Genomic DNA, 72,089 nt, shown 5'->3' on the forward strand with positions numbered 1-72,089 from the left:
GTCTGCCTGCAAGCCACCATGTCACACCGTGATGATAATGGACTAAACCTATGAACTGTAAGCCACCCCAATTAAATGTTTTTCCTTTACAACAATAGAAACTCTAAGACACATAGATAGATAGATAGATAGATAGATAGATAGATAGATAGATAGATAGATAGACAGATAGATAGACAGACAGATACATTTTGGGAAAAGATTAAAAATTAATTTCCTGCAGATTCTTCCTACTTTAGCTCAGGCCGTCTTAACCCCACTACTTCAGGAATCCTTGATTTTTCTTTCTGCGGGATCATGGTTGTTCTGAACCATTCTTTATATGCTCCTAAGGCATTTGCTGATTTTGTACAGCTTAGAAAGATCAAATTCAAATGTCAAGTACCAATGTGTTGACTCAGCCCTCACTCTTACACTCAGGTAATGCTCAATGGCTCGTGAATTCTGCACTAACCATACTGTCCTTACATGTGACCTTTGGAAATAGTCTTTCTCCTGGTGTGTCCATCCCTCCCTGCATGTCTGTCTGGAGGCTCCTCTTCATCCCTTTGCGGCTGTCCCACTGACACATGCCAGTAATCAAGGGCAAAGATTTTATCAAATGACATGTTTTCCCATACTCTGAGAATCTATGATATACTGGACAAATTGTCTCCATATTTACATTGGGAAATGTTATCAACAGAAAATTCTGTATACCCTGAAAACAGCAGCTATGACATGGGAGTCCAGGCGTATCTCACCCAATAGTTGACACTGTATTCATTTCATTGGTTGACTTTTGAAATTCTGGTACATCCACCACAGGAGTGGCCTTTCTCAAAAGTTCTCTTGATGATCTCCTTTTTATTGCAAAGAAGTCCCGGAAAAGCATCTTGGGGGGAGTAGACTATTTTCTTGTCTATGTGATACCCAGGACATTGAAGAAATGTGAGAGACTCCATCATCTATGGAATCCAGCTCCCACTTCTCTTCTGGACCCATTTTTTTCCTTCTCATCATCTCTTCCTGTATCCTGGCTCCCCCCCCCCCCTTCACTTTGATAACTGCTGGACAAAATGAAGATTCTCATTCAGGAAAGGTCAAAGAATAAGGTGTTCTGTGTCGAGTACTTGTACATATACATCAGGGATGCAAGCCCTGCCTGGGCTTTCTTGATCAATTTGCTCAGTGAGTCAACAAGATTGGGACTTGTGTTTCTTTTGTAGGTAAAAAACCTCCAACCGGAGAGGTTAAGCCCCTTACCCAAGGCCTCATAGCTAGAAAGAAGCAAAGACAGAATTTGACTGTAGGTCTGATTTTAGAATACATGCTGCCATATCCCACAGGTGAGTGGGATGGTACCCAATGTGTTTCCAGGGGCTGCATTCCAGCCCTCCACCCAGAGGATGTGGGTGGGATGTCCTGACACTCCTCCTTCAAGAAGAAAAGCCTTTTGGAAAACAGAGAAGAATAAAGAAAAGAAAAACCCATTTCTTCATACGCCTTCTCTTTCTGCGACGTTATGATTACAGGCCCCACGCCTCAGCTGTAGGCCTTGGCACTATGCCGCCATGGCACCATCTTTGTGTTCGGAGAAGCTGGGGTCCAGAAGTGTGTGCAGGGGAGACGCTGCTCTTCAGGAACAAACTAATCACAAAGTGGTGATAGCCAGCTCATTCCACCCAAAAGCCAACTTGTCTTACCTCCTCGGTGGTCACTTAGAGGAGGCCACAGGTCCAAGGAGATCACCAGACCTGTGGGTGGTGGGAGGTGGGAGGGAGGTAAACAACACATGGATACAGCAACATGTTTAAGAAAAGTTATCTGTGCCCCCAGCAGAGCACAAAAGACTTCCAAGCTGTCAAGACGAAGTGTGGGCCGGGCTGCCTGACCACAGGCTGCCCTGGTTGATTAAATGGTTTCTACAAGAAAATGAAGTAAGAGCTTTCTGGACTGTGGTAAGGAAAACTGTCCTCAGCAGGGCAATTATTGTTCAGGCTTGGGAGTGAGCCAGTAACAGCAGTGTGGGTAGGAACAAATGCTTTGAGCGTGTGCCACACTGCACACCCCAACCACATGTGGAGGGCTATCAGTTAGTACTCGTGAGGAAATAGGCACTTTTGTGGAACTAGCTTGATGCGAGAAGGCTCTAGACCTTCTGCAGGCAGCCCCACATCTGTCCTCAGAGAAAATCAGGAGATGCTGCCAAGGAGATGGAGAGATAGAGCCAAGATGATGTGTCCGTCCTCAGGAAGCCACAAGAGAATAGAGCGGGGCTTTGCTATGCCCACCTTTGTCTCTGAAAGGGCATACTCAAATCGGGAATATAAAGCCATCTAGTAGAGGACAGGCACACAGGGAAGAGAGAAAAAGACCGCCCAATTATTGCCGGGGGGGGGGGGTGTTGGCTGTGTAGCCAATAGGCCAATTACTTCAGTGCCTCTTGTGGTAAATTAGTCCATCACCTGAAAGTTTTCAAGTAATCTAGGCAGCATCTGTCCTAAAGACTCTTCTGCCCCTATGTGATGGACAGCCAGGAACATGCCAAAGAAAATGGCTACAGCATCTCTCCCATTTCTTTCTCGACCCTCATGCTTCCTGCCTTCCGTCTGGGAGGCTTCTGGCTTGAAGAGAGTGGGAGCAGAGAGATGATAACCAAGTAGCTGTCTGCTGCACAGACCGAAGTGAACACCCGAAAAGCCTTGGCTGGGGTGGGGGCCAGACGCTGGCAGCCCAGGGCCTTTGAATCTGTCTTATCAATGGGCCTGTTCTCTCCACTTCTCTTGTACCCTTGATCCCATCTCTACTCCTGGCACTAAAACACTGAGCCTTCTGCATATAGATAGGACTGTGGAAATCTGCTAAAACACGTAAGCAGATTCTTATTCCGTGGGCTTAAGAAGCACAGGGGCTGTCATCTGGTTCGTTGTCTCTGTAGCTTGTTCCTCACGAATTCTCACTGTCTTTAGTGACTAATAGTGTGTGAATAGTAGTCACTAAGGAAGCCAAAGCTAATTGAACTGTGAAAGAGTTGTTTTGAGAGAGACAGAGCGCTTTGTGATGAAGTTACCTTCCCTATAGGTTGAGAAAAGTCTATTTGAAAAGAAAAGTGTTGGGATGGGCTCAGTCAGTAACGTGCTCGCTCTGCAAACATAGGACCAGTGTTTGGATTGCGAGCAACCGAGTCAGTGCCAGGTAGAGGTGGTGACTCCCCTAAACTCCCAAGCACTCAGAAGGCAGAGGCAGGGGATCTTCTGGAGCAAGCTGACCAGCTAGATTAGCTGAACTGGCAAGTTCTGGGTTCAAGTGAAAGACCTATCTCAATAAATAAAGTAAACAAGAGCCAAGGAAGATACCCAACGTTACCTCTGGTACACACACACACACACACACACACACACACACACACACACACACATGCACTTGTGTATGTGCCCTCCCCTGACATGCACATGCACGCACTCATGAACACCACATATGCACATACACGTCAGATCCTGCCCACTGAGTGTCCCCTGGTCTCCCTTTGAGGAGACATTTAGGGGATGGTGGCCTCTTGAAGATGGTCCAAAAAACAGAGTCAAAACCAAGGTAAAGGGGCAAAGAGCAGGCTTCTCTGGTTTCTGGGTTTGAGAGTCCTTGGAAGAAGATGCTGGAGGCTGGTTAGCTAGAGGACCTACCTGGCTGTGTTCCTAATGGTACCATTGCCATTGACTGAGGATGTGCTGTGGCAGTGCCTATGTGTACCCAGTTTGGGGAATCCTCTCCATTTGTCCCCATTGCCACAGGGCTAGGATTGCCTCCTCACTGGCTAGATCCACTCCAGAGATAGAGGTGTTGAAAGCTAGAAACCAGCTCTGTTAATAAGGAAGCAAACCCAGAGACAAGGTTTTCTGGACACCCACTATTTTTCCCACATCTCACAGGAGACCTGAAAGATTGGATGGGAAAAGGTATACAAACCATGATACCATGGAATAACAGCCTGAAGATGTATGGGAATCCTGGATAGGATTGTCTTCTCATGAAGCAACTACGGTTGTTTGCATTAACCCAGCCTTGGATTGAGCTGATGGGAAATTGGGTTTCTGTTGGACTCAGCCAGAACTATTTCTGGGTCTTCCTTTTTCTCCTACTATGTCTCTTTGCAGGGATCCAAACAAGCCTGAGATCTTTACCCAAGTCCTTCACTACCAGTCACTAAGGGCAGCACAAGTGGACTAGGAGACAAGTCATGGGGGATAGGGAACCAGATGACAGTCCCCATAGTTCTTAAAACCACAGACTAAGAATTTGCCTGTGGGGGTTTACCCTGATGTTCCATAGTCCCACACACTGGGACACCCAAGTTCCAGTTTTTGCATTTTCTACTATGTGAAGCCCTACTCTGTCTCTACCACCAATTTCAGATTGTGTTCTCACCTTCTCATCTCCTAAGAATCAACAAGTGCCTGGGGCTTGGGCAGAAGGGTCTCCTGCTCTGGTTCACCTCTGTATATGCCCAGTGTCTCCAGAGCCTTAAACCTAGTATCTGTCTACCTAGGTAATTCTCTGATTATTCCAAACACAGGGATTTTAAAAATCCAGCTATTTTAGTTGGTTTCAATGGGACAATGATATCATTGAAGTTACAGTATAGAGAGTCAATGGAAACCTAATTAATAAACCATTTGATTAAAAATTATGTAAATGTGCATTTTGTCTACATGTATATCTGTGCATTATGTGCATGCCATACCCATAGAGGCTAGAAGAGGGCACTGGATCCTCTGGAACTAGAGCTACAAAGTTATGAGCCTCCAGGTGGGTGCTGGGAATCAAATCTGGGTCCTTTGGAAGAGCAGCCAGTGTTTTTAACCACTGAGCCATCTTTCCAGCCCCTAAAAATCATTTTCCATGGTTGCTATTAAAGACATGTTTTTTATTAAAAACAGATTTTTTTCTCATACAATCCATCCCGATTGCTTCACTCCTCCCAGCTCCCTGCCCCCAGATGCACTCTTGTTTCCCTTCAGAAAGGAACAGACCTCCAAGATACAATAACCAAACATAACAAAACAAAATATAATAAGACACAGCAAAAGCCCTCATATCAAGGCTGAACAAGGCAACCTAATGGGAGGAAAAGAGTCCCAAGAGATGGCAAAAGAGTCAGAGACACACCCATTCCCACTGTTAGGAGTCTCACGAGAACACCAAGCTAACAGTCATAACATATATGCAGAGGGCCTGGTGCAGACCCAGGAAGGCCCTGTGCTTGTTGTACCAGTCTCTGTGAGCCCATGTGAGCCCTGCTTAGTTGATTCAGTGGGCCATGTTCTCCTGGTGTCCTCCAACCTCTCTGACTCCTAGAATCTTTCTTCCCCTCTTCCACATGGTTCCCCTAGCTGCAACAGGAGGGACTGGTGGAAACCTCCAATTTGGGCTCTCTCTCTCCACATGTCAGTCTCTGTACCAGCTCCAATCAGCCGCCACAGGAAGCCTCACTGATGGTGACTAGACAAGGTACCAGTCTAGGAGTATAGTAGAATATAATTGGGAATAATTTCTTTGATTTTTTTTTTTTTGCCAGCTATGTTTGGTCCTCTACCCTAGGTCTCTAGGCTATCCAAACTCCAGTTCCTGGCCTTCCAGGCAGTGCAGGGCATGGGCTCCCTTTCTTGATGTGGGCCTCAAGTTAAAACAGACACTGGTTGGCCATTCCCACCTAGAGCCCTCTTTACCTCTCCTCTCTGAGTCTCTGGACTGTAGCTTGATTATTCTTTACTTAACAGTTAATATCCACTTAAAAGTGAAAACATGTAATATTTGTCTTTCTGGGTCTGGGTTACCTCATTCAGGATGATTTTTTTCTAGCTGCATCCATTTGCCTACAAATTTCATGAAGTCATTTTTTTTTTAAAGAGCTGAGTAATACTCCATTGTGTAAATGTGCCATATTTTTAAAAATTTGTTCTTTGGTTGAGGGAATTTAGGTTGTTTCCTTTTTTCTGGCTATTATGAATAAAACTATAATGAACATAGTTAAGCAAGTGTCCTTGTAGTAGGCTGGAGTGCCCTTTGAGTATATGTCCAAGAGTGATTTAGCTGGGTCTTGTAGTAAATTGATTTGCAATTTTCTGAGGATCACCATATTGATTTCCATGGTGGCTGTATGAGTTTGTACTCCCACCAGCAGTAGAGGAATGTTCCCCTTGCTCCACATCCTCACCAACATGAGCTATTGCCTGTGCTAATCAATCTTGGCCATTCTTTCAGGTATAAGTTGGAATCTCAAAGCAGTTTTGATTTGCATTTCCCCTGATGGCTAAGGATGTTGAACATTTCTTTAAGTCTTTCTCAGCCATTTGAGATTCCTCTACTGAGAATTCTTTGTCTAGATCTGTACCCTATTTTTAAAATGGATTATTTGGTGTTTTGATGCCTAGTCTCTTGAGTTCTTTATATATTTTGGATATCAGTCCTCTATCAGACGTGGAGCTTGTAAAAATCTCTTCCCATTCTGTGGGTTGCCACTTTGTCCAATTGAGGGTGGCCTTTGACTTATAGAAGTTTTTCAGTTTCATGAAGTCCCATTTATTAATTACTAAATCTTAGTGCCTGTGCTATCAATGCTCTGTTCAGAAAATTGTCTCCTGTGCCAATGCATTCAAGGTTATTCCTCATTTTCTCTTCCCTAATAAGCATTTTTCTTTTTTTTTTTTTTTTGGTTTTTCGAGACAGGGTTTCTCTGTGTAGCTTTGCGCCTTTCCTGGGACTCACTTGGTAGCCCAGGCTGGCCTCGAACTCACAGAGATCCGCCTGGCTCTGCCTCCCGAGTGCTGGGATTAAAGGCGTGCGCCACCACCGCCCGGCCGAAGCATTTTTAAAACATCTGCTATCTTCTGAACGTGCTGGAACTTCAGGGCAGCTAAAAGACATAAAAGATGGTTCCTGGTCTTTGGTTCTCAAGCTGGGACAAGACAACAGCTGACAAGATTATAGCATACTACAAGAACTGTAGTATTGGGAGGTGGAGAGGCTACCGTGAACCACAGTAAAAAGAAAACGCTTCCTTTGTTCAACTCCTATTCCAGAGCACTGTAAAGTCCCTTGTGGAGATGTGTGTGCAGGTGGATGTGTGTGTGTACCAGAGCCCACATTGAGGAGAAACTGGGTAGGGAACAGAGAGCAGAGTGAGAGCACCAGGTGGAGACCACACATGACACCCAGCCTTGGCTACGTCTGAGTGGAGGTGCTCGGGGCCCAGGAAGTCTGCATTAGGAGCCCTCAGAGCATCTACTGTCTTTCCTCGCTTTGTTCACTCTCTTTCTCCTAACATTCCTCACACTTGGGACTGTCTTGAGATATGGTCACTGAAAGGGGCAGAGGACTTGCCTCAGAATGACCTGTACAGGCAAAAATGGTGTAATTCTGCATATCTCACTGACTATCCAGCTTTGGGCAGGTGTGCTGTTCTCTGTTTGAGAGATTGAAAAGAAAATCAGAGCAGCTAAGTGAGAGGTGTTTTTTACCACAGTAAAACCCACCACACCCATCCTTTTCTAACATCTTCTCAAACGCAGTGTGAGTTCTGGCTTTGGTCTCTTGTAGGTCTCTTAGAATCCATTTGTAATTGTCTTTCTGAAGGATTCCCACATGTATTGGGAGATGACTATTTATAAGCTTTTACGTGATTTACAAAAAGTTTCCCTGAGGTTATTTTGTTTGACATCAGAACATCAGGGTGAAAACAATGATCATAAATGGTTTAGTTATAAGCAAAGTACTAGAAGTAAAAAGAAAGGAAAAAATCAAAAGAACCACCGCAACCACCTCCCCGTTTGTGGCTTTGTGCCCTAGTCTTAGAAACGGCTCTGGCTGTGCTCACTACATCTAGAAAGCCAGTAAGAAACCCCAGTGTGGTCGCAAATATGAACCAAAGCTTCAGACAGCTTCCTGGGTGCTATGTTGATGCTTCCACTTATTGTCTGCCTCATTGGACCTCATTTCCCCCCAGATGTGGCATTTCAGCTCATCCTGTTGACCTCTTTCTCCTCAGATGAGACCATCACTCATCTCTGCATCGTGACTGTCTTCCTCTGTAAGAGAAAGAGAACTCAAAGTAGGGTGTCCCAGGGTCTGAACTATTGGAGATACCTAGATAAGTAGCTTCTTTGGCTTTCCTACAGTGGAGGTAGTGACTTAAGCTGAACGACAGCCTGGGAGAAGGTGTGGGGAGCAGGAAATGGGGAAGGATGACAGAAAACAATAATTCTAGTGTTACCTCCTGAGTTCTTGAGTGCAAATAGCTGTTTCCTCTCTCTACAGCAAGTGATACTTCCTTTGGAGGAAGATAACACCAAATGAGACCACAGTTATGATGTTTAAAAGGCATGAAACAGGAAGGAACCACAGCCGGTGAGGAGGCAAGCTGTCACCCATTGCATCTTAGATGTCTCAGAAAAAGTCATGTCATGTGGGACTGTTTCCCCAGAATCAAAGTTCTAATCCTACCACCTCAACACGTGACAGGGGAGAGGGGCTTAGGGAGGCGGTCAGCTGAAATGAGGTTTTAGATTGCTGTAATCCAGCTTGACTAGTGTTCCTACCTAAGGAAGAAATAAAGAAGAGGGTGGAGGGAGAGATAGACTGAATTTGCAAGGCTCAAGCTGACACTCTATAAGCCAGAGAACACTAGAAGCTGCTGGTCTACCACCTGAAGCTGAGGGGAGAAGTACACATCAGATTCTTCCTCACAGCCTTAAAAGGAGGCTGACTTGTGGGCATCTCATCTTGGACCTTAGAGTCCAGAATAATGGAGGAAACGTTCTGTTGCTTAAGCCACTCATGACATAGTATTATTGTGTTGCAGCAGACCCTGACTATTTCATCCCCTCTGCTGTTAAATTATAATCCTCAAACACATTTCCCCCAGGTGATTGCCACTGCTTTCAGGAAAGAAACTGATGAAACAAAGAATATGAAGGAGAAAGGTAAGTCAAACTATGGACAATGAAGTCAGTCCTTCCTAAGCCAAACCCCAGGAAAGTTTTTGTCTCAGGAAAATGAAAGCAATGCGGTTGCCACCTTCTACAATTTCCTTGATTACAACAACTCTCTACTAGTTAAATATTAATAGAGCCAAGAGTTTATTGATAATGAGTAATTGAAAGTTCCAGCAAAGAACTGCCAGTCCTGCAGAGGGGAGGGACTCTTCTCAAAACTGGGGAGAGCAGTGGACCTGGTGGCACAGACGTGTAATCACAGTGTTTGTGGAGCAAAGTCGGGAGAATGACATCAAGTCCAAGGCCAGCCTGGTCTACATCATGAGGCTGTCTGAAAATGGGGGGCGGGGAGAATGACAAGTCCAAGGCTAGCCTGGTCTACATCATGAGACTGTCTGAATGGGGGTGGAGGCTCTTTAGGAGTCTATTTTCTTCTGCCTAGACCTAAATAAAGAACTGTCTGAGGAGCCAGAGAAATGGCTCCACAGTTAAGGGTACTGTTGCTCTTCCAGGGGACCTGAGTTTGGATTTCAGCACACCACCGCCTGTACATCCAACTCCAGAGGACCTGACTATTGTCTGGCGTCTGTGGACACTTGACTCATGTGCACAAACCCACACCCAAATACTTTTTTAAAAAAATAAAATCTCTATTTAAGAGACCTGTCAGAGACACATCCTGGGGTCCAGCTCCCCTTCTTGTCAGGAAAAGACTAATTAGCCTTAAATTTGCATACATTCTGGCCTCTGTTTCATGGCTTTCTGTAAATTAGAAGACAGCCACAGGCAGTGGGAAGGAAGTTACACTGTCCTACTCCTTGGTCAAACTCTATATGAAGATCCATATTTTTTTTTTTTTTGGTTTTTTGAGACAGGATTTCCTGTGTAGTTTTGTGCCTTTTCTGGAACTTGCTTTGTAGACCAGGCTGGCCTCGAAGTCATGGAAACCCACCTGCCTCTGCCTCCCAAGTGCTGGGATTAAAGGTGTGCACCACCACTGCCTAGCATGAAGATCCATTTTTAAACCGATTTCTGTCTCCTAATTTCTTTCTGAAGACAAGGAAACTGTTTATAAACCTGGGTGCCAGGTGAGAAGGCTGGAGTTTGTTCTCAGAGGCATGTTCCTTTAAGACACAGTGGAGGCTCCCTTCCCTTTGAGCTGTTCCTTGATGAAAGACTTGGGAACTCTTAATTATATTTTCAGTGGTTGGTGCTGTGGCAGGAGGCACCCTCCTGGGATACTCAGCACGGAGCTTTACACACAGGTACACAGACTCAGGCTGACTTTGGAGGGAGAGGCTAATATCCACCAAAGAGGCTGAGCATGCTGGGCTGTCTTTTATAGGAATTCCAGTCTCACGAAGCAGTGTCCTCTCCATCATATCTAAATCTATGCAATAAAAGATTATATGTTAGTGGGATAATGCTGTGGTGGGATGGCAATGTAATGCGTCCTGTGTAGTAAACACCACACCATTAGATATGGTACAGATATTTGGGCAGCGCAAGTTGTAAAAAAAGAAAACATTTCATGGACTGTGACGTTTAAGTACAACTTAGATGTACAGGTGCTTGCATAATATCCCTCTACCGAAAGAATTTCTTTTGATGCCAAGAATGCCACTATAACCACTTCTATCAAGGAGGGTGGAATTTTTTAAGGGGGAACTGCCTGACTCTAAGTATAAAAGACGGACTTGCATAGTAGAATTCAGCCCCTGACTACGTAAATCCTCAGAGCTCTCCTTCCCTATTGTGCTGATGCTCTGTCTCATCCCTTCACTGGTGGCATTTCCTTCCTGATTGTCTTTGTTAGGGTCTCTCTTGGTGCTATAAAACACCATAGCCAAAAACAACTTGGGGAGGAAAGGGTTTGTTTCAGCTTACACTGCTACATCACAGCCCATCATCTAAGGAAGGCAGGCAAGAACTCAAGCAAAAGCCTTGGAGGAATGCTGCGTACATGGCTTACTCAGCCTGTTACCTTACGGCACTCAGGACTACCAGTCCAGGGGTGGCACCACCCCACCCTCAGTGGCATGGGCCTTCACATCAATCACTAAGTAAAAAAATGCCCCACAGATTTGCCTACAGGCCAGTTTTGTGAAGGCATCTTCTCAGTTGAGGTTTCCTCTTCCCCATTGACTCTGGCTGGTGTCACGCTGACATAAACCAGTCTGCACACTGACCCTCTTCCTGATGACTACTTCTTGGTTACATCTAGTTGGCCTCAACAGATGATGCAGAGGATGGACCTGAGGAGACAGACGCAGGGCTCTCTGGGCAATCTGTTACAAAGAACGTTTGCTGGTCGTGTGCTGGGAGGAGATGGGCAGTTTGTGATTCCTGAGGCAGAACAGTGGAGCTATGGGGTTCTGTACCTTCCCTGCTTCACAAAAGGAATGCAACATCTTTCTTCATTGTCTCAAGCTTTTGTTCCCCTTTTAATAAACAGGTATTAGAGCTTGGGGCGGCTGGAGAGATGGCTCAGCAGTTAAAAGCACTTGCTGTTCTTACAGAGGATCTGAGTTGATTCCCAGCCACCCCACATGTCAGCTCACAACTGCCCATAACTCCAGTTCCAGGGGATCTGATGCCCCTTTATGACCTCTGCACAGACATCAATATGAGCAAAATACTCATACACATAAAATGAGTAAATCTAAAAAAAAATCTTTCAAAGAGCTTGATGTTGGTAAACAGTAAAATATAGCTTCTTAGATGTCATCACAGAGGTCTGCAACACTCATTTATTGATGACTATCTGTGACATGATAGAAACACAAAGACCATATTCTCAAGAGCATAAGGAAAGATATGCTCTCTATTACTACACAGGTCAAAATAAATTGACCCTATGGGTTATGTATGAATTATTTTAACATTTTATATTTTTTAAAGCAGTGACTCTTAACTTTGTGCCATGGACAGAATACCTAGTGAACTTTTAAAAAGCTTCACTCCAAACAAATTGCTTAAAAACCTCTAGGAATGGGAACAGGCATCTGATTGGTGTGTGTGTGTGTGTAGATAGAGAAGAGATAAAAGATAGATGGTAGGTAGATAGATAGATAGATAGATAGATAGATAGACAGACATTCCAAGTGTTTCTACCGTGTAGCCAGAGAGAAGAACCACACTATATTGGAATGTCTGCCTTAGACATTTAGAGTCCAAATCGTACCAGGCATGCTGTAGGCTCATCTCTAACATATTTTAGTCTAGATACTTGACCTGTCTTTGTTTCTTCCCATGCTATCAGTGTGTGATGGCACAAAATAGGAATACCTGGTCCTTTCTTTCCTTCTTCTGTGCTATAAAGTACCTGGAGAAATCTAAAATGCATTATAGCTCTAAATGTACATGTTGAAGGATTTTTCAACTCAAATTAGGTTATTTTTATTTGTCTAGATTTACCAAAGTCCTTTATTGTATATAGTCGCATGAGATAATGTTCTAATAATATCTTGGCATCCCTGACAGCAAGTGTTAAGAAGGTAGTTGGAAAAATGAATGCGCTGGAGAAACAGAACACAGACGTGGCATGGAGGCAATAGAGGGGCAGGGAAGGTTTTCAAAACGGAATCCTGGGAAGGAGAAACAAATAAGCAGCCAGGCAGTGGTGGCACATGTCTTTAATCCCAGCACTCGGGAGGCAGAGGCGGGCAGCAGAGTTGAGGCCAGTCTGGTCTACAGAGCAAGTTCCAGGACAGTCAGGGCTACACAGAGGAACCCTGTGTCAAAAACAAACAAACAAACAAACAAACAAACAAACAAGCTAAAAACAAAGCAATCTTCTTACTATGTAAACATTAGATTACGGCTCACCTAACAGTCACCATGGTGAAGCACAGCGTTTTATGCCTGTCTGTGTTCTGATTGGCTCATGTCATTCGGCCTGCTTCAGAGCCACCTTCTGCTTTAGTCACTGGAACATTCAGAAATGCTGATTTTGTATGACTGTTGGGATGGAGAAAGTGTGATATCAAAGGCCCCTCCCTGGGCAAGACTCCAGTTGCTACAGAGAGAGGAAGAGATTTGCTGCCCGTGGCGGGAAGCGATTTCATTCATTCCATAAACACTGACTGAAGAAAGGACAGAGGGGGGCCCTGAGAACAGGGAGGAAGTCCTTGGACAAGGCCTCCCACCGAAAATGCTTCCTCAAAGAAACATAAATGTGAACGTTTCCTTTTTTATGTGCATGAATTCTTTACTTTCTATGGATTCTGTTCTTCCTGTGTATTCCCGTATTTCCCACATAGGACAGACATGCTTCTGAGCCAGCAGCTCAGGGATGTGAGATGGTCCTGAGAGTTGGGAGGAAAAAGGAAGAAAATTAATATTGCAAATTTCTTTTTTAATTTAATTTTTACTGCACTTTTGTGTTGCAGAATATTTGCATACACTGTAAAGATGTGTCTCTGCCTAAGGTGCCTGCCTGTCTGACTGGTTTAATAAAGAGCTAACCAGCCAATGGCTAGGCTGGAGAGGATAGGTGGGATTTCTGGGGAGAGAGAGGAAGAGGAGAAGGAATCTAGGCTTGAAGAGACTCCAGGGAGATGAGGAACAAGTCAGATATACAGAATGGGAGAAAAGTAAAAGCCACGTGGTAGATCATCAATTAATAAACACAAGTTAATTTGAGTTATAAGAGCTAGTTGGGCATAATCCTAAGCTAAAGGCCAAGCTTTCATGATTAATAAGAAGTCTACATGTCATTATTTGTTGGCTGACAGTCTGACTACACTTTTGTGTATTCATTTTGAGTTCATGTGTACATATGTGGGTGCAGTGCATGTGCCAGAGCACAAGTATGGGGGCCAGAGGACAACTGGCCAGAGTCGGTTCTCTTCCACCATGTGGGTCCCAGGGATCAAAGTCAGGTTGTTAGCTTGGCAGTAGACACCTTTACCCACAGCCATCTGGCCAGCACCCCCCTTTTTTAACCTTGTTCTTATGCTTGGCCCCTCCATCAGCTGAAGAATCACACGTTATGGTTTGGCATTTTGTTTTCAGATTGGACTTGTGTGGTTTCCTTCCAAATAAAAGAAACGTTCACTTCCTAAGTCTTCTGTGTAATACGGCGTAACAGTCAGGGTTCTCTAGAGGAACTCAACTGACAGAATGCCTCTCTCTCTCTCCATATATATATATAGTGGATTGATTACAGAGGTGGCTCATAGGCAGTAGTCTGGCTAGTCCAACAATGGCTGACTTCCAATGGAAAGTCAAGAATCTAGTGGTTGGTTGGTCCACAAGGCTGGATAATGTCTCAGCTGATCTTCAGTCTATGTTGCAATCCCAAAGAAGTGTGTTCTAATGCCACCGAGGAAAAGCCTCAGCAGCAGGAGATAGGAACTTGCCAGCAAGACTGAGGCCAGGCAGGCAAAAGCAGAAGCCTCTTTGTCCCATGTCCTTTATATAGGCTGTCACCAGCTGTGGCCCAGATTTAGGATAAGTTTGTGATGAAGATACCGCAAACAAAAGCAACTGAGGGAGGGAAGGGTTTGTTTGGCTTATATGTTCCAGTTCACGATCCCTGTCACTGAGGGAAGTCGGGCAGAAATTCAAGGCAGCAACCTGGAGGCAGGAACTGAACCAGAGACATGAATGAATGCTGCTCTCTCCATGTGGCTTACTCAACCTGCTTTCTTATACAGCCTGGGACCACCTGCCCTGAGAGTGGCACCACCCTCAGTAAACAGGGCTCTCCCATGTTAATCAATAATCAAGAAAATGCCCCATAGACTTGCCTCCAGGAAAGTCTGATGATGGCATTTTGCCAATTGACATTCCCTCTTTCTAAAAGACCCTGGCTTGTGTCAAGTTGTCAAAACAATGGCAAACTAGCACAGAAGAGCTTATGTTTTCAATCAGGTTCTTAGTCCAGACATCCAGTTTCCTTGGTAGCTGTCCGGGGCTGTGTCTCTAGAAGAAGATTGCCAGGTAAGGTCTGGCCATGGTAGGCTTCCATGGCTTAGAGTGGTGTTCCTCAAACTTCAAAACTTCAACATGTGCATGAATCACTTAGGACCAAGAAACACACTGATTCCAATTTGTAAGGCTGCAGGTAGGAGCCAAGATTTTTGTCAATATCCATCAACACATGTTAAGTAGAAAGTCCTTCACCTGGGGGTAAAAAAGGGAAGAACATATAATTTCTGCAATCTTTTTTTCTCAAAGAATTTTTCCTATGCTGTTTATAACAAAACCACTTATTACCCAAGTAATTCTTAAAGGGGGGAAAAGCCTCTTATGTATGTGTGGTAGTTTGAATAAGAATGGACCTCATAAGTTCATATACTTGGATGTTTGGTTCCCAGTTAGTGGACTGTTTAGGACAGATTAGAAGATGTGGCTTTATTGAAGGAGGTGTGTCACTGGGGGGTGGGCTTTGAAGTTTCAAAAGCCCATGCCAGGCCCAGGTGCTTTCTCTCTGCCCCTGCCTGTGGACCAGGACGTAAGTTCTTAGCTACTGGTCCAATGCCAAGCCTGACTTCCACCATGCTTCCCATCATGATGATCATGGACCAGCCCTCTGAAACTGTAAGGAAGCCCCCAGCTCATTCAATGTTCTCTTTCATAAGTTGGCTGTGGGAACCCCCAGTGACTTGATTCCATCTTGACTTATGGTTAGAGAGTTTAAGCTTGTCATTGTCCTTCAAGGCTGAATAACAGGATGATTGGCCAAAGGCATGGCTACTAGATGTTTTGTTCCTCAAGGTTTTGCCACAAGGTATAATTACTAGATATTTTGAGAATTAAGGAGGTGTTTACACTTGTTTATACCTTTAACCATTGTATCCTTGAGAAGGGGAGGTCTTTTTGCCTCCCCTGCTTTGGGTATAAAGAGGCCCTGAGAAATAAACTTCGGGCTGCTGTGGTATTGACTCAGAGCCCTCCCGATCCTATTTTTCTGCCTCCCTCTAGTCTTCTGTTTCTGTAATTTCTCAATCCTCACTCCTCTGTTCAGGACTGTTCGCCAGACTGGGCCAGTCCCAGAAGTTGGCATCATAGTGTCTTTTTACAGTAATAGGACAGTGACTAAGACACCAACATAAAGTTCATTTAGTCTCAAAATTCAGTAGTCCCAACACGGTTGTCCTTACTTTAAAACCATTATTGGGGCTGGCATGTAGCTCAGCGGTAGTACCTCTGTCTAGCAATAACAAAGGCTCTGTTCCAACTCCCAGTACCTGGGTGGAGCACGTGTGAGTAGTTAAAGGATTGGAGTGGTAGTGACCTCTTTTAATCCCAGCACTTGGAAAGCAGAGGTAAGCAGGTGTCTGTGAGTTGGAGGCCAGTCTGGTCTACATAATGAGTTCCAGGACAGCCAGGACTACCCAATGAGACTGTCTCAAAAAGAAAAAAAGGGGGGGAATAATCTATTTATCTATTATTTTATATACCATTTGTCCATGTCAATTGCAACCCTGAGTTTTCTTCTTTATTGTTTGAGAATTTCAGACATGACTATATATGTTTTGTTCAAATCCACTACACACTTCCTTCCCTCCAACTCCTTCCTTATGTCCCCACTCTCCCCTCCTAATTTCACAGACTCTTTTTTAAACCACAGTAAGCCCATTTACCGCTGCAAGCATGCGTATGGGTATGAGGCCTTCCACTGGAACATGGGCAGCTTATCAAGATGTGCTGGTTAGTTGCATGTCAACATGACATGGACTAGAGACTTCTGGGAATAGGGGACCTCAACTGAGACAATGCTTCCATCAGAAGTTTTACTTCTTATTTCACTGAAGTCAGGGTCTTACTGTGGAGCTCAGGCTGACCTTGTATTTTCAGTGATCCTCCTGCCTCCGCTTTCCAAGGACTAGAATTACAAATGTGCATCATTATACCTGGTCTTACATATGTTTTAATACATAAAATGTTTTATATATTATAGAAATCTATAACTAGGCATATGTATATTATTTTATATATATTATTTTAATTTTCTTTTTAGCAGTACCTGGGTTTGAACCCCGGGGCCTTAAAAAAGGCCAATTGTCAGTGTTTGTGAGCCTGAGTTTTGTGTTAAGCATTGAATTCCAGGCTCCATCTTAGACATCTGGTGGCAGATGACTTTGTTTATATGTGCAAGGGCTTGTCATGCTAATGTGTCTCTTTAAAAGAAAGCAGTCCTCAGTCTTGGTGGCAATTACTCTTCTTCTTCACAAAGGCCATGATCCATGCGCTCATGAATTGAATCTACCCCAGCCATCTCACGTCTTTGTATGATGAAGGGCAATTACCCGACTTGAACTTCCTTGGAGTTTCTGAGTTTGGTCCATAGCATTTCCTGAAGGTAGAAGAGAGAGGACAGGATTGTGGAAGCAGGTCTCCTTCAAAGATATGATGCTACTAGCCACCACCTGCTTGAGACCTCAGGTACCATGAACCAGAGATAAGTAGAAGGGGATCAGTGCTCACCAAGGACAAGGAGCTTCTGAAACTAGTGTGGCGGCTACGGCATATTTGTGAGTAGGCTGAAGACCACCGAGCTGTCCATTCAGAGGGTGGATTGCACTGTGTGTGAATTACATCTCAGCTTTAACGTTTTTTAAAAGGAAGTGAAGAACAAGCAAGGTCCGAGAACTCTTTAGAGACTAATCTGACCAGCCATCATTGGATTTTTGTTTCCTAATTTGTGTTTTCAGCTTCATCAGTAATGAGGTCTTTGACCTTATTGGTTCCCTTAGTAACAGAGTTTCTGATGATAATCAAGCTTTCCTTTCTGGTTACTAATAGAAATGGAACCCGAATCCACATTTGTAAATCAGTCAGTTGTGGTTTTAGAGAGAACTTGTATTTATCATCTACAATATCTTGCCATTAATTCCAGCAAAGTCTAAACCACTACCCTCTGTATATAATGATTTCCCCAAACAGTAAAGTCCAGTTAAGAAAAAAAAATCAACCAGTTCCTCTTCCCAGATTTCCAATGCATACTTGGATGTTCCTGCTTCTCCAATGGTGTGCCAGGCATTCTACAAGGCATGGAAGATGCAAGGATGAGGATGGATTGGACACAATCTGCCACCAAAGAAGTTCAAGAGCCATGCACTGCAAAGCATGCTTTCTCTGTCTTCTGAGTAAATGACTTGCATGGAATTTTGTTCACTCCTTTAAGATAGTGTCAACATATATGAATCCACATGTGGAAAATTAAGGCTCTGGAACTTGGGAACACAAAAGACACTTTTATCCTTTATTTAGAAAAAAAATGCTTCTCCAGAGAGGGATCTGGCCCTTCCTTGGGACGTCTGAATCCAGAGACAGCTGGGACTGCACTTATGTCAGTACTGAAGGCCGAGGCAGCTGCCAACACTGTCCAACTCTTTGATCTGCCATTTTCTCAGGGTAGAGTGAGATTAAGTAGAATTCCCATGAAGCTCCCTAGGAACTTCAAGCTTGTAAATGTTTTTAAATGTGAACACTCCTCTGCAAGGGAAGCAAAAACCTTAACCATCTGCAAGATAGTGTTTCCTGGCTATTGGCTGATAAGATGCACAGGAATAAACAGACCAAACAAATGAAGTGGATGAGATGCTTTCATAGTTCAGCACTCACTGCGGCCTTCAGACACAACTGAAACACAGAAACACAGACTAAAAGTGTATAGGGTTGGCAAGATGGCTCCATGGGTGAAGTCACTTGCTGATGAGTTCAATTCCTGGGACTCACATGGTGGAAAGACAGAACAATTGTTGTCCTCTAACTGCCACATGCAAGCACACACACACACTCTCTCTCTCTCTCTCTCTCTCTCTCTCTCTCTCTCTCTCTCTCTCTCTCTCTCTCTCAAGTAAAATAAGTGTTACTTAAAAAACCATTTACGCCATTTAAATACAATTCTTTCTTTTCAACTACCAGATCTACGAAGATTTAGAAGTTTTATAGGAGTCCATGTTGGTGAGAATTTGGCGAACTTCCACACCTGCAAGGAATGGGGAATGGGTGTGGCCTTTTCAAAGAGCAACCAGGCAGTCACTGTTGAGAGGGACTGAGAAGTTCACTGCTGTGCTCTTTACAAGAGCAGAAATCTGAGCAGCCGCTCTGCATGTCTGAATAACCCTCTAGTCGCGCATGTCACAGAGAGCTGGACAGCACTGCGAGGACCCACTTCGCTGGCTTATTATTAAGGAACGGTTCAAGACACCAGAAGGAAATAGCATCTGAATTTGCTAATTTTGGTAGCTGCTAGAAAATCTTATAATTTTGACATAGAGTTCACGGAGCTTGGAAAGAAAAATGGCAAAAACTGGAAACAAGTCATTCATATCATGTAGAAAGTTGCCATAACAGAACTTTTCTTACACTGTGTCTATTCTGTCTGCCATGTATGTGCTCAGCCTCCTACCAGCACCATGTCTTACAGCTCAACTGCATCATCCACACGTGAAGCCAGCGGCTGGCCTCTCTTCATTATGCTTTATTAATTAAACTCGTGTCTTACTCATTTAATTACATTAATTTTAAGGATGTCACCTTGAGCTCCCAAAGATTTTAAAATTATTTTAAACACTTAAGCCTTTGTATATGAGCATGTGGACTCAGTTGCTGATTACCTCAGCCCAAGACAAGTCTGTCTTAACAATTAGAAATGAATTCAATTAAATAATGATATTAGTTTGATATTGGGGCCTGACAACTTGGTGTTAATCAGACTCACTTCCTGTCTCATAAAAGACTGAAAACCATACAAGGATGGTTAAAATGTTTACAACCTGAGTGGTAGGGTTTTGAGTTATTTTTATCTTTTCTTGACTTTTTGTGGAAAGTTTCAGTGCTACCCATGGCATCCCCAAATGCCTCTTTCCTCTAGGCATTCAACAAATTAGTGTAAACATATATACTGATGATATACACATGAGAAAAATGCATCATAAAAATGAGTTCTCTAGTGAGGAGAGGGTTCAGTGATTGTCAAAGACCTTGTCGTACAAACGTGAGGACCTCAGTGCAAACCCCCAGAACTCATGCAAAAAGCCAGGCATGTGACAGCTGAGGAGGCAGAGACAGAGGAGTCCTAGAGACCACTGGCCAGCCAGCCTTGCCTACTCAACAACTTCCGGGCCAGGCCATTGAGATTATCCGATGTCAAATAATCAGGGATGGCATCTTAGATACAACACCAGAGATTAACCTCTGGCTTCCACACACAAGTGCACACATGTGCACATGCACCACCCCCATGAACACATTTGCACACATGCACACACACCACTCCTCTAGATTAAGGTTTGCTAAACTTGTTTTCATAGATATTATCCCTTTTTAATCTTTGTCAGCCATAAAGTAACTGTCCTAAATACTGGACTCAAACCTGCTGAAGTGGCCACAGACAATATGGAAACACACAGGGTTAGATTCCAGCAGTACCACGTAGACATAAAAGTTTGAGATCACGTGATTTTCACCATGAAATACTCATTTGGATCTGTTTCCCGACATCTAGAGATGAAAGCCATTCTGCAGGCCGTACATTCCACAGGCTTTGCATTTGCTATGGGCTGTGATTGGTTAGCACTAGTTTGGATACCTTTTGTACTTGAGACTATGAATATAAGGGAGGCATCTGATCTTCAGTTAAACCTATTACACACACACACACACACACACACACACACACACACACACACACACACACACGATGAACTTGGGCTCCATAAACAGTCTACTTTTACTGTGGAGTATAAACTCTAATATGTTCCATTTTATCACCCTTGATTTTGTTTGTAAATGCTGTTGAGATCTACTGAGTTGTTTTCCCAGTTTCCCAGTGTGTCATATCATCTCTGGTCTGAACAGGTGCTCACGGTCAACTAAGTCTGTGCTCTGGACACAAGTAGCTTCGCAATCATAGTCACTGACCATTTCATATTCATCAGTGATAGCTTCACTTGGAATTTGCCAGTAAATAACAGAGAGAGAGAGAGAGAGAGAGAGAGAGAGAGAGAGAGAGAGAGAGAGAGAGAGAGAGAGAGAGAGAAACAACAACAACCAAAACGCAGATACTATCACAGACCTGTCCAAGACAGCCCAACGTGATTGCCTGCCTCACGGGAACTTTCAGATGCTCCCTGCCTGTCTAGATTTGAAATGTGTCGGTTTTGTTTGAACTGAACAGAATTCACAGCAAACAAAGACTTTAAAGCCCCGACCTGAACCCCAGAGGGTGGTGGCATCTCCAAGAGCTTGGACCATTGCTTGCAGCCATGCTGCTCCGAGGCCGAGAAGTGTGACGGTGGCAAACCGGTCCCTCCTGATACCACTCACCTAAGTAATGAAACAGAGCAGACCATGCATGCCTTTTTCTAAAAGTTCACGGTGACCGGAGAACAAAGGGTTTCTGGTATCTTTCCTAGTAGAGCCACCTTGCGGTCCGGTGTCTGGCTGGCCTCTGGAGAAGACGCGGTACCTGAAAGCTGCCTGGTGGCTGCGCTGGTTTTCCTTCGTCACTCTGGGGTCCGGCCTCCCTACTCTTTGAGATTATTCCTTGAGAAACAGTCACTGTACATATTTGTGGGGCAAAGTGTGATATTTCAATACATGTGTATGGTGTCCTAGATCCGCATCCTAGCTAAATTTTCAAAGGCGTTCTGAAGGAGGCAGAGAGGAATCCATTCGAAATCCCATTAAGACTTCCTGCTACCCCCCTCGTGGTGGCACATGTGTGTAATCTCAGCAGCCGGTGGCCAGCATGGGATACAGGGTGAGATACTGTCTGGAGAAACATAAGGTCCACGCTTAGCCAGCGTCCTCCTCCACACCATTCTCGTTTCTCCAAAACTGTGGTGACACAGAGGTGTTTGCTCTTTTCTGCTCCAACTTCACTTCAGATTAGAAAACAGCTACTGGTTTTTTGCTTTAGTTTTAGTTAAAGGGAGGTGAAATTACCCAAACTTAAACATGCAATCAAATCAAAATGTATACAAATCTAATTACAGCTTAAAAAGAGAATCAGTTTTAGTTCCAGTTTTAACTGTGCAACAGCAGCACCACATCTATTACCGTATTAGAGAAGAAATCACCGCCCATCACTAATTTGGGAAGACACACATGCCTAGCTGTATTGCCAGGCAAACTCAACTCCATCCGCACTAACATTTACATTTACCAATGAAATGGCATGGCTTCCCTGTTTAAAGCCTAGGGGATAAAAAGCCTTACAAGTCCATTACTCAAACTTTTGGGTTTTACCACATATAGCATAGTGTCAGTCATCAAAGGCAGTAGTGTTATGTCCGGCCATTTCATAGAGGACACTGAAAAGCCCTCTCTCTTCATATCATGGCACCTTTCATCTACTCCATAAGCATAGCCACTATAATCTAGCAATAGGAGAAGGAGACAACTATTGTGTGTGCAGCGCCTGAGCCAGTTCCCGGGGAAAAATTCATTGAGAAAATAGGATCCTGCTCTCACGGGACACAGAAAATTGTCCTCCTCATGTTCAGTGAGGTGTGCACAGAATTCCATTGGTGGCAGTGAAGTTGTTGATTTCCCTGTCATGCTAGCCACTGCTCATCCCCACAGGCATCGTCATCCCCTGAGTAGCAGGGTTATGGACCACCAGCACAGTCCTCTTACTTCCAAAGTCCAGCTGTTTCTCCTTAGGTACAAAATGATATAAACTCTTGGCAACTAACAGGAAAGAACATTTTTATAAATTAATATGTGATAACTCATGCTAAACAAAACTAAATAAAATTCCAATCATAGATAACATAAATGGTGAGCTCTAGGAAACTGATTTCACCTCTCAAATGTTCTCTGTAACGTACCTTTTAAGTACTATGAATAGAATAACTATAAAATATAGGTGTACATGTGTAAACATACATATAGAGTTGGCATTATTTATTTATTTATTTATTTATTTATTTATGTAATTGTAATACATTTAAAAAACATATTGTAGGCATTTCCTACATGTAAGTTTATCTTATTTCATGGTAGCTGATTTTTTCTTGTGTGACTGTTCAGCTGTGGCCAGTGGTTTAAGTCTTGGTAACAGTGCTATAGCTAACAGCTTTTATACAGGTGTGTATGAAAGCAAAAGCATAGACTCACCTTTTGGAAGTGAAGCGTTGGTGTACGTGTGTTTGGGGGGTGCGCATGTGTGTGAGTGTATGTGGAGGACAACCTCGTGTCATTCCTCAGGAGCCAGCCCATCGACCTTGTCTTTTGCTCTCTCCCTGGGACCCGAAGTGAGAGGCTGCTTGGCCACAGCTCGGCAGCTCTGCCTATCTCTATTTCCACTGTGCTAGGATTACACTCACCACCGTGTCTGACTTTTTATGTGCATACTGGGGACTGAACTCAGGTCCTAGTGATTATGTGGCAAACACTTACTTCACTGACAAAGCCATCTCTTAAGTCCCTCTCTAACTTATAAATTAATTGAGCTTTATAGTTTACCTATTTTATTTTATACTTGTTATGTAACCCAGACGAGCCTCAATCTCATTGTTCTCCTGTCCCAGTCTTGGTGTGCTGTGATTAAAGGCAGATGTTGCAACATCTGACTGGTGTGTTTGTTTTTTAAAAAGTTATGTACATGCTATACCTTGTTACTCTGAACAAAATTAGATAAAGGAGTTTGCTTGGAGCTATGAAATACTATGTGGTACAAAATTTTAAATATTTGCTAATGCAATAATGGAAAATCAATCCTGGTTATTGTTTCAATCAAACATTAAAAGCTTGATATTGAGTTTGATCATCTATTACCTTATTTTTAAGCTCATTTTTATTAGATACATGAATAATTTAATCTGCCTTCAAAGTCACCATTTTAAGCCACAGCTTAGGTAGGCATGGTGGAACAGATCTGTGGTCACAGCACTTGAAAGATTAAGGCAGAAGTACTGGTGAATATTATTTTAAGGTGTGTTACTTTTGTTTATGTTGCATTTGTTTAATTCTGTGAAGCTGTGTTATTGTGCCTGTCTGTGTAAAACACCTGATGGTCTAATAAAGAGCTGAATGGTCAATGGCAAGACAAGAGAAAGGACGGGGGTGGGGGGGGGGACCTGGAAGCCAGAGAGAGAATAAATAGAATGAAAAATCTGGGAGAGGGGGAAGAAGAAGAAACAAGAGAGGAAGGGGGAGGACGTCAGGGGTCAGCCAGCCAGCCACCCAGCTACACAGCCAGACACAGCGTAAGAAGGAAAGAAAAGATATACAGGAATAGACAGAGATAAAAACTCTGAGACCAAAGATAGATGGGATCATTGAAGTTAAGAAAAGCTGGCTAGAAACAAGCCAAGCTAGGGCCAAGCATTTATATTAAGAATAAGCCTCTGTGTGTGATTTATTTGGCAGCTGGGTCATGGGACCCCTCAAAAGAGCAAAAACAACCAACATTTTGACACCCAACGTGGGGCTAGAGTAAAAGAAAATCCAACAATACAGAAAAATCTTAGTCCGAATGAGCTAAATTATCTAGTGAGCTCTAGGCCTGACTGGGATGAACAATAAGACTCTGTCTCAAAAACAAACAAACAAACACACAAACAAACAAAAAGACTTTTTTAAAAAAGGTGCAACTTGGTGGCTTTAGCATGTTCATAACTTTATACCACCATTACCATTATCTAATTACAGAAATTTACATCGCCCCAAAAAGAAATCTCATGTGCATTAGCAATCCCCATCCCCACCCTGTCTCCACACTCTAGTGCCCGACAGCCACAAATACAAACATTTTCAATAACTGGAATCAAATAACATGTGACTTTTATGAATGGCTTTTTCCGTTTAACATATTTTCATCCATATTGAAACATCTATAAATACTTCATTACTTTTGTAGCTGAGCAAGACCAAACCAGTCAACATTGTAGCACCTAGTAGGTAAGCCCCTCCCCCTAGCAGAAGAGCTATTGTGGCTGCTTGGAGAGTAAGTCAGTTTTAAGGGTATAGTCTCTAGTAGGTCCCCCAGGCTCCAGAGATGGGCCAACACCCAAGTGTACATTGACAGCCCAAATTGGACTCAGGTTATCAAAAAAAGAAGAAGACATAAAATTGGTAAGGGGTATTTTGGGGGTTAGGAGGACAATGGGAAAGGAGGGAGAATATAATCAAAATGCATTATATGCATGTGTGAAATTTTCAAAGATAAATTTAAAATATATTTTTTAGATGATCTGTTATTTAAAATAACCACATTTTATTTATCCATTCATCAAGTGATGGATATTTGGGTTCTTTTTACCTTTTGTCCACTGTTTTAAACATTCAAATATAGATTTTTGTATAAATATAGTTTTTTCAGTTCTTTCCTAAGTAGTTTTTCTGTTTGTTTGTAACAGAGTCTCTGGCCTCTAAGCCAAGTCCTTACATAGCTGAGGATGACCTTGAACTGCTGATCCTCTTGCTTCTACCTCCTGGATGCTGGACGTAGGATCCAGGGATATGGGCGCACTAGGCTAGCACTCTACTAACCGAACTACATTCCCTGCGTTCAATCCTCTTGAAGGATGAAATGGCTGGGTCATGTTGTAATTTCACGTTTGACATTTTGAGATGCTGCCAGCTGCTTTACACGGAGACCGCCCTATTTGCTTTGCCATTGACGATTTGGGATTGTCCTCCTACATGTCCTCATGATACTAGTGTTTCTTCATTGTCACACACGTGAAGTGGTACCCCACTGCAGAGTTTATTTGCATTTTCCAACAGCTTTTCATGTTGTTCTTGGCTGTTTTTTTTTTCCTTTGAAGAATACATATCAGAACGTTTTGTCCATTTGAACACTGTCTTTTGCTGGTGAATTGCAAACGTTCTCTGTATGATCTGGATACCAAGGCCTCAGCAGATGAGTGATTGGAAAATATTTTTTTTCCCCTCAATGAGTTGTCTCTTCACTTTCTTAGCAATATCCCTTGATGCATGAAAGCTTTGGCTTTCTGTTAGAGTGCCGTGCCCCTGACTTTTCTACGTGGCTGCTACGCTTTCAGTGTCAGATCTTTGCCTATCCCAAGTCACAAATACATTGTTTTCTTCTAAGAGTTTTATAGTTTGAACACTCACATTGAAATCTTTATTTTTATCTGTTTTTATACAGTATGAAGTCAGAGTCCAAATTCTTTCTTTTTCATGTCAGGATCTGATTGCCCCACCATCTGTTTGCCTTGTTAACTCTATACACTGTATGCATCTTTCCTGTTTCTTTCTATTTTACTATTTTAGGTGCTTGTATGAATTTGTAGCACTCCTCACCAAGTAAGAAAGGTGGTCATGTGGATTGTAAATATTTTTCTCACTGTGCTTGTTAGATTTTTTTGTTTTGTTTTGCTTTTATTTTTCTTATAAATCTCATACAAGCTAGAGTCATTGCAAGAGAGGACTTTGATTGAGGAATTGTTTTCATCACATTGGCTTGTGAGCCAATTTTCTTGATTGATCATCAAGATGGAGGCCAGTACCAGCCCTGGGGAGGTAGTAGGTGGTACTGGGTTATGTAGGAGGGGGTCACTAAGCAAGTCAGAGTGTGGTGGTTTGAGTTAGAGTGGGCCCCATGGGCTCATATGTTTGAATTCTTGGTCCCCAGTTGGTGAAACTGTTCAGGAAGGATTAGAAGGTGTGGTCTTGTTGGAGGAGGTATATCTTTAGGAATGAGTTTTGAGGTTTCAAAAGCCTATGCAGTCTCTCTCTCTCTCTCTCTCTCTCTCTCTCTCTCTCTCTCTCTCTCTCTCTCTCTCTCTCGCTCTCTCCTCCCTGTGGTTATGGGTCATATGCAAGCCCTCAGCTACTGTTCCAGAACCATACCTGCCTGCCTACAACCATGCTCCCTGACATAACGGTCATGGATTCACTCTCTGAAACTGTAAACAAGCCCCCAAATTAAATTGTTTCTTTTATTTTTTAAATTTTTATTAAATTAAATTAATTTTATTAAATCAAATTAAAATAATAATATATTTTAAATTTGCCTTGGTCATGGTGTTTTACCACAGCAATGAAAAGGTAACTGAGACACAGGGAAAACAAGCCATTAAGCAATGTTCCTCCATGGCCTCCCCAAATTGCTTTTGGTCATGGTGTTTATTTCAGCAATAGAAAACAAACTAGAACACTCACTTAATGATTAAATTTGTTTGTGGTCAAGTTGATTTCTTGACATTTCTTTCTTTCTTTCTTTTTTTGAATTTTAAATACCACTTTTATTTTATTTTATTTTCTATTTTTCTTTATTAAGAAATTTTCTACTCACTCTACATACCCCCCACAGATCCCACCTCCCTCCCTCTACCCCCAGCCCTCTCTCCCAAGCCACCCCACATCCCCACATCCCCCAAATCAAGGTCTCCCATGGGGAGTCAGCAGAGCCAAGGCAGATCCAAGCCCCTTCCCACTGCACCACAGGCACCGGATTCCCAAAATTCTTGGCATTTCTTGTTCAGTTATTTACCAGTGTTTTTATCTTAAGCCAGAAGATTCCAGTATTTCTTATGGCTTCCACATCAGGCTTATCTTTCTGGAGATTCTTCTGAAGTGTGACAATGTACAGAAGTGACAGAGAGCACGCCATCATTAGACATCTCCAGATACTAACAGAGGCCACTGGAGACTGCTCAGAGACAGCAAAGTGGCAGGGAGGGCAAAGCATTGTGTCTGGGGGAAGAACCTGGCAAGCATTCAAGGGGAAAGAAGGAAAGGCAAAGGAAATCCAGAAGTGATAGCTGGACGTGGAGTTGGGAGAGAGCAAAGAAAAGGGAGCATTGGAGAGCAGGGCAGGTTCTGAGAGAGCCATGAGCTCCAAGGGATGGAGGGAAGTCAGGCTGCACAAGGTCCAGGAAGAAAACGGGGTCAGCTGGACTTAGAAGTGGGCAGTATGAAGACAGGAAACTGATGGCCAGAGGGCCCAACAACGGTTTATTTTTCTTTCCAAAAAGAGAAAAAAAAATGAATTGTTTTAAAACAACTTAAGATTAAGAACTGAGAGTGATATTTCTAATAAAAGTAAGGATTAATTAACTTTCTCATGCTACTGGGATTTTAGACTTTTAAATATTCTGTAAAAAGCCATGCATTTAGATTAGTACATGTATGCAAAGGGCTTACAGCAGTATTTGGGTTTGTTTTGGTCTCTGGGGATGTAGACACTGAGATAAAACTAGGAAGGCAAAAGATCACTGGGGAGTATACTCATTAAAAAATTAAAAGAAGGCTAGGAAGATGACCTGGTGATTGTCTTGTTAGGGTTTCTATTGCTGTGAAGAGAACCCTGACCGCGACACGTAGAGGAAAACTCTTTGGGGGCTGGCTTAGGTTTAGTTTATTATCATCATGGCTAGAAGCATGGTGGCATTCAGGCAGACATGGTGCTGGAAAAGGATCTGAGAGTTCTACATCTTGAGCCACAGGAAGCAGAAGGAGACTGTGTGCCACACTGGCCACAGCTTGAGCATATTAGACCTCAAAGCCCACCTCCACAGTGACACACTTCCTTCAACAAGGTCACGCCTCCTAACAGTGCTACTCCCTATGGGGCAAGTATTCAAACACATGAGTCTATGGGGGCCATTCAAACCACCACAGTGGTAGAGCACCTGCCTAGCATGTATGAGTTTCTGGCTTAGATTGCCAGCATACTAGTGGAGGATGAGGAGAAGGAGGAAGAAAGATTCGGAAGGGGCAATCTTTTCAGAGTAGGATAGAGATCTGACAGAGTTTGGTCCGCCCACTGGGAACCTTTAAGACGGTTCATCCTAATCACTGTGTTAGATGGTGACAAGCAATAGGCTCTAGAGAGCACAGGTGGAAGGTAGAAGCAGTTGCAGTTTGGAGGTGAGGAGATGAGAATGGTCAACATGGAGTGAGGGAGGAGAGAACAGTTGATGAGAACAAAGGGGGACGAGAAATAGGAGGCATGTGCTATTGATCTCTCTAAGATTTCTTTCTTTTTGTTTTAAGATTTATTTATTTATTATGTATACAGAGTTCCTCCTGCACATACGCCTGCGTGCAAGAGAGGGCACCAGATCTCATTACAGATGGTTGTGAGCCAACGTGTGGTTGCTGGGAACTGAACTCAGGATCTCTGGAAGAGCAGCCAGTGCTTTTAACCTCTGAGTCACCTCACCAGCCCCAATCACTGGAAGATTTCTGAAAGGCAAGACTTTGATCAGGACAGTGACATTCACTAACTAGTATCCCACAAAGATCATAAACGACAGAGCCAACAAACCCATGTTAAAAAAAAAATCTTTCCACAACAGCATGCTCTTGTAACCCCAGCCCTGTGGGGGATGGAGATAAGACTGCTGTGGTTTGCTGGCCAGCCAACCTAGGCAAAAAATAGTGGGCTCTGGGTTCGGTGAGAGACGCTGCTTCAAGGGAGTGAGGCAAATAATGACAGAGCAAATCAGCTCACATCCTTTGGCTGGTGCACTCCTGCACTCGTAAGCATACGTATCCCCACACACATGAACACTAAACACATGCGCGCGCACATGCATGCACGTGTACAGCACAGTACTTCAGTTCAGATGTCAGCTAGTCATCTGGAAGTCTGCCCTAAAATAGCATCATTATGGGAGTAGTTAACAGGCATCAGCCATTGACAGGCGCCTCTGTTCCTTGCAAAGTGTACTTCTCCACAGGACAGGATTGACAGGTTGATAGCTCTTTCTCGATTCCTACTCTGGGGAAGAGTAGGCAGAGATGAAAGGGAGGGGAGCCTGATGACATGTTGTCTTAGTTAGGGTTTCTGTTGCTGTGAAGAGATACCATGACCACAGCAGCTCTTATAAAGGAAAACATTTGATTGGGTGGCTTACAGTTCAGAGGTTTAGTCCATTATCATCATGGTGGGACATGGTGGCATGCAGGCAGACATGGTGCTGGAAAAGGGACTGAGAGTTCTACATCTTTATCTGAAGGCAACAAGAAGTAAACTGAGATACTGAGCATGGCTTTAGCATATATGAGCCCTCAAAACCCACTCCCATAGTGACACCCTTCCTCCAACAAGGCCATACCTACTCACAAAGCTACACCTTCTAATAGTGCCACTCCCTATGAGCTTATGGGAGCCAAATACATTCAAACTACCACACATGTCAACTGGCTTCTCCCAGAGCAAACTCATCTCTGGCCAAAACAAGTGAGATCAGCTATGTTTTTGAGGATCACACCCCAGAAGTAATACGGTATCATATCTCTTGATTCTATTAATACCTAGATAGCCACATTCAGTGTGTGAAAGGCCAAACAAAAGCAGAAATGGCTGAAGGAATTGGGGTCATTGGTGGCATTTGTGGAGGCTCGCTATGACAGTATATCCTGACCTTCACCGATTGTGTACCCCACACATGGAGAACCCCTCTTCCTAAACCTCCTGGAAAACTCAGACCTTTATATCAATGATTTCAATCTAAAACTTGGTTGCTTCAACTATCTAGCCATAAATTAATGGAGTATCATTTACTCAGAAAGGAAGGAAGACTAGGATAAGACATGTTTGCCAGGGAAGACTAGTGATGGTGTTAGGGATGTTAAATTTGATGTGTCAGGTCAACGCGCTCTCAACACTCACCTTCTTTTTACAATAGATGGTGATTAACACAGAGACCTACAGATGGTCAAGGTCTAGGAAGTTGGCCATACTCCAGTGGAAGAACATAGATCTAAGAGTATTTGGGGCGGCACAAATTGGTCTTGAAAGATTTTTTTTTTTCTTAAAGGACACAAAGTTGGGTTGATAGAGAAGGGGTGGATCTGGGAAGAGTTGAGGGGGTCAATATGATCAAAATACTTTGTATGAAACTAGAAACTTACAAAGAACTAAAAAAAATTGACATGTCTGTTTAGTGCAATAGACATTTCAAGCGTATAATCAAATGCCAGACCCTCACGTTCAGAGAAAAACATCTGGACTAGATGTATACATTTGGGAACTTTCTAAATATCAGTGGCATTTTATAATTCATATTGAGGGCTGGAGAGATGGCTTGGTGGTTAAGAGTAATCTCTCTTCCAGAGGACCCATCTTAGTTATGGTTACTATTGCTGTAATGAAACATAATAATCAAGGCAACTTGGGGAGGAAAGGGGTTTTTTGGCTCTGGCTTACACTTCCACATCACTGTTCATCACAGAGAGAAGTCAGGACAGGAACTCAAACAGGGCAGGAAACTGAAGGCAGGAGCTGATGCAAAGGCCATAGAGGGATACTGTTTACTGGCTTTTTCCTCCTGGCTTACTCAACCTGTTTTTGTTGTTGTTGTTGTTGTTGTTGTTGTTTATGTTTTTGTTGTTGTTTGGTTTTTCAAGACAGAGTTTCTCTGTGTAACAGTCCTGGCTGTCCTGGAACTCACTTTGTAGACCAAGCTGGCCTCTAACTCACAAAGATCTGCCTGCCTTTGCCTCCCAAGTGCTGGGATTAAAGGTATATGCCACTACCACCTGGCTCAGCCTGGTTTCTTATAGAACCCAGGACCTGACACTATCCGCAATGGGCTGGGTCCTCCCCCATCAATCATCAATTAAGAAAATCCCCTATAGGCTTGCCTACAGCCCAATCTTCTGGCTTCCTCTCTGATGACTCTAGATTGTGTCAAGCTGACATAAAACTGGCCAGCACTGGACCCATGTTCTATTCCTAGCACACACAAAGGGCAGCTTCCAGCAACCTATAACCTCAGTTTCATGTGATCTAATAATGTTCTTCTGACCTCCGAGGGGACCTGCACACAGGTGATATTCACACACACACACACACACACACACACACACACGCACAAATAAATAATCTTCAAAAATTCTTATTGGGATAAACTTAATGCACAAAAGTGGGGCAAAAAAGCAGCTCTTCCTTTCATGTCAAGGGGCTGGGGAAGTACCAGAGAAGAGCCCCGTGTATTCTGAAAAGGACTAAGGACAGCGCCCTGATGCCCACCTGCGAACAGTCCCCTTACGTTACACTTCCCATGGCTCCTCGTGTCCCCTGTCATTTCCCTAGTCTTACTCCTAACCGACCAGCACTCAGGAGTCAGCACCATGAAATTTCCTCCTCCCTTCGTTAGTGTCAAGTATGGCGCTCTCTCTCTCCCTCTCTCTCTCTCTCTCTCTCTCTCTCTCTCTCTCTCTCTCTCTCACTCTCTCTCTCCCTCTCTCTCCTTCCTGCCCCTCCTGCTGTCCGTTTGTCCATCTTCCCTCCACTTGTCATTTGTACCAGGCATTCCTGTGTTCTCTTCACACTTCACAGTGGAGCATGGTCGGCCAGCCCACCATGACACATAGTCACTCTTGCCACGGTGGTTGCCACTGTTACAGTGGGCTCTACCGTCAAGAACTTTCCTCTACATAGAACCCTTTGAGGAAGCATGACCTTCAATGTCCCTTAGGAACTAATTACAAGTATCTTCTGCCATTGGGGGAAATCCCGGCACCACAGAGCTCAACACTAAGATGACAGGCAGAGCAAGCAAGGGCCAGGCATTAAAGCTACCAGGCTTCCTATCCAGAGTCAAGTGTGAATCCACAACTCAGGGCTGGCCTGTGTGCCTACATCACCAATTTGCTTTTTCTGTGTTTCTGGAAGGAGCCAGCTCAGGCAAGGGGCTCTGCCTGTCTCTGTTACCCTGACTGATGCTCTGCTTTCCTTCCTCCTCTAGTATCTTATTGGAGGCAGGATGGCACAAACGAGACACAAGGGCATCTGAGCTGCTGGGAGGCTGCATGCGTCCACATCCAGTGCTGATGATTTGGGCACCCACTCAGCTGTCTGTGCTGAGTGCCTCTCGGGGGTGCTCTTTTAGCAGTTTGGGGAGACAGATCTTCACTTTATAGGATTGTCCCAAATATTGTATAGATACTGTGTTCTTGTCCTGTTTGCACCAAAATCCCAGTAACACCAGTCATTGTGAGAAGTGTACAGGGCTCTGTACTTGCATAGTTCTGCTCTATGTGGAGTAGAAGTCAACACTTCTCTCACGGTTATCAGTCCCCTCTCTTCTGCATCCTCTTTGTCTTTGATAATAGAGAGCTCGTGTGGTAGGCAGAATTCTGAAGACGCTTCACAAGATTGCTACACCCTGGTAACTCACACCTGGGAAAGGATCCTACAGATATAATTAAGGTGACTTGTCATCTGAACCTAATCTGGGAGATGATCATCCAGGTGAGCCAGAATAATCGTATGAGCCATGACACACACGCAAACACCTGAGCTAGGGATGATCAAACATGGCCTTGAACATCCTTAGCAAGCACTGTAATTGAGCTACAGCCCGTTCCTTTCATATAAACCTTTACAGGAAGCTGCGGATAGCAGAAGTGTGAGGAACAAGGCAGAAAGGGAAGCTGGGCATGAGAAGTACTAAGCCTGAGAAGTACTTACATGAGATCTAAGCATGAGAAGTACTCAGCCTGCCATGGATGAAGAAGGCGTACAAAGGAAATGTGAGAAGGGATGCAGTAGCCTCTGGGAATGAAAGACACAGCTGTCGAGGGAGCAAGGACCTGAACGTGGCATGCTGGATGAGCTTGGATGCTCAGATGTCCCTCGGAGGTCCCACCATGTAACACGGGCTAGCCAGCACTCCAGTTTCGGCCTCATGAGAAGCAGAGCAGAGATCCGGTGGAACTCAGTCTGTCTGTCTGGACTTCTGACCTCCCAAGCTGGACAATAATAAATGGCTGCTGTTTTAAGAAGTTAAATTCATGACGATTTGTTATCACAGCCACAGAAAGCTAGTATCTCCTCCCAAGCAGTTCGTTCTCTCTTTCAGTAGTACTTGTAAGAAATTTTTTTCTCCTTATACTAAGATCTATCACTTTGTTCCTTGTACTAGCAGACCAGACTCCATTGCTTGTAGCTAGGAAGACAGTCTACACTATCTGCTGAAGCCTGCCTTCCTTTGGAGCCAAGGCCCCTGCACATCCTTTGTCTTTGTTGCTTTGGGCCAAATGTGCCACATCTTGCTGAAATACCTAGATTTATAGTCTACCTAAGTGGGCATTTGCTTTAACAACAAAATAAGTTTTGAAAAGCCATTCAGATCTGGGCCTTTTTGCTCTTCCCTTTTAAGGAAGAAAAATTTCCACCTTTATCACCAAAGGGAAAGGTTTTCTGGACCATCGATTATTAGTAGAAAAGCATTCTTTTAAATGACCTGGAATTGAGGAAGTAGAATTTGTTAGGAAGGTTTCAGAAGTATGGATCTCTGTGAACATCATAGGTTGAGATAATTAGGATTAAAATTTAACACGTAGGTAGTTAGCAGAAATTACGCTGAGAAGTAGGCTCAGCAAAACCCAGCATCATCCAGGAATTAGGATGGTGACTTTTATCTGTCTGTCTGGGCTTTTGATTAGAATAAAGTCTTCCATTATTCTTGGAACACGGGCTCTGACAAGACACCAGGGAGCAGGGGGATGGAATATTACTACCCCGATCCTCAACTCAGAAAGTCCGAGATCTGCTGAACTCCTGATTAACTGCGACAAAATGGAAAAAGAGGAACCTAAGATCAAAGGAAAATGGGTACCAGAAACAGCACCTGAACAGCCATTACAAACACAAACTACTCCATGAAAATGTCGTTCTAAAGGACACACGGACATAAGGGAGCAGGGCTGTTGGGAAATTATCGGGAAAAACTAAATTGGATAGTGAATGCTTATCCTCTTTATATTGCAATCAAATGGTCCCAATTTCTTATATACACAGGTGTTTTCTTTTAATTAAACGTTACACACTTTTGGAAGAATAGTTGTCTCATGATTTCTTTGAATAAGATAAATAATAATTACTTTAAAAAATACTGACTGGAAATGCCTGCTGACTAGCTGAGTAATGAGTGAGGATGTTGTTCTAATCGCAATTCAGATCCCTTGGGAGAAAGCTAAATTGAGTCAGAAGAAACCATATGTCCCTGATTTCCTTATCCTTCCTTCTTACATGACCTGCCGCTCTGGGGTGACTTCTGCATTAGAAGCAGGTGTTGGCTAAGAGTGAAGAATTGGGGCTGAGAGGTAGCTCAGCAGGTAAAGTGTTTGTGTGGCAAGCATGGGAGCATGCATTTAATCACCAGCACCCATACGAAAAGCCGGGCATGTGGCATACGCTTGTTACCCTAGTGCAAAGGAGGCAGAGGCAGGCAGATATGTCAAGTTCACTGGCTAGCCAGCATAGCCAGCAAACCCCAGGTCCCAGGAAGAGTTCCTGTTTCAAAAAACAAGGCAGATGGACAGCTTCTGAGAAATGACATCTGAGGTTGACTTCTGGCGTGTGCACTCACATTCATGTACACACACGAGAATGCATTCTATACACCACTGCTCCACCCACGAAATCAGAATCTGGGAGGAAAAATACTTGTGCTTTTAAATACAGGTCTGTGAGCTTAAATGTAGATTTTTTTTTTTTTTTTTTTTTGGTTTTTCGAGACAAGGTTTCTCTGTGTAGCTTTGCGCCTCTCCTGGGACTCACTTGGTAGTCCAGGCTGGCCTCGAACTCACAGAAATCTGCCTGGCTCTGCCTCCCGAGTGCTGGGATTAAAGGTGTGCGCCGCCGCCGCCGCCGCCGCCGCCGCCGCCGCCGCCGCCGCCGCCGCCGCCGCCGCCGCCGCCGCCGCCGCCGCCGCCGCCGCCGCCGCCGCCGCCGCCGCCGCCGCCGCCACCATCCAGCTAAATGTAGATTTTTAAGTGCACCGTTCTATTGAGTTTGATGAATGCTTACATTCCATGTAAACACCACCCTAAGCAAGCCTTCTAATAATGCCCAGAAAGCTTCCCTAGGTGCTGTCAGTCAAACACCCACACCCTTGGAAGCAACCATTTTCTTGATTTCTGTGATGTACACACGCTCCTCAGATGCTGAGATTTGTCACCTATCAGCAGAGGGCTTCTTTTTATTGATAAGTAACATTCATTGAAGAAAAATGCTACAATGTTTTTTTATACACTGCTAATAAACACTAGGGGTGTGTGTTCATTTTTTTTATACTGTGTAACAAGTTGCCACAAATGTAGCAGATTAATCAGTCTACATTTATTATTATTTCTATAGGTCAGAATTCTGTTTCCAGCTTTCAGCTCATGTCTTTGTATGGACATTTGCTTTCACTTTTTTAATTATAAAAATCACTTTATTGTAAAGAACTTCAATACACTTAGAGTAACAATTTCAAAGCCACAGAGTGTAGCTGTGGATTATCAATTACATTATACAAAACAAAGGCACTTACCCACCACCACAAAAGAAAATGAAAAAGAAAAATGAAAAATCCATGCCAGAGTTAAACTAGAAAAACAACTAGCTTTATCACCTACTAGAGCAAAATGAACACCTAACATACTAGGATTCACATCTTAAGGAAAACAGATTTTTTTCATCCTAAGATTGAATGACCTCACTTAATATTACGCACTTTGATTAATAGTATTTTCCTTCGGTTAATACCTAGAAGTCAAATTGCTCAGTCTCAGGGTTGTTTTATACTGAACTTTATAAGGAAATGCCATGGGCTGGAGAGATGGCTCAGGCATTAAAGGCTAGGCTCACAACCAAAAATAAATAAATAAATAAGGAAATGCCATATAGTTTTTCAAATAGTTATGCCATTTTAAGGCCAGTGGTGAGCGGTTCGGCAGATAACAGCACTTGCTACCAAGCAGGATGACCCGACTCTAGCCTCCAGAACCCACGTGGTGAAGAAGAGTACCAAGTCCTGTAAGTTGTCCTCTGACCTGCACATGCTCTTGAGCTCTCTCTAAACAACCATGAAAAATGAGATGCCGTTTTCCACGGCTCCCAGCAACAGGAGAAGCTCAGCATGTTTATTCTATACAGTTGAATAGGGAGGCGGGGTTTCTGCATACAAGTGAACAAGGAGGTGAGGTTATTAATAGAAATAAACAAGAAGGCAGGGTTACTATATCCAGCTGGAGAAGGAGGCAGGCTTAGCTAATTTCAGCAAGAGCAGTCTCTGTAGCTGAGCAATCATCTCCCCATGGGGAGAACGCCATGGTGGACATTTTCTGCACATGCTATCAACATCCCCACATAGGCCAGAGGAAGGCTTTGCTATCCCTCTGAGCCTCACCGTGGGGAGACGGGGAAGGCTTGCTATTTCCATGGAACTAAGGCTGCAGTCGGTGACATGGACTCACCCACATCAACAGAACGTGTTCACTCAGGACTTCATTCACTCAGGGCTTGTCCCACTCCCACAGTGGAGGATATTGTGATGTGATGTGAGCACAGGACAGGAGCCAGGAGGAAGTCAGTCTATTAACCAACCCATCACCACCTGATGCTTAGCACAGAGTACTGGAAACATATTTCAGGGCCTGCTCACTTCATAGGGAAATACCAGACTCCTCTAGGATTCCTATTCTGTAGCCAGCATTTTTACAAAGCCAGGTTCATGAGAATAGATGTGACTGAGTTTTTCTCTGAAGAGCACAGTTACCCTGCAGAACAAGAGAGTCATCTGCCACAGAGAAGACCACACAGGGAAATGCTAGATATCTTGCCAACACTGGAGTTCAAAGAAATGGATGGATAAAGGGACCAAAATGACAGACAGCTATACACCTGAGCACTGGTGCCTATGGCTGATGGAGTGTAGAGCAGTGTAGAATCATGAGCCCTTCACTGGGAAGCTAGCTTGTCTTTTTGAGATCCACAAAACTTTTCTTTTACTAAAACTAAAAACTGTGTCAACAACCTGTATGTAGTGGGTAACCATTCCAGCTTTGATCTGGAAGTTCCAACCCTCACTGAGACTTTGGTAACTGTCACGTCTACAAGGCGGGGCCAAGGGAGGACCCTGAAGACCTGAGATCCGGATGTGCCAGCCCTCTTGGTTCCTGGACCCTGGACGCTGGAGGTAGACTGAGCAGAGTTATCCAGAGAACACCGCTGGACTACACCACGCCTTTCCCAGACTCTGTAAACTATCCATTCACTTGTAAGTTACCCCACAAAATAAACCTCCCTTTTAACTACATGGAGTGGCCTTAATAATTCCACCAATACCTGTAAGACAGGGGATATTGAACAGTCTGAGGAGATAAACCAGTTTAAGCACCATGCTAGTCTGTTTTCAAGTAATAGGCTCGAGAATCTTTTCTTCAGTTCTCAAACAGCGTTTCAAATAAACGTCTTTCACATTTCAGTAGATGAAAGGTGGTTCCAAAAGTCTAGAAACAAAGAGAGTGCTGACTCCACTTTTCTCAGATGAACGACTGGCCTCGGTTTAAATTGAGAAGTCTTTCATCTAATCTGAAAAGATTGAGTAAAAATAGATTTAGCAGTGTTGGAAAATTAGTTTGTCTATGCTGCCCAACTTTTTAAACACTCTGTACATTGTCCATTTAAAAGCAAGGAGGGGCTGCTGCAGCCAGGATTTCACCCCATTTGTCCAAGTTCTTCTATGGATTCTCAGCAGTCAGGATTCATATTAAAGCACTGTACTTCCTGTCTGTGTCAGGCACTGATTGTCCCTTGGAGGTCAGGGTACAAGAAAAGGACAAAACCATGGACTCGTGGATATTTCCCATAGGTGCCAGGAGGCTTAGAAGTTTTAGTTTTTTATTTTTTATTTTCCATTTATTCATTTATTTTGGACAGGTGGGTGGACAGGAATATGCCACAGTACAAACATGAGGTCAGAGAGCAACCTTTGGGAGTCTGTTTTTTCCTTTCACCATGGTAGTCCCCAGACTGGAACTTGGATCGTGAGCTTTTACAGCAAGGACCTTGATCCGCTGGGCCGACTTGCCTACCCTATATTGTATTTCTCATAGATGTAGTAACAAACCCTGCTATAAAGAGCTTGTTACTTTTTGTCTGTTTTTTATTACACAGAATCAAAATGATCTATTGCTACTTGTAATTTTCTTTTAAAGGGGGTACAGTATTATACCAACTTTTAAGTATAGAATGTTCCCCATCTCTAAGCCCCCAAAATATGTAGGGAATGAGTTAGTAACCCTCAACTCTCCCTCTTAAGTGTTACTAAGCCAGCTCCCTCCCACCACCATCCCACCATCCCATCATCCTACCATCACTCCATCCCACCATCCCACCATCCCACCATCCATCCCACCATCCATCCATCCCACCATCCATCCATCCCACCATCTATCCATCCCACCATCCCACCATCCCACCATCCCACCAGTCCATCTACTCACCATCCTGATGGCTTTATTGTCCCCATTCTCACAGACAAAAGTAAGCAAGGCATTCAGCTTGCACAGATGCCCTTCACCTTGCACGGGTTATCATCTACTTCCAGATGCCTCCCAGGAGCTTTACAAGTAAGGAAAACTGACACAGGATAGAGAAGACATGAGTTACTGATCACTTGGGCACAGCCTCTCAGTGAGATGAGACTGAGCAGTATCTCAACCCTTGGGAAGTCCTTCCCAGATGCATCATTTACATCTTTAGTGAATATGTTCTGCCTGGCTTCATACTGGGTAGACAGCTGCTCACAAGAGCCTCTTTCATGAGCCATAAGGCAAGCACACATGCACTCTTTCATCTTTCCAATAAACACGGTGACTTACTATGCACTATGTTCTAAGTACTGTGCAAAGTGCAGTGGATGCTTCTGTACCAGAGGGAAACACAGGGGTCTTAGAAGCAGGTAGGACCAATACTGTTCCCAGGCAAGGTTGGCAATATCTGCACTTCAGATGGAAGACCTAGGGGAGTTAGCTTAGAAGTGCTTCTGGGCAGTGGAAAGACTTGGGTGTCATTCTAGTATAAGAAAACAGTGAAGATCCCAGAGGTAGTGGTATGCTGGAATCTGCTTTTATAGACTCAAGAGGCTGGTAGTCCGACAGCCATGGCCTCCCAAGGCCACATCCATGAATATCATGTAAATAACTTGAAACCAGTCAGGGGGAAGCTTTTGCACACAGAAATTGGCAACTGTCATCAAAGGCTTTATTTATTTATTTATTTATTTATTTATTTATTTATTTATTTATTTATTTATTTATTTATTTTTAATACTTGAAAAGCAAGGAGTCAAAGAACATGGTGAGCTAAGAGAAACTACCAGAAGGTCAGAGTATTACAATTTTCTTCAGAGATAAAAACCAAAAATCCCAGACTGGGAAATATTTAAAAAGAATAGTTTAATTGGCCCCCAGTTCCAAAGGCTCAGAATTCTAAGAACACGGAGCCAGTACTTCCTAGGGGAGGGCCTTCTTGCTGAATCACAACACGCAGAGCATGACATGGCAAAGCAGATTAAGTGCTCCGGCTTGGGTTTTTCACCTGTTTATAAATATAATAATGACACTGTGGAGGGTTCACTCTCGCAAACTCTTCCAATCCCCTCCCAAAGGCCCTGCCTCTAAACACCATAAATGCCATCAACGTGTGTGTTAGGAGCTTAGATTTCTAACAAATGAATTCTAGGGGACCTGTACTCCAGTTACAGCCTTCATTCTGTCTGCTGTTAAATAGTGAGACCGGATAGCAGCAACGGGGCTTTGTTACCTTTTTGTTAGTCTGACAAAATACCTGAGGAAATCAACTTTCGAAGAAAAAATATTTACTTAGGCTCACGGTGCGAAAGCTTTCATTTGCTGAGGGGCTTCGGGCAGTGCCTGGATCACAAGGCTCTGACCTCATTGGTGGGCTAATGCATTGATGAACTCACAAATTCGTAATTTGATGGCAGTCCTCGGGGGTGATAGAAAGCAGGAGGCAGGACCATCTTAGAGGAAATAGCTCACTGGAGACATGTCCTGGAAGGGTCTGGTTTTCCCCCAGCACCCTTGTCTCCTGCTGCCTCTCTGCCTCTTAGTTGATCTGCATTTTCATACCATTTGCCATGATATTTATTCTGCCTTACATCAGTCCCGGAGCCATGGTACCAGCCAGTCAGAGGATGATAGTTCAGGAACCGTGAACCAACATGAATCTTCCTCCTTGAGTGTTAGGACATGCTTGATGTTTCCACAGCAGTTCTGGAGCCTTGTAACGGCCGAAGGAAGAAAACACAACCTCTGCCTTGGACCAAAGAGTTTCATTGGCCTGTGTGGAAAACTCTGGTTTGGGCTGATATTATTATGTGGCTTGAGTGTTCGGAGGACATCACCCACGCTAAGAATGCTCTTTTGCAGAAAAGTCAACACTAGTTTCTCAGGTCCAAGTACATGGGCTCCTCGTTGTACCACCTTGGGGATGTCTCCTAACTTCTCTGTGCCCCATCCATTAAGTGTGAATGGAAAGAATGACTCCCCTGGACCGTTGTGAAGATTATTTAAAACAACCTTTCCCCTCTTCTTTACAGTAACTCATAATGTCTTGTCTATCAAGGATGTTAATAATAGTGAGGGAAAAAACTGTATATATCCTAATTTAAAGCCTGAGTTTTCTCTGCTTTGAATATTGCCATTTCAGAAGCCCCTCACTGCACTCTGAGAAGGGTTTTGAGCTGGATCTTAAATTAGATTTGACACCTTTCATTTGATCAGGTCTTTCTGACTTAGCGAGAGGCCACAGCTGATGGAACATCGGTCCTAACAGTCCTTGACAAATGGGGTTGGTTCCAACCTTCCAAGTGCCAGGCCCTTTGTGGTCTCATGCTTGTCCTCGTATTGATTGGGTAGAGAATCTCCAAGGAAGATCTCCGAAGTTCGTCTGCAGCAGTGTTTATCAAGCTGTTATCCTTCAAGCACACACATCACAGTCGCTCAGCATGATCGATCACAACGGAGAATCCTGGGTTCTTTCTCAGAACCCCTCAGTGAGAATATTTGCAAGGATCATGCACTTTCAACAAGAACCAGGCTATCCTCCTGCTCGCTGGTGGTCAGAGGCTCCACATCAGTATTTTCTCTTATGCATTCCTCTATCCCAGTTACTTGTTAATTTGTTCAACAAGTGTTTCTGTGGGCCAGGCACCATGTGATGTGCTGAGAATTAAGAGAGTGACTAGGACCAGCCAAATCTAGGTGCCTGTCTTATAAGGGCTTACAGTTGGCGGGGGCAATAGGTTACAGAAGAAACTGTGTCATTTTAGATATAAGAACCAAGGAAATGAAGTGGTAGGGAACTGGGGAGGGGACAAGTGGCCCAGGGAGCCCTTTATATCACATGATCAAAAAGGCTCAGTGAGGGGGTAGGGTTCCAACTGAGATGTCCTATTGTGTTGTTTCTGCCTAAATATTCACACTCAGCATAAAACACATGCCCACAAAAGCCGCAGGCACACAGTTAGAAACAAATCCTGAAAATTTGGGTTGAGGGTACTTGAACTACATCCGCACACATTTTAGAAAACATACCAACCACAGTGCCCACCACTAGCCACTGCTCTTAAGCAGGAGACAGTCCAGTTTTGAGCCACATGATCCACCTCCTAGATTACACCGGCCGGCAACCACAGCATCAACCCTCAGGATGTCAAGCAACAGAGCCCTCCCTGTCCTAGAGAGAGGTATTCTAAGCCCCCAGTGAATGTCTGGTCCAGAGAACTCTGTAACTAAGCACTTATTACATGTTGCTCCTGAAACATTTACACCTTAAAATAAGACATGAAAACCAGTACATTCCTCTTCATGATTTCATAGACTTGCTTTTACCATAACAGGTCTCAGTAACAGCAGCACATATTTTTTTTTTTTTTTTGCCTTATTAAGTCAAGGATCTCCCCTTTTTACTTAAGACACCATGGCTTCTGTTGGACATACCTACACTGCTTCTGTCACTATACCTGTGCTCTGGGGACATTACTGAAGACAAGGCATAGCTCCACACAGACACTAAGAGCTGTACCATCTTTCAACTAAGGTGACCAGTAAATGGCAAGTAGGCAGGTAAGATATACACTGTGTGTGTGTGTGTGTGTGTGTGTGTGTGTGTGTGTGTGTGTGTGCTGGGGGAAAAGGATGATTCATGTCCTGGGTGAGATGGAAAAAGGGATGATTCATATCCTTGGTGAGATGGAACAGGATGACAAAAGATTCATCATGCCACTCAAAACAGCTGACAATTTTTACATCTATAAATTATTTATTTATGGAATTTCCCACTTAATACTTTTCAGACTGACATGAGCCATGAGTAACCGAAACCACAGAAAGTGGAACCACAGGATGGAGGGGCTCCAAGAGAAGATGAACTGGGCTATAAAATTCTCCCTAGAAGTCAGAAAGAGGAAGCAGTAAACGAGGGCTGGCTGTGGAGCTGGAGCAGTCGCTGAGAGAAACTGCGGGGTGCCATTGATCCACACCAGAGCAGAAAGGCTAAAGGAAACAGAAACTGCGGGATGACGAGGCGAAAATGACGAGAAAGCAGAAATAACGAGACCAGGAAGGACGGAGGAGCGTCATCTGACAGCAGGAGCTGGGCACTTCCTCCTTTTTCTTCCACCTGACTCAGCCACAGGTCTGACTCTCTTGGTGGCTAGGAGACATGGTTCTCTTGGGTTCCCTGATCCTTATTAAGTCACCCACAGAGGTGAAAGACTCACTACTTTCAACGCTTGTTGGGGTAACTTGAATGTGTCTCTGTCCGTCAAATTATTCAGCCTTATTTTGAATGATATCATTGTAGCGGGATTACAGCCTAAGCACAGTCGCTTCCCTCTTTGTGCCTACTTCCTGGATGTGAAGGTAGTGAGTTGGGGGTACACATGATCCTTTACACATCGCCTGTAGAATTCCAACCTCAAATAAGGACCCTGACCCTAGAGGGGCCCTGCCATATTCTTTCTAACTTTTTCACCTGCCATCTGAACATGGAAACAGGCTAGGTCTGTAATGGCTTAAAAATTCAGAGTTTGCCCAGGTGGTGGTGGTGCATGCCTTTAATCCCAGCACTCAGGAGGCAGAGCCAGGTGGATCTCTGTGAGTTCGAGGCCAGCCTGGTCTACAGAGCGAGATCCAGGACAGGAACCAAAACTACACAGAGAAACCCTGTCCAAAAAAAATTCAGAGTTCATTGATCCCAAATAATAAGAATACTATGCAGTATTCTTCCTTTCTGAAATTAACTTGAACATTTATTAGGTAGCAGTTTGCGCCTTAAAAATAGTTTCTAAAAGTACTTAAGTCTTTCCAACAGAGAGACAGAGACAGAGACAGAAAGAATATGTATAAAAGAAAATGCATCTGATGTCAAGCTCCATTCCCATTCCCTTTGAGTAATGTGAAAAAGAAATATTTTTGAACAGTTGAGATATTTAGCTCTGAAAATTACCCAGTAAAGAGCTACTTGGATAATGTTCAGAATTTTTTTTTCTTTTTTACAAACTCTCCTTTGAAATAAAGCAGACAGAGGTTCCTTTCAGTTCCACAGGAGTTTTCAGCAAAAGGAGAAAGGAAGACTTGATGCGCTCTAAGCAGCATCGGAAGCCATGGACAGACTTCCTGGCGCTCTCCACCATTTCGCAGTGCTGAGGCCCTGAACGTGCCTCCTCACTACTGCCATTGCCCCTCTTAGGCGTCAGCCTGGCAGCTGAGCCCTCTGAAGCGCAGAGTCTTGGGAGTATGGGAAGACGTTAGTATCAGGCAAGCTGAAAGGCTCCATAGAGAAGAGATGAGTCAGGAACTATGGCCTGGAGGAGATGAAGAGCATAGAGCTGTCTGTATGCCTTCTGAGACCTGTTCCCTGTGTCTCGGGCCCAGTCTTCCTATGTGAAGTCTGGAAAAGCTTGTCATGGAGACCAAGTCTGTGTGTGGAAGCATAGTTCTGTCTTCACAGCATCTGTCAATACCTTCACCACTCCTTTATGTCTTCATCGTTTGTTTTGTTGTTCAGCCATGAGTGAATCTCTGGTAAGATTTCAGAATGACTCAGGGTAAAATAACCTCAAGAATAACCCTAAAAGGGTCACCATGGTGTTGTACCTAGAAGACTTCAAAGTGAGGTCTACTCACGCTTGGCTCTACTACAGTAGTTAAGCAAATCCCCATTTCTTATCTTCTCCACCCCCACCCCCACCCCCAGACAGGGTTTCTCTGTGCAGCTTTGCGACTTTCCTGGAACTCACTCTGTAGCTCAGGCTGACCTCAAACTCACAGAGATCTGCCTGCCTGCCTCTGCCTCCCGAGTGCTGGGATTAAAGGCGTGCACCACCACCGCTGCCCGGCTATTCTTTATTTTCTCGCCCCCATTATATGCTCTTCTCTTATGTTGGTCTCTGTGCTTTCAAGATTTGGAAGTAGAATGGTCTCTATAAGTCGGTGTTGATTACGTTACAGCCAGGAGAACTTTGAAAGGGCAGCTGTACTTGCAATATATTTCCTCCCATGCACTAAGCTGAAAGCTTTTGGGCTTCAAATAAAAGGAAGATGTCACCATGGTTTAGATTACTTTTCCTGGGGAAAGGCAAGTTCAGAGTTTAAGCAGTGGCTCAATGATGTCACAGAAATACACTCTCTACTTTTCTGCTCAGAGCCCGATAGGAAGTTAGCATTTTCCCCTACGGGCTGGTTGCCCGAAGGTTACATCCTCACACCATAGAGGATGAACCCAAAGGATACAATCTCTCCAATAATCTATGTCTGTATCAGGAATGGAAGCCACAGCTTAGTCACATGGGTACCACTAAACAAGTCACTGTTGGAGAGAAATTGCATCTCCACAACTGAAGAATCTCCTATGATTTATCTGTGGAGCTGTGAGTGGTCCAACCTTCACCCAAAGTGAGACTATTTGAAGTTCTTCACTGTGGAGGGGAGGCTCGTACAGTAGTCAGCCTGAAATAAGACTGTAACCACAAAGCTTGCTGGTACCTGGAATCTAGTCTCTTAGTTTTTTCCATTTGTTGTTGTTGTTGTTGTTTTGCTTTTGAGACAGAGTTTCTTTGTGTAACAGTCCTGGCACTACTTTGTAGACAAGGCTGGCCTCGAATTCACAGAGATCTGCCCGCCTCTACCTCCCTCATGGTAGGATTATAGGAGTATGCCACTACTGCCCAATGACATTTTTTATTAAAAGAGATTTTGTCCCAAGTAGGCAGTGATGGCACCGGCCTTTAATCCCAGTACCCTGGAAGCAGAGGTAGATGAGTTTATGACCAGCCTGGTCTACAGAGTGAGTTTCAGGACATCCAGGGCTACACAAAGAAACTATCTCAAAAAACCAAAGTGAAAGAGAGAGGTTTTTGTCCCACTGAACAAAGCCACACTTTCAAGACATTTATGCCCAAACTATTTAGTAGACCATATTTTTAGGAAATCAAACAAGAAATTGAGCAAAACATGGCACACCTGCAATCCCAGCACTGGCGAGGCTGAGGAAAAGGAGGCAAGAAGGCCAAGTTCAAAGCCAACCTGTGCTACATATCAAAACCCTATCACAACTCAGAGATATAGGGGGAGGAGTAAGGAAAACTGAATTCCAAGAAAAAAAAACCCTTACATTTACTATGAGCATTAGAAGAGTGCATGGAAATCATTGGCTCCCAACTGAGGGAAACCCTGTTTATGACTGTGGACAGTTATGGTGTGAGTGTTCCTACCATTGTACTTCCAAGCTACCAATAGTTTGGCAACCGGCTAGCAGAATTCCTGAAAATGTAGCTATCAACTCTTATAAGCATGTGCTAATCAGTTCCAGCAAGATATTGACACGGGTGTTTCCAGGTAACTGCCTTGTATCTGCGTGACCAGCCCTTTATCTAGCACACACACCTTATGAGATAGGCATTATTGCTGCATTTAAAAGATAGGAAGTCTAGGCTCTACAAAGTCCAATTCTCCTCCCCACCCCACTCCCAGCTATAGGTTACAACCCAGGTTTTTGGGTTTTTTAAATTTATTTTTATTTGCATTGGTCTTTTGCTTGTATGTATGTCTGTGTGAAGGTGTCAGATCTTGGAATTACAGACAGTTGTTAGCTGCCATGTGGGTGCTGGGAATTGAACCTGGGTCCTCTAGAAAAGCAGTCAGTGCTCTTAACTGCTAAGCCATCTCTCCAGCCCTTTGTTTGCTTTATATATATATAATTTTTATTCTGAGTACCAATAGCAGGCTCATGGCTCCTTCAATCATTTGAAAAAGCCTCAAACACTGGCATTTTACCCAGGGAGCAAATACTAGCAGTGTGTGTGCTCACAACTCTTAATGCCCTCGGAGTAATAAAGGCTATAACTAACCATCACCAGAGGCCTTTATCCCTGTTTTGAAGAAAATAAAAAAGAAAAATGTAAAAGATCTTATCAGAAGCATCCAAGACAGAACGTCTCCTACTCCTGTTGTGAATGCACCACATTTGGAAGAAATTTTAGGTTCTTCTCACTTTTTGTAACATCAAAAGAATTTTCTAAAAGCACTGAGATTGGTCCCCCAGCTCTGCCTCTGTACCAAGGAACAGCCTGTGATGCAACCATGAACATCTTATGTTTTTTTATTTCCTTATTTTGGAATCACTCCCTCCACATTTCTACACGCTGAGAGGCTCATTTCTCCTTGGCCAGCTCGAGTTGGTTCAAGAGAAGTACAAATGTCGTAAATGTGAATGTTGAAAATGTATACATGTAAGAAAAAAAATAGTTCAAAACTGCAGATACTTCTGAGAGTGTGAAGTACACTGTTCCTCTGTAATGAACACCTTGTTGGAAGATGAGATTTCTTCAATGAGCCTTTCCTCATGAGAAGAAAAACATGCCAGTTCCCTCTCCTCTTTCTCACATTTGGTTCACATTTCTAAACGGATTCCCCTTTAGTTCACTGACACAGCAGGTTGAGAACAGTCTCTTGGCTCCAGTTTGTCAATGGGTACACATAAGGATCTGTGTCACTAACCGCATGGCAGGGACCTAAGGCAAATGTTGACCCATTTCTCAGATTTAACAGCCACGTCTATTCCAATGCTCCACCACCAAAGTCTTAAGGGAAGGCAGGCTGGTTTTCTGCTGTTTCATGATCACTGATCCGGGACAGGGTGAGGCTTTGGTGCAAACCTAGCTCCCAGGGTGGATCGAGTCCTGCCCACAGGGTCCAGCTCCATGGCTTAGGGCCAGGGAAGATGCCAGCGACAGCTCACCTACATTGACATGATGAATCTGATCTGCTTTCTTCTACTTTCCAATTCTACTTTGATGGCTCTCTCTCCAAGGTCCCCTCCTCTAGGGCCACTTTTGCAGGGACAGAACCCTGTGACTCTCTCCTTGTCACTGTAGCTTGGCTGTGAATAACTCCTGGGCTCCACTCAGAGAAGGACTCTGTGGCTCTGACAATCTTTAAAAGGACGAATGTGCTCTTCGTTTTAAAAATAAAGCCCCCTCTGCCAAATATAAATGACTTTCTCACAATGTCGTGTTCTCCCAGATGTCAGCACACACTAACAGCCATAAAATATGCTGTTAAGCATCCTGGAGAGATAGAGAACATGTGATAAAATGGGCCAGAAGTGAGAGCTCAACTCATATTATGGGGGGCAACCGAATTTGTGCCAGCAATCAAATTCTCATTACACAGCAAGACATGTCCTCCCTGAATTCTTGTGTTGTCTCTTCCCCAAACCATGAGCCAGTTGTGGCCCACACCTTCAATCCCAGTACTCTGGGAGGAAGAGGCAGATGGCTTTCTCTGAGTTCGAGGCCAGCCTGGTCTACCTAGAGACTTCCAGGCCAGTCATCTTTCATCTTGAGACTCTATCTCCAAAACAGACAAATGACTCGTTTTGCATATGCTGAGAAGTTGGGATTTAATTCGTGGAAGCCAGGAGAACATAGCAGGCATTGAGATTGTTCCCAATAATTCATCTCTGAATCTTCCATGATGCCCTAATGAAGAGGTTCTCCAGTCTTCCCTGGAAACAAGAGTGAAGGCAGAGGAGTTCCCAAAGGCAAGACACAGAGCTTGACGACCCTCTGCTCTCATCTTCTCTGCATTTTCCTCCTGGAAAATAATCCCTGGTCATCTGCAGCCCACATGAAGACTGGGATAATTTACGGTATCTATCTGAGCAGCTTCATATTTAGAAACAAAATTGGGAAGCAATTTAAATCTTCTCTCAAATGTTTCAGGAACTTCCAAAGGGGAAAGACAGACAGTATTGCACCACATTCAGGCAAACGTCTTATCCTTCTGACCCAGTTAGTGTCCGAAGGTCCTTCTTGTCCAACAATCAGCTGGTTTTCCTCTCTGCTTCCCCTGAAATTTCCTCAAAGTCTTGCCCATCCCTTAAGTCTTGATGGCTCTCCTCACGTCTCCCTTTCCATCATAGAAAAGGTGAATGGGGAAGCAGTGGCATCGTCGTCGTGAGACCTCTAACATCCCTGCCTACAGGAGGGAGGCAGACGCCGAGCTTAGTTTAATTCATTCCATGTATTTGTCCTTGCGGCCAGCTCCACAGCGTGGCAGGAACTCCAAGGACAAGGAAAGTGACCAAATCTCTTGAGATAGCCACGCACAGTTTCTTCATGACGTATCAACTTTCAAAGTATATACCATCTCCTCATAGAAGCTTTGTTGGAAAATCCACATTCGTTTACAAATTGTTGGCAGTTATGTCCACGATGAGGTTTCTCTGGCACTAGGGTATATTTTCTGCCCTTTCCCATGCTATCTGGGCCCCCGGGAGCTCCAGGAGACCACCTTCCTGCTTCAGGACTTGATCGCTATCAGTAAAAGGTAGAAACGTGAGGCAGCAGAGAATGGGAAAGTCGACTGCTGATTTATTTCTGTGCTCCCTCACCTCCTGGTCACCTCATCCGTGTTCTGAAGGCCACAGATCACTGCACACAGCCGCCGTCCCCATTCCGCCATTACCGCTTAGGCACAGTGAAAGAGAGGACTGGAGTGCCTCCCCTTTCACTGGACCTTAGACATAGCACTAGCCTTGTGGTTTCCTAACACACTTTGCAAACCATCTCTTACAGGTTTTTATTTTTCCTGCCCACACCCCGACTCTTAACACCCTTCAAATAAACAGCAAACAAGACGAAGCATAGACAGTTTAGAGCAAGAAAGGGAAAAACAAGTTTAGGATCTTCTATTTGGAAAGGTGCCGTTGATAGCAGGAAGATGAGAGGAAATGCTTTAGTTCCTATTTTGTTAACATCTCCAGAAAGGAGATGGTCCGTTATTCATTTATTAAAGGAAAGGAAAACAGCTTTTGTTTGGAATTTAGCCACACACACAGTATGCTTGAGAAGCTGGGAGCAAATTCCTCACCTGTTCTGCTAACTTGTCCTGGGGTCCCTTGCCACTGCTGCTTGCCATGGTCCAGTCAGAAAGTCCTTTCTGTAGACTGGGGCCTTATGGAGCTGTGGGTCCTGCTGGGTGCCAACCTCCATCAAACACTTACTGCAACCACAAACATCTAGGTGTGTGTGTCCCTTCGTGTTCCGAAAGGCTTATCAGATTCTTCTGCCTTGTTGTTTTTTATGGATGATCTTTCCTGTCTTTCAGGTTTTCAGAAAGAATCTTAAAAGCCCCCATCCTTTGCAAACTACACTGCTTCTTAAAGACCTCTGGTCACGGGGCTATACTTAGGATTTCTTTGAGTTTGGGGCAGAAATTATACAGTTCTTTCATGGAGCCCAGCGTATGAGCCAGGCACTGTTCTAAGGGCAAGGCATAGGGCAGCAGGTGTGTGCTGTCTCGGCTCTGCTGGCCTAGAAACATGCTGTGATGGTTGGTTTTAGGGGTCAGCCTGACTGAACGGATGAATGCTGAGAGAACTGGAAGATGTGAATTACTGCTGGGGGTGTCTGAGAAGGTACGGCTGGAGGCTGGAGGCGGGTAGCATGTGACTCAGTGGGGTGAGTGGGAAATTTGCCCTAGATGTGGACAGGAACCAGTTCAGTAGCTGGGGGCTTGAAAAGAACAAGAGGAAAAGAAAGAGATTGCCTTCCTCCTGGACCTAAACATTCCTTCTTCTCCTGCCTTTGGACTTCAAAATTGCAGCTTGCCTGGTCCAGAGACTCAGGATTTGGATCAACAGTCCCAGGATTCTCCCATCATTGGTGGGGACTGAGAATGATGTTATCAGCTTCCTGGGCTCTAGTCTTGCATCCCTTCACCCGAAAGCACCTACCCACTTTTCAGACAGCCTGTCCAGGGGTTTCTCAGCCTCCATGATCACATCAGCCAATTATTCTAATGAAATAAATCCTCCGTATGTATCCTATTGGTTCTGTTTATAGAGAACTCAAATATACATGCTAATAACTAGATAACTGCAAACCTTAATATATATTATGAAAGAGTAGCATGTAATTTTTTTTCAAGACATAATTTCTCTGTGTAGCTTTGCAGCCTGTCCTGGATCTCACTCTTCAGACCAGGCTAGCCTTGAACTCCCAAGTGCTGGGATTAAAGGTGGCTTGTGCCACCACCTCCAGGCAAGCATACAATATTAAAAGAACTGAGAATATGGGTCTGGAGAGGTGACTCAGTAGTTAAGAGCACTAGCTGCTCTTGCAGAGGACCCAAGTTCAATTCCTAGTACCCACATGGCACACCATACAACTGTAACTTCAGTTCCAGGGGATCCGATGCCCTGTTACAGCTCCAATGACACGAGACATGGTGCGCAGATATACATTGCAAGCAAAACACCCATACACATAAAACTAATGACGTAACTAAGGAGAGGGCATTTGATCTACTCTAAGGGGCTGGGGGGGGGCTTCAAAGAGGTAATAACATATTAGCTAAAATCTAAATGATAACCAGAACTAAGTCAGTCATTCTCAACCAAGAGCGATTTTGCCCTGGAAATACTTGTCAATTGTTTTGAGCCATTTTTCACTGTCACAATGTGTGGACACTGCTGGCATCTAGTGGGTAGAAGCAATGGGTGCTGTACAACATTCTGATGCTTCAAAAAGCCCCCTCCCTCCCAACAGATAGTCGTATAGTCCTAAACATCAGTGGTGTCAAAATTGAAGCAACTGGATAAATGATTCTAGCTAAAGAAGAGCGTATGTAGAGGTGTTCCCTCATACTTAGCCTGGCCCAGAGACAATATCAAAAACTGAGCTGGATTTGAGTTTGAATTGTTTGGAATATTACTTCCATTTTTCTTTTCTGTTATTACTTCTATTGGGCAAAAATTCTGTTTACAAGTCAGGGGTAAGAAGAACTACAGCAAAAACCATTCCTCTTCAAAATGTACGTGTAACTGAAACCTTGATGCCAGCAAGAGAGTGAAATGTGGGTGATGGATGTGAAAGCTTTCATTTCACTCCAGACTAGTGTTGCTTGAAAATGGAGACCCGCCTTTGACTCCTGACCTAAGACATCTGCAGCTGGGTTGAACCGGAATGGAAATTGTGGTACTAAGACCTAAATAGAATAGGCAATCAGAGAAAGGGTGAGAAAGAACCAAGATTTGGGGAGGATTTTCTGAAGTCCAAGTCTATGGGTACATTGTTAATCCATTTAACAGGTATTTATTGGGTCCAACTGTTCTAAATGTCATAGCTTGGAAAAAACATCAACAACGGAGGACTCTGTATCTGATGTGGAGACCAATGAACAATGACGGTGTGTGGAAAATGCTCCAACAGCTTATTGTGGGTGAAGTGTTGAGAGAGGAACTGAATCACCAAGGCCAGCTGATGAGCAGCATCACCATCAGGGTATCTTTGTGGAAAAGGGACTGATGTCATGGTTTGATGGTAGAGGCACTGTAAGGGCACTGGGTAGAAAACCCAGGGAGTGGTAATGTAGAGAAGGAATTGGCAGAAGAGCATGGTCTGCTGAGAGGCAGTGGTGTGCACCAGCACATAGGAAGTGGACACCAGGGGAGATGTGACCAAGAAGGGAGAGGTTAGGGAGGGCTGCGTGGCCCATAGGAAATATAGGAAAGACATGCCCAGATTAACACACCAAATGGCCACTCTCGCACTGCTGTGGAGACAGGGAGGGCAAGACTGGATAGGGGTAGCCACTAGGTAGAGGACTAGTAGAGTTAGATCATGGGAGTCCAGGCAGAGCTTCTGCTCATGGGGAAATAATGTCACAAGACAAATGATTTGCTGGGCAACAGGAAGGAAGATGCAACACTCCCGAGGAGTCTAAATGCTATTATGTTGGCAATTAAGTTTCAACACAGGCGTTTTGAGGGGCATTCAGACCATAACAACTTGAAGAGTGTTCACAGGCTTCATCTATTTCATGCTCACAATAACCCTGAGGTTTTGGCAGATGGTTATTCCACCATCTGCAATAACAAAAGCTGGAAATGAAAGAAACTAAACATGTTGGTGACATAGTCATTAATAGGCAGAACCTAGCCTGGAAACATCACTGGTTTATTCGTAGATGTTTGTACTAACTCTGCTCCACTCCTTGGGTTCCTGAGTCTGGAATGCATCCCATCCTTCCTTCCTGTATGTGCTGTTTACACACACTTTTTTCAGTCAACAATAAACTTGCTGCCCATATCTACCTGTTTACAGCTTTTTCAAAGCTCAGTTCGTATTTCCTCTCTTACGTTTCTCTGGAATACCACCAACCCCATCAGCTAGAAGCAATCTCTTCATAACTTTCTCCTGTTATTTTTAATGTTGCATTTCCCATATGACACCTATTACTTTGCATGTTGCTCTGTAGTCAACTACGTTTATATACATCTTATGTCCTACTGTAGGCAACAGGCACCAAAAGAAAAAAACACCTTTACGTGTAAATCCTCAGAGAACTTCATAGAAAGCTTTCCTTAGTGGAAAGTGGAAAGCATAGTAGACATTACCGATGTTGGAATAAAGGAACGAACAAGATGAGAAAAGTCAGTACCAAGGATGTGATGTTCAGGAGGAGAAACACTTCTAATGTTTTCGTACTCGCTGTTGTCTCCTCTCTATTCCAAGACCGAAAGCAGAAAAGTTCTCTTAAGATAATGTGAAGCTGTTGAGTTAGTTTACTTTTTAGATTTCATGGAGAGCTCTTCTGTAGCCATTTCCTCTGAGACTGAAACATTCCACTTTCAGCGAAGTTTTAAGATAGCCAGGTAAACCACTCAAAATAGCTTCAGGAATACCCTGAAACTGACCAGGTTCACTAGGCCCCTCCCTGCCAAAGTGTTGGAATACAGTCCTAGAATAGAGTCATGCAAGAAGAATTCTGGGTCACCTGAGAAACAGGGTCTTGTGACCTCAATTTCTTTAAAACACAGAATTGTTTTTGGAGTGTGTTTTTGTGTTCCCCTCAGGTGTAGCAGATAGGAGTGAGTTTGCTTCAGATGACTTATTATTGCTTGCTGATGTTATTGAATTAAATGTTTATACCTCTATAGAAAAAGCATGTTTTTGCCACATGTGGTTTGTCCTTGTGATTGTACAGCTTGAACTCTGAGACTTTATGTGAATTTTCTTTCTTTTTTTTTTCCATTTTATTTTGTTTTGAAACAGGATTTCTCTGTGTAGCCCTGGTTGTCCTGAAACTCACTCCGTAGACCTGGCTGACCACAAACTTAGAAATCTACCTGCCTCTGCCTCCCAAGGGCTAGGATTAAAGGCATGCACCACCACCACCCAGCCATCACATGAATTTTCTTAACCCCCTGAGTCTAAATTGTCTAATGCTTTGAATAAAGTTGGCTATTGCATGAGACTTTCATCTGCCTAGTTTATCAGCAGCGTTTATCTCTCAGGTCTCATCCCTCAACAGGGGTAAACAGTAAGAAACAAAGACTGCCAAGGGAACCGGGCAGTGGTGGTGCATGTCTTTAATCCCAGCACTCGGGAGGCAGAGCCAGACAGATCTCTGTAAGTTTGAGGCCAGCCTGGTCTACAGAGCGAGATCCAGGATAGGCACCAAAACTACACAGAAAAACCCTCTCAAAAAAACAAAAAAACAGAGCCGGGCAGTGGTGGCGCATGCCTTTAATCCCAGCACTCGGAAGGCAGAGGCAGGCAGATCTCTGTGAGTTCGAGGCCAGCCTGGGCTACCAAGTGAGTTCCAGGAAAGGCGCAAAGCTACACAGAGAAACCCTGTCTCGAAAAACCAAAAAACAAACAAACAAAAAAGACTGCCAGGTGTCATGCTCTGACAAACCAAGCTGCACAGAAGACTCGGAGTTCAAACCAGCTGCCCTGAGTTAGCAGGAACCGGCCAAGGTACCTGGAAGAGGCTGAGGTACCTGGAAAGGACGTTTGCAACCTGTTGAGCTGCCTGCAGGCTGTGCAGTGTGCACCAGGTTCCCAGCTTTGATGAGCTGTCACCATGCTGGGGGGGGGGGGGTCACGTAGCTGTCTCTGAGCCATTTCTCCTCCTGTAAGTATCCCCTCATTCATGTTCCTGTAAGTAACCCTAATAACTCACCGGTTCACCAAGTTGGACTTTGGTGGCATCTGTACGCCATCTGTTGTTGGTTCCTTATCCGGGATGAGTAGATACGTTTTGCATTTTCCCAGGAGAAGTTTTGTCACACTACAAGAAGCCACTGAATCTCTTACATAAAGTCACCCAGGCATAGAACACCTGAGTCTAGATGTCTGGAAAACCATATATATGATCCTTGAGTCTTGCATGCACATCATTTTTGATTGACAATAAGGACTCCAGGCCATGCCAGGGAAAGTCCTACACTGGGTTTTGGGGATACCTTCCCTTTGCTTCCTACTTTTACCCTCATCAGCTTGCAACTGTCTGTAACTCCACTTCCAAGAGACCAACACCTCTTGTCTCCAAGGTCCCCTTCACTCATGTGTACATATACCTAATTAAAAATTAAAAACAAATCTTTAAAATATTAAAATATAATAAGAGCTCACTTATTCTTATCATTATGCATACTTGATCTTGTTTATCTTGAAGCATTATAAAAGATTAATATAATTTAATTTAGCATAATTCTAGCACCAAAATGAGCATTGTAGATAATGATATACCAAGGACCAAGGTTAGCTAGTGCTAGGGGCTGGTGTGGATGGGCTTCCTCTGACTCGTAGGTCAAGGTTCTTCAAACAATATTACTTTACTGTTAGAAAAATAAATCTGAGCAAGTCTGTCTGGCAGAAGCACACAGAAGCAAGTGGCCATCGAGTAGATGGAGATGGAGTGTCGACTGTTGGGAAGTGAAGACAGAGCTGCTTTAACACCAGTTTCGCTCTGAGCATTTTAAACGCAGCTTCTTTTAGTTGGAAGAACTACATTTGGACATTTGCAGGCTTTAATCCAACGTCCACACCCATTTTCCCCGGCCTCTGGTGGCCTCCCTCTATTAACCATGACTAACACCTTGGGGGGCTGAGTGTATGCCGCTGACAGGAGCATGGGGAACACAGGGAGGCCGTTCACCGTCTGAGAGCGCAATGTGAGGTTGATGGAGTTGGCAGCTCCCTTCCTCTTTATCCCTCCGGTCTCTCCCACCAGTCTCCCCATCCCTGTTGCCGCCTTCCTTCAACATCTTCTTTCTATTCCAGGAGAAAGAAAGGAAAAGAAGGGAGCAGATGGAGAGAGAGAGAGAGAGAGAGAGAGAGAGAGAGAGAGAGAGAGAGAGAGAGAGAGAGAGAGATCAAAGAAACATAAGAGAAATTAGAGGAAGATGAAAATTAGAGAAAATAAAAAAAATGATCATGAAAGAGGAACCAAAGAATGAGACAGTGTAAACTATTCTGAGGCAGAATCACCTGTATTGTGAAATGTTCATTCTGGGCCGCATCCCAGATTAGCCAAATTGGCATCCATGGCAACAGCATGATTTAAGAGTAAGCTTTTTGATAAAATAATTACTCCTCTTCTTGTTAATTTGATTTCAAATTTTATTTTTATTCAAATTTTAAAATCCATTTGCTTCTTTAAAGCTGGGGAAAAAATAGTTCATCTCCTTGCCTAAAAGGCTTTTCTTTTTAACTCTATACAATGCTTGATAACCGTTACTTTTGAGAAGATGTTGGTGTGTTTCCACACACATCAAAGCGGCCCTGAAACATACCACCTTTCATCAAAAGGATCCACTCTAAGAACAGTAGCCTGGTAATGTCAAATGTGTTTTCTCCTCTGCCACAGGCACTGGAGCTGGGCATGCAGGAAATTGATGAACCACAGCAGTCAGTGTGTGTCCTGCTCTTTCCTACAGTCCATTTGCTGGGATGCTTCCTGATTATGGATCACTTGTTTGCCATTAGACATTTTCTTATGGGCACTTGGCAGAAGTTGGGATGTTGCCTGCCATGCTTGCAGTCCCATGGGGAGTCCCCTGATGTCTTGTCCACAGGTTCAAAGTGAGGGGGTTATCTACAATTCCCATTTTTCATGCTGGAATTATAGCACATTAAAAAAAAAAAAAGTTATACTGGGCTGGTGAGTTGGCTTAGCGTGTAAAGGCACATGCTGCCAAGCCTGATGACCTGAATCGGAGCTCCGAGGTCCACCTGGTAGAAAAAGAGAACAGATTCCTGCAATTTGTTCAGTGACCTCCACATGTATGCCATAGTGTGCATGCCCTCCTGTAACTCAAATTGCTAAAGAGTCTTATTAATGGAAAAAACCTGGAGCCGAGCCAGATATTGGAGAGAAACCTGAAAGATCAGAGAGACAAAACAAGCCACAACCAACCTCGCTTCACCAACTCCTCAGCTGATTCTGTTTGCTCAGACTGAAAGACTCTGAGTCCTCACCCAGAATGGATCTCAGCTGAACAGCTTAAAAGCCTCTAGTTCCTAGTCCTCACGCCTTATATTCCTTTCTCTTCCTGCCATCACTTCCTAGGATTAAAGGCGTGTGTACTTCCCAAGCAAAGACATGAGATTTCAAGTCCTGGGATTAAAGGTGTGTGCCACCACTGCCTGGCTCTGTTCCCAGCGTGGCCTTGAACTCACAGAGATCCGGATGAATCTCTGCCTCCCGAACGCTAGGATTCAAGGCTCGTGCTACCACTGCCTGCCCTCTAATGTTTAATGTAGTGGTTCGCTTTTTCCTCTGATTCTCGGATAAGTTTTATTTGTTAGAGCATAAATAAAATATCACCACACCCTTCTTTCACAAAATAGATAGATGTAATTAAAATGTTTTAAAGAAGCTATATTACTCTTACATAATACTTCAAGATAAACAGAGGCAGGTGTGCATTATAAGAATAATTTTAGCATCCAGGATAATTTTTTGTAATTTTTTTTTATCCTTGCTATGCCTGTTCCCAAATTCTCCTGTGATAGAAACTGCTATGCTAGTGAACCTCCTCCAGGATACTGGCGCCCGAGTGTACCAGGGAGTTAGGTATTCTGTGGTATGTCCTCATCAAACTGTTTCTATGGAAACAGTATTGCGTTTCTTATGCTTACACGTGGCCTGGCGTTCTAGTCATGGCTACAGTGATGGTTTGAAATAAAATGGCCCCTAAAGGGAGTGGCACTGAGGAGGTGCGGCTTTGTTGGTGTAGGTGTGACCTTGTTGGAGGAAGGGTGTCACTGTGGAGGCTGGCTTTGAGGTCTCATATATGCTCAAGCCACACCTAGTGTCTTAGACCACTTCCTGTTGCCCTCATATCAAGAAGTAAAACTCTCAGCTCCTGCTCCAGCACCATGTCTGCCTGCATACCACCATGTCTCACCACGATGATAATGGACTAAACCTCTGAAAATGTAAGCCTCCCCAATTAAATGTTTTTCCTTTATAGGGATTGCCATGGCCATAGTGTCTCTTCACAGCAATAGAAACCCTAAGACGGCTAGGTTTAGGAACCATGTTGGAAGGGCCTGTTGGGCAGTGATCATATTTCCTATCATATTGGACAATGCCTGCTTGATAAGTGGTCATGTTGTATGTACCTAGCTGAGCCTGCTGTGATAGTAACTCTGTTGTATGTTATTACATGGCAACCCCGGGAATTTATTGTCATAGGTCATCTGGCTGAGCAGAAGAGAAGCCAATAATTGGGCTGGCTTTGGGCTATTAGCTGTACCATTGACAGCATTTGTTCATTCAGGGTATGAAACAAATCTTTGGTTTGGGGAAGAAAATGAGGTTAACATTTCACTTCTGAGTATTTGAATTATAGTTATTCTTCATATAACAACAAACTATTTGTAATTAAAGTAAGTGGCTCTAAAAGTGATGAACTCTGTACAGACTTAACAGCTATATTAAAATCAACAAACGACATCAAGCTTGACTCAAGTTTATTTAAGTAGAACATTGGAGCTATTCATAAATTCATAAAATGAATAAAGAACAAGTATCTTGTCAAAAAAGCATGGTGCTAAGCAGGATATTTATTGTCCTTTTATTTTATTTTATTTTGTTTTGTTTTACTAAGTTCCAGCTAGGGGAATTTTCTTACCTCTTAGGATTCAGAAGATTGGTAAAACCAACTAAGCCTACTACTAGCCTTATATTTCAAATTTTCCTTTGAATTTATTTATATCAGTGATAAATAAAAGGGGACAAAGTGAGAGGGACCAAGGCTGTAGCTCAGTGAGGGAGCACTTGCCTAGCATGTGTAAGACACTTCTTCAATTTTCAGCACTAGAAAAGTCATAAATAAATATAAATAAATAAATAAATAAATAATGATTTTTTTAAGAGGTCAGAGGGTCAGTGAGCAGGGTCCTATAGTTTTTGTTTTGTTTTTAGTTTGGTGTTGTGTTTTATTTTTGTTTGTTTGGGAGTCTGGGTCTCATGTCCCAGGCTACCCTTGAATTCCTTATCCTCCTGCTTTTGCCTCTTAAGCATTAGGGTTCTAGGCATGTGCCACCACCACACCTGACCTGGGGACCGGCTTAATAAGTACACAATGTGTGTATCCAACAGCAGACTCTTTCACAGTGGAGACTGGGGAAAACTCACTGCATTTGGGACTCAGTGTGGAAAGACATTTGGAGTTAGTCACAAACCCTGTAAGTAAACCAGTCGTTGACCCTGATGACAGGAAAATGAAAAGTCAGGGGCCCAGAGAGATGGCTCAGCTGTTAGGAGCCTGCCGCACAGTCACAAGGACTGGAGCTTAGATCCTTGTACCACGGATTAAGCCTGGAATCCCTCAAACTCTGGGAACTCCCGAGTCTGGAGACCCAGTACCCTTTCTGGCCCGCATGAACACACAGATGCGCATACACTCACAGAAATACAGACCACACACACACATAAATAAACACATCTGGCCTGTGTTACTCCAGCACTCGGGAGGCAGAGTCAGATGGATCTCTGTGATTTAGAGGCCAGCTTGGTCTACATAGCTACATAGTGACACCCTCTTGCAAAAACAAACAAAATGTCCTTTTAAAATACAAACACAAGCAGCAGCAACAACAAGTAACCAGGCATCTACTGAAATAGCTTGCTTAATTTAGTCATCAGGCTTGACTTCCAGAGATGTTTGGTTCCTCCTTAAAGTAAAGTGGACATGCAAGGCAATGTATTAGTGTCTATATAATCTGACAGATTGTTGAAAACAATCAGACAAACATTTTCAAAAACCATGGGCCAATTCTTTCAGAAGTCCTCCCAATATGTTGCAGATACATCATGCTGACTTCTGCTAATGCCATTTTTTTATGCCTCTTGTGACCATGGTCGTCTGTTTCCCAGAAAAACAGAAAGCCGGCCCACGAGCTATATGATGAGTCTTTTCAAGGAAGTCCCATCTCCTTCTGATTTTGAACAGGAGCTACTTATGCTGCAGTTCAGAAACTTTTATTAAAATCAGCTCTGGAAGTTCCTAAACTAAGACATGGAGCGGTGAGATGGCGGGGCGGCCAAGGTACTGGCCACCAAGTCTGAAGACCAGAGTTTAATCCCCTGAACCCACAGAGTGGAAGGACAGAGCCGACTCCCACAGGATGTCTTCTGATTGCTTACACACAAAACAAATGAATCAATTAAAAAGCTGATAAAAATGTTTGGTTTTTAAACGATGGGAGGAAAACAGAAAAGGAGGAAGAAGGCCAGTGAGATGGCTCAGCAGGTACAGGTGCCCGATGCAAGCCTGGGAGTTCCGTCCCTGGGCCCCATGCAATGGGGGAAAGAACCAGCTCCTGCAAGCTGTCCTCTGATGTCTGCATCTGCAGCACTGTGGCACACGCACATGCACGCATACACACACACACACACACACACACACACACACCACACACATACATACACACACATACACACATACACCACACACACACACCACACACATACACATATATACACCACACACACACATACACACACCACACACACACACACACACACACACACACACACACACCATGCACACACACACACACACACACCACGCACACACCACGCACACACACACACACACACACACACACACACACACACACACACACAGGCACACAAAATAAGTAGGCAAATGGGAGAGGGGAGAAAACGGAGGGAAAGAAGGTAGGAAGGACAAGATTCCTTCCCTCACATCTGCTCTTAAGTAACATGATTCTTCTCATAGGTATGGGAGAATATTTTTGGAATATTTTTTTAGATTTATTTTATTACTTTATGAGTATGAGTGTTCTGCCTACATATATGTATGTGTACTACATGCATGCCTGGTACCCTCAGAGGTCAGAACGGATGTCAGACCTCTTGAGACTGGAGCTACAGATGGTTTCAGACGGCTGTCTCAGCACTGGGAATCAAACCAGTTCCTCTGAAAAAGCAACAAGTGTGACTTCCCAACCTGGAATACAACGTTTGGCAAATCAGACTTTTTAGAGCAGTGGTTCTTACTCTTCCTGATGCTGTCCACTTTAACACAGCTCCTCATGTTATCATGACCCCAACGAAAAAATCATTTTTGTTACTACTTCATAACTGTAATTTTGCTACTACTATGAATCGTGATATAAATATCTGTGTTTTCTGATGGTCTTAGTCAACCGCTGTAAAGGGGTCATTTGACCTCCCCCTAAAAGGGTTGTGACCCACAGGTTGAGAACCACTGCTTTAGAGCGACTGGTTATCAGGGTCTCTGATAAATACATGATTTTTCTCTAAGAAAGATATAGTTTTCTTATTCAAAAATTCTAAGGTCATCACTTTTGCCGGGGCATGAATATTTGTGTGTTTCTTTGTGTCTATATATGTATGTGTGTGTGCACTTGTATGTGTCAACAGTATATGCACACAGATGTGCGTGTGTATGTGGAGGCCATAGGTTGACATTAAGTGTCTTCCTCTATTGTTGTCCACCTCATTTTTACAAAAAATGTTTTTCGTATTTTATGTCTATGGACGTTTTGCCTGTCTGTATGTCTGTGCACCGCTGTGTGTGTGGTGCCTGAGGAAGCCAGAAGAGGGCGTCAGGTCCTTTGGAGCTGGAATTACAGACAGTTGTGAGTTGCCCTGTGGGTGCTGGCAATTGAACCAGGGTCTTCTGGAAAACCAGCCTGTGCTCTCACTGAGCTATCTCTAGCTTCCTTTATCTAATTTTTTTGGAAACAGGGACTCTCATTGAACCTGGAAATTCCAACTGGCTAAAATGTCTGGCTAGCAGTACCCAGTACCTCAGCTTGGGAATTACAGACATGTACCACAATCTCTGACTTTTTACATGGGTGCTGGGTTCTCATGCTTGCCTAGCAAGCACTATTATCAATTGAACCATCTCCATAGCCTTCTATCTGTCTATCTATCTATCTATCTATCTATCTATCTATCTATCTATCTATCTATCTATCATCTCCATCCATCCATTAAAATAGGTCTTACTATGTAGCCCAGTCTGGCCTCCAATTTGCCCTCCTCCTGCTTTACCCTGTCTGAGTTCTGGGATTATGAGGAAGAAAGCTCTATATCCATCTTTGGTCACCATGGTATGACTAGTTCATCCCTACACCTGGCTAGTTGATAGGGACCAAAAAGACGCAGAGAAGGAGGTATTAAAGCAAGGGTGTGGACGGATAGAAGGTTTCATTTTGTTAAGTTTAAAATTTTAAATCAACCTCGTATAGTTACTTTTCTCATTTCTGCAACAATACAGATAACAAGAAGCAGTTTAAGAAAGGAAGGGTTTGTTTTGGCTGACAGGTGGAGGGATGTCTTAGTCAGTGTTCTGTTGCTGTAAAGAGACGCCCTGACCACAGCAACTCTTACAAGAGAAAGCATTTAACTGGGGCTGCCGTACAGTTTCAAAGGTTTAGTCCATTATCACTATGGCAGAAAGCATGGTGGCATATAGGCAGACATGATGCTGGAGAATTAGTTGAGAGTTTTTCATTAAGGGAATATTTTGGGGAAAAAAAATTCCAGGCTTACTTCTATGCCTAAAATGGGCTTTAGGAACTGGAGAGATGATTCAGCAGGTAAGAGCACTTGTTGCTTGTACAGAGGACCTGGGTTCAATTCCCAACACCCACATGGCGGCTAACAGCTATTTCTAACTCCAGTTCCAGGGAATCCAATGTCTTCTTCTGACCTCCAAGGACACCACACATCCAGGTGCACATCCATACATGCACGAAAACCACCAATACATATAAAATAAATAAATCTTTAAAAAAAGTTTGACATGTAGTTCTCCGGGCCAGTGATACGGCTCAGTGGGATAAAGCATTTGCCATGTGTTGTGGTTGATTTTAAAACCGGGCAAGTCTAATAACATGAATTCTATGGCCAGAATCCCCCATCTTTGCAGGTCTATTTATGTTATTAGAAGATGGTGGGTCTAGGTTATATGTAGGCACAGACTTGTGTAGCTTGTGTATCTGTCTTAGAGGGAAATGCCCACAGTTGCAAGAGTTGCCAGACTGGGAAAGCGTAGAAGATGAGGACTTGGTACATAAGTGAGAAGTGGGTACTGTGAACTCAGTTTCTTCATGACTATCCTTTGCACAGTCTGGTGGGCTTCCAAAGCTTTCCATGGCAAATACAAGGACATTTTCAGAGCATTCCCATCCCCCAGTGCCATTCAACCTGAGACCACAATACCTACCTTAGTGATCCAGGGTCAAATTGCCTCTTGGCCCTGCCGGGGGTCACACCCTCAGCTCACAGCAAGAAGAAGCATTGGTACTAGTTAAGCTCTTCTCACAAAAGAATGCTAACTCTATCCCCCGTAACATGGTCATTGGAGGCACAGGAGTGTAATTGGACACTCAGAAGAGCCACACTTCGGGTGAAAAGAACAGAGCCGAATTTTCAACCCAATCCAGTTTATCAAGAAACAGCAGAGGGGAAATGCATTCATGAAGGGTGGCCTGAGGGCTGTGGTGTCCATTTACCCTGAAACCTGCCTGTGTGGGCTGGTGCTCATCGTCCCAGACATCCCGGACTCATTTTAATCCCCGAGTTTATCTGGAAGGTCACCGAAGAAAACAGCACTAGAGTACCCTGTTGTGTCTATTGTAAAGATGTTGTTGAGATAGTGTTACACCATCTAACTGTTCTGTTTACTTGTGGACACTCTGATTGAGAGCAGTGGTAAACATCCCGAGTAATCATCGTTCTGCTGGAATCTTTAGCTCAGACCCATTTCTCTCTCTCCAAACCCCACCCTCTCAGGAAAACCATCTAAAAGTCCAGTTCCACATTCCTGGCGATTGTGGCGGCTCCTCCCCTGAAGCTGCTAGCTGCCCAATCCCCGCCTAAAGTGTGATAATTGGCCACAAACCCAGTTTGCGGGAGACACATCATCTCCCCATGCCTACAGGGTGTTTAAACTCCCTGGTTTAGTTCACCCATGTGATTTTTCTTCTGCCTCGATCTCTGGGGGTTGGAGGGTCACCCGGGAGCTGCGTTGCCCAGAATAAATCAGATCTTTCACTTTTTAATTCAGATTGATCTGGCTTACTGTGTCGGTGGAGAAACCTATTATTGGGGTACAGAAAACTTATTATTTTGGTGGCAGAAGCCCTGGAAGAGTTGAGTCTTCCCCTCCAGGCTGACCCAGTCCCCCAGCCACTTACCTTTTCTTTCTCTCTCTCTCTCTCTCTCTCTCTCTCTCTCTCTCTCTCTCTCTCTCTCTCTCTCTCTCTCTCTCTCTCTCTCTCTGCCAGACAAGATCAACTTTTGAGTCGCAGTAAGTCAGCCATTTCCAAGCCACTGTCGGCCCAGGACCTCTTCCGAGTCAAGACCCCTTCTGAGTCAAGACCCCCAGTATCTCCTGCCAAGCTGCAACCGCACCAGGGCAAGTCTGACCTGTTTCGGGAGCAAAGGCCATCTTTGTTCCTTGGGACCTTGGTGGAGGAGCCGTCCTTCCCAAAGGCAACCCCACACCCACCCGCTACTAACCACTCTCGTCTTCGGTCTCCAGCACAGGATTGGAAATAGGCAACTGTGGATCTAAATCCGATCCTCAGTCACCCTTGGGGGGTCTACTGCAAAATTTATCCAAATTGGGGCTGTCGCACACCGTATGACAAATGGTTTGAGCTCCCTTATCCGGGGTTTTTGAGCTCTGCACTCTTGCCTGATCTCTGTCTACCCACCTCTCACGTCTCTACTCTGAGACGGCCTTTCACTCCTTCCCTCTCCCCACCCCCACAATGAACCTCTTTGCACTAACTCTGTTGTTCCTAATGTGTTCTCTTAGTGGCATACGTTGGCAGAGCCCGCCGAAAGGTACCCACTTTGCCTTTTTACTCACTGGGCTCTCCTGGCATTTTGTCTGGTCATGCTGGGATTCTACCCGCAACAGATCAGTTCTTTTTGTTTGTTTCTGTCTGATTTCCCACCCTAAACCTTAAATGTCCCATCCGTATGTTTGTTACAACATTGGAGTCAGAGCTGGAGAGGCTGGCTGCTTCGTGCCCAGCCCATGCCTGTTATCCCTTACAGCATCTGCTCATCAGGCCTCCACTAAGGTATGTATGGACCATTTGTCTGACTGAATCTAATTCCGAATTTTAGAGTCCAATTCTTCCTACGTTACTTTCCACGTGGACACGTGTGCTAGTCTGGCTCCTTCAGCCTCTTGCACCCATGTGGACATCTCCTCTCATGCTCCCTCCCCTCCCCCAGTAGCCTGGGAGATCCATAGCTTAAGTTCTAGGCCACTGTTTTGACCCGCAGACCCATGTGGACGTCTCCCTTATCTTCTGCTGCTTCCTGGCTTTCTCTCACCTTGTAGCCAGACTGCAGACCCACTATGCCGTCTCTCAGAAAAGACCCCAGTCTCTTTATGGACTGTGTTTATGAGTTAAAAGTCTTATCTTGATATTAAAAGAGCTTCCATTCAGAAGTTGTTATTTTTTTAAGGCTAACCTTAACAGGGATAAAGCTATAAAATACTACTCTTATAAGACATATAAGTTAACCATCAGTCACCTCATAAAGGATCAACTTCTTTGATATGTTTATATATATATTTGTTTGTATGTATATGTGTGTCTGTGTTCTCAAAGCTAAGCCTAAAACAAGTAGCTAGAAATAACATTTGGTATGCCGGGTGGTGGTGGCGCACGCCTTTAATCCCAGCACTCGGGAGGCAGAGCCAGGCGGATCTCTTTGAGTTCGAGGCCAGCCTGGGCTACCAAGTGAGTCCCAGGAAAGGCGCAAAGCTACACAGAGAAACCCTGTCTAAAAAAAAAATAAAAAAATAAAATAAAATAAAAATGGTCCTCAAATGCTCCAGAGATCTGAGAATATGGCATTTAATATGTTTAATAAAAAAGCTTTTTGTGGTAAGAGATCTGCCAGCTCCTGGAAGCACCCCTATCTCCTCCAAAGAAGATGGACAGCCACAGAAGAACTTTCACCTGGAGCTTGTTTTAAATGTGGCAAATCCAGTCACTGAGCAGAAAAAACTGCCTTTCTCCTCAACGGCTGCCAAGACCCTGTCCAGACTGTGAACAAGCAGGACACTGGGGAATTGATTTCCCTACTTTGTCAAGACAAGATAGGTTGGTCCCCCAAATTCCTACTACATAGAAAAGTCTGTCAGATCTTCTGGAGCTGGCAACTGAAGATTGATACTGCCCTGGGACCTCTGTCCCCAACGTCCACAGAGAAACCTGGGGTAGCTCTCTAGGTAGCCAGTAAGTTCCTGTCATTTTTAATAAGTTTGGAAGCTACTTGTTCTGTACTTCTGCTTACTCAGGTGATATTTACCCTTCTCAGATCTGATGGTGTTTGATGACTAGGGTACTGACCAGCACCTCAAGGCTACAACCACTTTGGTAGTTCATTAGTTAAGTTTCTTGTTAAAAATACAGACAGGTTTGCATTGTTCACAGGCTTCATAGTAAATGATCAACAGGTTTTAGATGTAACTGTCCACTAAAGGAACACAGAAGATGATTTAGCATATATAAATGCAAGTTGTAAATGGTTTAAGGTATGTAAAGATGTTTCAGATTTCTGTTCCCTTTCTATGCTATTATTACTGGAATTTCAGAGGTTCAGAGTTTTGGCATTGGTAAATGGAGTTCTGATAAACTGGTAGAGTACTGACTATTTACTATTCAATCATAAGCTCAAGATTTTAAATTTCCTCTGGTGTCTTCTAAATATAGACCTAAAGAGGTGCATTTCATTGTGCTAAAACCAGACTCTCTCAACATAAGAAAAATGTTCATGCCTTTTAACCCAAAGCCATAGTCTTTGCTATGACACCAAGGTATAAATCTGTTTCAGCTATTTTACAGACACCTGAATGTTCCTGGGGAGAGTGTGCTGCTACTGTATCAAGGAATCTGGCCTGATGGAAACTAATATCCAACCACTCCACAAACTGTCTGAAGAACTTCATCAATACAACCAGGGCACATCTCCATTTCATTCTTACTGGCTGTCTTCACTCTTCCTATGGCTAGCCCTCTTCATAGGGCCGGGGGTAATGATCTATTTTTTTTCTCCCAGCAATTGTCTTCTCCTCTTCCTCCCGGAATGGATCCCTGAGGTCTCCAGTTAACCGAATGCTTCTTCACCCATACCTCTGGCTGAACATGAGCCCACTGACTCCCAATTCCCCCTCCCCAGGTCATCCCATGCCAATAGGAAGTAGCCAGATTCGAACCAGTGCCCATATATCCAAGAAGATCGGAATGTTCGGCTGAACTCTCCAACTCAGCCTCATTTCTCTCTCTCCAAACCCCACCCTCTCAGAAAAGCCACCAAAAAGTCCAGTTCCACATTCCTGACAGTTGTGATGGCTCCTCCCCTGAAGCTGCTAGCTGCCCAATCCCCGCCTAAAGTGTGATAATTGGGCACAAACCCAGCTTGTGGAGGACACGCCATCTCCCCATACCTACAGGGTATTTAAGCTCCCTCCTTTAGATGGGCCATGTGATTTTCTCCTGCCCCTTCTCCTGCCTCAATCTCTGGGAGCTGGAGGAGTCACCTGGGAGCTGCTTTGCCCAGAATAAACCTGGTCTTCTACTTTTTAATTCAGCTTGATTTGGCTCACTGTCTCAGCAGAGAAACCTATTATTGGGGGTACAGAAAACCTATTAATCACATTATCTAATGGACACCATGAACTGTGAAGCTGACATGTTCATTTTAGGATGCTAGGAGTTTAGAGTTCAAATGCCATCCTACTATATATGTTAGCTAAGTTCTAAAGCAACATGGAATTCTTTCTGAAACAAGGTGAGTGAGTGGTTTAGGTATGCCAGTAAAAATGTAAATAATTAATGTTTTATTTCAGCGGGATGTTTCCTTGCAGCCAAGTCACCTCTAATAGCTGATGAAAGGTAAGTAAATGGCCCCTTTGATTTGGAGATACAAAGTTGCTCTCCTCTCTGCCTCCTGAATTCATTGTAGAATTCAGGGGGCTCTCAATATGCCAGTACCATAGGAAATGAGCTGTTTTGTTCTAAGACAACAATAGGCTCACCAAGGCATGGCTCTTACTGAATCAGTTCACCATTTTCTTTAGTTCAGGATTCCAGCTGCATGCTTTATTCACAAATCTGTGCTTATGTGGTAAACATCAGCTCTTTGTTAGAGGGAGAGATTCGGAACCTAAACCAAAACAAAACAAGTGAGAGGAGGGGAGCGGGCCTGAAAATACCTGGGACCGGGTTTCCTAGCAATAGTCCTCTCAGCTGACACTTTCCACCCCAGAGAGCCCAGTGCTCTGAGCCTGTTTGTGGTCAGGGAGACCAGGAACGGGGAGGAGAGGGAGAACATGAATAAATGAATACATCTTCCCAGCTACCTTCCTGGGGTGCTTGAGAAAACGATGAGCCAGTCGAGGAAGTCGGGGAAGACAGCTAAGATGAGCCGTTAAGGGAGACCTAACCAACAGCAGGTGTGCACCCACAACCTCCAGCAAAGCCCCAGGCCCTCCATTCCTACACCCTACTGGAGTAACACAGAAGGGGCCGCTAGCTCCATGAGTCCAGGTTGTTGTGGAATAATGCTTCTGTACACTGGTTTAATAAAGCACTGATTGGCTAATAGCCAGGCAGGAAGTATAGGCAGAATAAACAAACAAACAAAAAATTCTAAAAAGAGAAAGGCTGAGTCAGGAGACTCCAGCCCATCCAGGGAGCAGCATGTAACGGCACACAGGTAAAGCTATGGAGCACATGGCGACATATAGATTAACAAAAATGGGCTGAGTTTAAATGTAAGAGCTCGTCAGTAGTTAGCCTGAGCTAATGGCCAATTAGTGTTTTATTAAACCAGTGTACAAAAGCATTATTCCACAGCACCAGGTGGTAGCCTTAGCTACATGGGAGCAGTACTGAAGGTAGAGAGTTATTTTCCCTCAAGTAGTAGCACTGAAAGAGATCCTATTTTACCATTCAGGACATTGCTTGTATTTTCTTGTTTTGAATTCATTTTTCCAAACATCACTATCATGCTTTATTAAAGTGAGTGGCACCATATTCATCAGCTGAATAGAACCTAATGCTTCTAAGAAATTCAAAGTCTTGAAATTAAGTAATTCACTCACTCACATGTTAGAACACAGATAATTATCCAAGTCAGAAATATTAGCCCCATCACAAGAGCTTAATTATTTCTATCCCCTCCCCCACTTAAAAGCCTGAGTGTACGGTGTCAATCTATTCCATATGTGGGACATTGGGTGTGTTTTCCGGTCAGGGGTGGGGAGACAAGTGAGACAGGCTGTCAGATTTAAAATCAAGGGTTGTAGATGCTCTGGAGTTGTGTGTTTTCAAATTTGTTTCCTTCAATTAATCTGTTTCATCTTTTCTTGGTTAATAAAGTGCAGGGGTTTGGGGCAGACTATTTTAGAGTCTGTCTGGAGGCTTTGGTGGAGCTGGGAAGTAAATCATCAGCTTATACACAAGGTGGCACCCTGTGATTCCAACCAGGTCTGAGAGAGGAGATGCTGCTCCGGTGACTGAGCCACAGCTACAGATTTTTATTTACTGCCCCACGTTCCCAGTGGCAAGTGAAGGGGCGAACGGAGATATTTGTCATGTGTCCCCTTAGTACTGTCTCTCTCCCAATATCTTGAAAGATCAAGAGCTCCCTTCATAAAGGGCACCGGGACTGCAAGACGGCTTCCAGTTGATTGTAATGAATGCAGACTCCCACTTTCAGATTACATCCGGGAAACAAGGACGCTTTATTAGTACTAGGTTCATTCCTAGGATCATGGGGGGGAAGGGTGGAGATGCAGTTCACATACCAACCCAATTAACTTTCAATTGGGTTTGCTGAGATCACTTGGAGTCAATTAGAAAGAACGTGACATTTGCAAAACCCTGAAATCACTGAATAGCAACTGTATTTACTAGTTTAAAGGTTGTTTTCAAAAAGTAACTTGTCTATTACTTGGAAGCCCTGATTGTGGTACTGGGATATGGAAACTGACATGTAATTTCAATTTTTTTTTTTTACAGTTTCTTAATTTGTGTATTTTTATATGGCTATAAAACTGGTTCTGGTTCTAATTCTTAGCATTTATACATTACATTCGCTAGACTAGATGACTGTCATTTGGATTGACCCAGGATATATTTGAAGTAGACTGATTTTTAGGATGGCTGTACATGTGCATTGCATATGGAAATTAGAATAGGCTAGGCTGCATAACCATTTGAAACAGATTTTGATAAAGAAGTTTCCTAAGAGGATTTACTTCAAAAGTTGAAAAGGTATCTGTGCCTTTAGCACTAACAAACAAAAGTATTCAACAAATATAAGCAAAGTTGACCATAAAGAGTATTTGTAGACAAATAAAATCTACTTTCCAGATGTGAAACAGGCATTTGGGTTTGGGCACTGAATTAGAAGCTAGGAAAATCGACCATGTCTCAGGTGAAAGGGTATAGTGATGTTTGCTTCAGTCTGTATTCAGTCTGAGCTCTGTAATCATTGCCTGCAAGGCAAGACGAAAAGGGACCACTGGGGGAAAATCTGTCCCACGTTCGAAGCAAAAGAACAACAGCAAACCAACCATGATGCAAAAAATGATTCCAATGGTTGAGTTTACATTAGGGAAAAAAAATTTTTCTCTGAGATGGCTCTCGCTGGTTTGAAAGTTCTGCTGGCCAAAGGAAAGAATCTGAAGGGCAGGGCAAGCCAAGGAGGAAAAATCAGCAGCCACGGCCAAGCCTCATGCCAGGCCAGGAAGGCACTCGGACTCCAACTTGGGGTGGAATAGGGTCAGTGGTACTGAAGTTCTTCATGGAGCTGATGTGATATGACTTCGTCTCAATCAGCAAACACACGAGAGCCTGCCCCATGTGAGGTCTGGAACTAGGTTTGTAGTAATGAAAGAGGTGAGGCCATTCTTGCCATTGGCTAGAAGTTCTCACTAATCAACTTTGGAGACTTTCATTAATTAACTTTGGGTCAGAAACTTTGGATGGTAATAAACCAAAGAGCTTGGAAACTGAAGTATGCCACTGTGAGAACAGAGTTTTGGACTCTGGCTAGACCCACATTTGAAGCCAGCTCTGGGATCCACTAAGTAGTATTGGATCTTGACAAGTTATCCGAGTCCCAGTTTCCCTATTAGTAAAAATTACAATATTTCTCCCTATGAGGAGTATGCAGCTCTAAGAATTAAGTGGACTTCAACTGCTTGAGACTACATACACACACACACACACACACACACACACACACACACACACACACACGATGTTCACACTTCTTTTTCTGAGTGTAACATTGAGCAGAGAGACTAGAAGGAAGCTATCATTTCTAAGCCTGAGAAGGGCTGGGCATCCAGATAAAAGGCCTGGGTGACTCATTTTTTCAATCACTCTTTCCCCCTGTCTTTCAGGCCTGCACTCAGTAATGACCCCCCATCTGAGAACTTCTTGTTCTTCCTTACAAAGGATTGGAACTACTCCAGAGGGTAGTACTCAGAGCAGGACATGCCCACAAGCATGA

At 43.8% G+C, this 72,089-nt stretch overlaps 1 long non-coding RNA gene and 1 other non-coding gene across 2 annotated transcripts; both read right to left on the reverse strand.

Annotated features, from left to right (window-relative positions):
- Nucleotides 1-22,212: 22,212 nt before the first annotated feature.
- On the reverse strand, nt 22,213-22,337 carry LOC121829231 (small nucleolar RNA SNORA29). Its single transcript, XR_006072014.1, has one exon. It is a non-coding gene; the product is annotated as a small nucleolar RNA SNORA29 (small nucleolar RNA).
- A 13,799-nt stretch (nt 22,338-36,136) lies between these two features.
- LOC143272692 (uncharacterized) lies at nt 36,137-50,255 on the reverse strand. Its single transcript, XR_013050309.1, has 3 exons — nt 50,097-50,255; nt 39,138-39,273; nt 36,137-38,223 (listed from the first exon to the last, which is right to left on the reverse strand). It is a non-coding gene; the product is annotated as an uncharacterized LOC143272692 (long non-coding RNA).
- Nucleotides 50,256-72,089: the final 21,834 nt, after the last annotated feature.

This window comes from Peromyscus maniculatus, chromosome 4 (assembly GCF_049852395.1).
Source record: "Peromyscus maniculatus bairdii isolate BWxNUB_F1_BW_parent chromosome 4, HU_Pman_BW_mat_3.1, whole genome shotgun sequence".
In the NCBI taxonomy this organism is placed as follows: Eukaryota; Metazoa; Chordata; class Mammalia; order Rodentia; family Cricetidae; genus Peromyscus; species Peromyscus maniculatus.